The sequence below is a fragment of the Lynx rufus genome, unplaced genomic scaffold (assembly GCF_022079265.1).
Source record: "Lynx rufus isolate CCGP_SWC_20201006 ecotype Redwood Valley unplaced genomic scaffold, mLynRuf1.p SCAF_15, whole genome shotgun sequence".
Taxonomy (NCBI): Eukaryota; Metazoa; Chordata; class Mammalia; order Carnivora; family Felidae; genus Lynx; species Lynx rufus.
In genome coordinates this window covers 58,444,231-58,505,178 of record NW_025814829.1, presented here as the reverse complement: position 1 = coordinate 58,505,178, position 60,948 = coordinate 58,444,231, and the positions used below count along the sequence as shown (strand labels likewise).

The 60,948-nt window shown below is 45.4% G+C and overlaps 2 protein-coding genes and 1 long non-coding RNA gene across 10 annotated transcripts; 2 read left to right on the top strand and 1 right to left on the bottom strand.

The window, feature by feature from the left end:
- The first annotated feature begins 550 nt into the window (after positions 1–550).
- HNRNPU (heterogeneous nuclear ribonucleoprotein U) lies at positions 551–10,232 on the top strand. Of its 2 annotated transcripts, none has more exons than XM_047077103.1 (14): positions 551–1,455; positions 2,330–2,441; positions 2,527–2,600; positions 4,661–4,800; positions 5,385–5,484; positions 5,874–5,986; positions 6,327–6,590; positions 6,873–6,992; positions 7,417–7,545; positions 7,638–7,806; positions 8,053–8,307; positions 8,813–8,997; positions 9,366–9,437; positions 9,863–10,232. In XM_047077103.1, the coding sequence occupies exons 1-14, from the start codon at positions 765–767 to the stop codon at positions 9,914–9,916; spliced, it is 2,478 nt and encodes an 825-aa protein (XP_046933059.1). In that variant the 5' UTR covers positions 551–764; the 3' UTR covers positions 9,917–10,232. The 2 variants fall into 2 exon arrangements, with proteins under 2 accessions (XP_046933059.1, XP_046933060.1); XM_047077104.1 differs by having other exon boundaries at positions 552–1,398.
- Positions 10,233–17,003: 6,771 nt separating this feature from the next.
- On the bottom strand, positions 17,004–27,349 carry LOC124510278 (cytochrome c oxidase assembly protein COX20, mitochondrial). 6 transcript variants are annotated; one of them, XM_047077106.1, is made up of 5 exons: positions 27,298–27,349; positions 20,769–20,883; positions 20,610–20,673; positions 19,754–19,951; positions 17,004–18,084 (listed from the first exon to the last, which is right to left on the bottom strand). In XM_047077106.1, exons 1-4 carry the CDS (start codon positions 27,337–27,339, stop codon positions 19,774–19,776), a joined length of 399 nt encoding a protein of 132 aa, XP_046933062.1. In that variant the 5' UTR covers positions 27,340–27,349; the 3' UTR covers positions 17,004–18,084; positions 19,754–19,773. The 6 variants fall into 6 exon arrangements, with proteins under 6 accessions (XP_046933062.1, XP_046933064.1, XP_046933061.1 ...); XM_047077108.1 differs by lacking the exons at positions 17,004–18,084; positions 27,298–27,349 and adding exons at positions 20,999–21,061; positions 22,660–22,884 and having other exon boundaries at positions 19,705–19,951; XM_047077105.1 differs by lacking the exon at positions 17,004–18,084 and having other exon boundaries at positions 19,705–19,951.
- Positions 27,350–35,001: 7,652 nt separating this feature from the next.
- Positions 35,002–45,698, top strand: LOC124510478 (uncharacterized). 2 transcript variants are annotated; one of them, XR_006961693.1, is made up of 3 exons: positions 35,002–35,087; positions 37,161–37,306; positions 45,505–45,698. It is a non-coding gene; the product is annotated as an uncharacterized LOC124510478 (long non-coding RNA). The 2 variants fall into 2 exon arrangements; XR_006961692.1 differs by lacking the exon at positions 45,505–45,698 and adding an exon at positions 37,489–37,527.
- The last annotated feature ends 15,250 nt before the right edge of the window (positions 45,699–60,948 follow it).

Here is a 60,948-nt window from a genome sequence, read left to right as displayed (position 1 = left end):
AGGGCTTGGAAAAATTAAACCAAACACTAAGCGGAAGAAAGCCCCCCGCGTCCGATAACTGCCGATTCGTGTGGTACAAACCGACACGGAAATGAGATTGAAGGAGTTTCGAACAAATAGCTGGGGAGACAGATACGAAGGCAGATCTAAGATGGAAGAAAAGGTGGAGGGCTCGACTGAACAGGCCAGGTCGAGGCCTGCGAGCCTGTGCGCGCACACAACCTCCGGGCTGGGAAGGCCAAGAGCGGGACGAGTACCGCCGGCAGAGGACTAGAAAAGCCAGCGGAGGCTGCAGAGGATCGGTTTAACCGAAAGGCGGTTTCCTCTTCCTCCATTTGCTCGGCCCCAATTGGAAGCGCACTGCGCGGCCTGCGCCGCGCTCTCGGCGGGTTCGGCGTGGGGGCGGGGAGGCAGGCACGGGCGGGGCGGGGCGGGGCGCGGGCGCGCTCCGGCTCTCCTCCTGCGCGGCGCTCCCGGCGGCGCAGGGGGCGGGGCGCCTATATTACGTGCGCGGCGCCGCCCCTGCGAGAGGACGTTGCGTGCTCGCTCGCGCCAGGCGAGTCTCCGCGTCTCCCTCGCGAACTCGGTGAAAGGAATTGGCGCCGTTCGACACCAGGCGGGTCCGCTCTGCAGCACGAACCCACCTCCAGCCGCAGCCGCAGCCGCCGCCCGGGCCGAGGAGCAGCCGCAGCAGCCGCCACCAGTGGCCGAGTGAGCGGAGCCGAGTTTGAGCCAGCGCCTAGCGGTGAATCGGGGCCCTCACCATGAGTTCCTCGCCTGTTAATGTAAAAAAGCTGAAGGTCTCGGAGCTGAAAGAGGAGCTCAAGAAGCGGCGCCTTTCCGACAAGGGTCTCAAGGCCGAGCTCATGGAGCGACTCCAGGCCGCGCTGGACGACGAGGAGGCCGGCGGCCGCCCCGCCATGGAGCCCGGGAACGGCAGCCTAGACCTGGGCGGGGATTCCGCCGGGCGCTCGGGAGCAGGCCTCGAGCAGGAGGCCGCGGCCGGCGGCGACGAGGAGGAGGAGGAGGAGGAAGAGGAGGAGGAAGGGATCGCCGCGCTGGATGGCGACCAGATGGAGCTAGGGGAGGAGAACGGGGCCGCGGGGGCGGCCGACTCGGGCCCGATGGAGGAGGAGGAGGCCGCCTCGGAAGACGAGAACGGCGACGATCAGGGCTTCCAGGAAGGGGAAGATGAGCTCGGCGACGAGGAGGAGGGCGCGGGCGACGAGAACGGGCACGGGGAGCAGCAGCCTCAACCGCCGGCGACGCCGCAGCAACAGCCCCCACAGCAGCGCGGGGCCGCCAAGGAGGCCGCGGGGAAGAGCAGCGGCCCCACCTCGCTGTTCGCGGTGACGGTGGCGCCGCCCGGGGCGAGGCAGGGCCAGCAGCAGGCGGGAGGTAAGAAGAAGGCGGAAGGCGGCGGAGGCGGCGGTCGCCCCGGGGCTCCGGCGGCGGGTGAGTGCTGCGTTGTACGTTGCGCGCGGCGGGAGGCCCGCGCGGGGTGGGGACCGTGCCCCAGGCCTGCCGGAGCCCCGCCGGGGGGAGGGAGCCCCGGGCGGGGGCCGCCGCGGGGGTAGCGGGGGGGGGGAGGGGGCGCGGGGAATCCCGCCCGGCCGCGAGGCCTCGGGCTCGGGGCGTGCGACGGTGGCGGCGGCGCCTCCATTATGTGGCTGGCGAGCCGGGGGTGGGGGGGTGGGGGGGGGGGAGCTGCAGCTGCCGCTGGCGGGGGGAGGAGCGGCGGGCGGGAGCCCCGTCGGCCCGCGGTGGCGCCGCCGCGCTGCGTGCGCGCGGTGCGGGCACATGTCTCGGGGGGAGGGGAGAGGCCCGAGGGCCCGGGGCGGGCGCGCTTTGGCGGCGCTGGGCCGCGGTATTGTGCAAGGAGCGCAGGGTCTCGGCGTGACGTCACTTCCGGCGGGAGGGGCCGGGCGGGGAGAGCGGGGCGGAAGATCAGTACAATGCGGCCGCGGGGAACGCGGGCCCGGGTGGGGGAGGGGAGGGGAGGGCGCGCGGGCCGGCCCGGCCCCTCCCCCCTTCCTGAACTCTCTTTGGGATACACGTGGGCTCGGGGCCTGTGCCGCGCTAGCCTGCAGGAGCTTTCTCGAATCTTCGCGTAGAGTGGCAAAATTAGCGATGGTTTTGGACTGCGTCACTAACTGCAGCCCGGTTCCGAGCTGATTGTTCTTTGGGTTCGCGTTGGATTCGTCGATTGAAAACCCTCCCGGAAAAGAACGGGAAAGTCGAGCGTTTTGCGTCTTTGGCCAGGAAGGGGGTTTTTCTTTTCCGCCGTGTCGCGGCTTGGCCCCTTACGCGGGGGTGTTGTGTGTTTTAGGAGACGGCAAAACAGAGCAGAAAGGCGGAGATAAAAAGAGAGGTGTGAAAAGACCTCGAGAAGATCATGGCCGTGGATATTTTGAGTACATTGAAGAGAACAAGTATAGCAGGTAGAGGATGCCCATCTAGTTCTACTCGTTACCCGTTCGGTCTTGGGTAGGACAAGCTGAATCAGGAGACAATTCTGTCTTTCAGAGCCAAATCTCCCCAGCCACCTGTTGAAGAGGAAGATGAGCACTTCGATGACACAGTGGTTTGTCTTGATACTTGTAAGTGAAGCGGTTTCTCCCGTCTACTCCCCTAGTTTCTCAGTGTGGCGGTTTGGGTCCGAGAGTGTTAGAAAACAACGCAGTGCACTGAACGTAAACGCATAAAACTTAGCCTAAACCGTTTCTGTTAAAAGGAAGGTGGTGATGGCTTGTATTCAGATTTCGGTAGCTAAATGTTTAGTACAGCATCGGTTGTGTCGTATTGATAATTTTCCAGGCTTCGGCAATTTGGTTATATTTTTTTATATGACTCGAAAGTTTTCATTTGTAGGAATGTAAAATTAATGCCAGTTTTTTAAATTTTAGTTAGCTAATGGAAACTTGTAAGACTATCTGTAACTTGTCCTTGCAGGCTCCTACGATAATTTCCCTTTTTGGGGTAGAATTCTAGCAAGGGAGCTCTTTGGGCTAGTGAAATATGTAATGAATGGCTTTTCCCATTAGCACGCAAGTGTATTCCCTATTCTAAAAGATTGTAATATTACTTTTTCAATAACTGCTCTTTTGTTCTCAATTCCAGTTCAGTAGCTGCTGCTTTAACATAAGTTGATTTCTTCCAAAGACCTGGGGCAGCAGCAGTGGGCTATCACGGGGCTACTAGCTTTCTTCAGCAGCGAATGGTGTCAATGGCAGCGCTGTAAATACTGCTCCTTTACCCAAGTTGGGTTGCAATTGAGTATGAGGAGGATTGCAGACCTCTAGATGGGCCTTGGCTGTCACGTGTGTGACTTTATTTTTTAACAACAACGTTTTGTTGGTTTAACATTCGATCAGAATGCACAATTCTTTCACTTGGATAGAAAGAACAAAAGGTAGAAACAATTGCTTGAAAAGTAAGCGGTAAGGTGTGAACCTGCCCTGTAGATCCAGGCAGTTAAAGTGTAGATTCCCGTGTTTTCCAATACGAATTTAATTTTAATCAGGTTTGTGAGGATGTAAACATTGACCCTGGATTTCTTACTAAATGTCCTTTACAGGTAGTTGAGCTAAGGGAGTCTTTTAAAAGAGAAAACACACACGGAAAAGTAGTTTCTTTGAAAGTTCTAAATACAGTTCGGTTGCTTAAATACACACTGGGCGGGCATGGGTAGGACAGTGAAGCAGTGATTCAAGAAGTAACGCTACTATCAGAGTAGGCTTTTAATTCATTACTGAGGAATATCAGCTCCTTAATTTGCTACTTACATTGGGTACAAGCACAGTTTGAGCCAAAAATTCTATCAGCGATCAGGAATCTTTTGAGAGCAAAGCTTATTTAAGGAGAATTCCAAACTAGGTTTAATTTCCTTTCATCAATAAAAACTGTTGAAGAAAACAGTTTTTTAACTTTAGCTCTCATGGGGGGGAACTCCAAGAAGGTGCATACGAAATGAGCCAGTGACCCAAAGGTAGCTAAGTTAAAGACCTTTTGGATTTGAGTAATCCGGGAAGTGGATAATCCCCCATTGTTATTGACTAACCGGCAAGCCTGGGGAAAAGGGACCTTAAAATGCTGTAATATGAACAGTGTTAGACAACCAGGTTTGCACTTTGTAGGGTTGAGGCTGCCTTCACAAGTTTTAGAAAGAATTTAGGATCTAGAGCCCCTGGTGTTTTAAAATGACAAAGTGCAGGATCAACGGCTCATATTCCTGTATTTTAAAATATCGTGGCCTACCTTCAGTTTTATTGTGGCACGGGTAAATTCTCCCTGGTTCTGGCATACTTCACTTTGATTTCCTGCTATCCTCTACTGCTTGCCTCTAAATCAAGGTAAAGAGCAGAGCAGGTATGTATCCATGTCCCATTGTCTTGATTATTTTATATACTTAAAATACACGTTAAACCTGGCTGTTTTAGTTTTGGAGGCTGTTTACGCTTTAGTTGGTAATTTGGTGAGAGTGACTTGGTGTGGGGGTGGGGCTTAAACGGAAGGTCAGAACAGCAGCATGGTTTGTAGAAGCAGTGTCCGTGAAGCATTAGGAAATACGCAAGAATGTAATCACCAGGTTTTGCCTACGTAGCAGCTATAGTCACGTGGGATGTCAAAAGAAATAATATGGTATTTGATATAATTACAGATAATTGTGATCTACATTTTAAAATATCAAGAGACCGCCTCAGTGCTTCTTCCCTTACTATGGAGAGTTTTGCTTTTCTTTGGGCCGGAGGAAGGGCATCTTATGGTGTGTCCAAAGGCAAAGTCTGTTTTGAGATGAAGGTAAATGTAGTTTTGTGACTTTGGTTTTTTGGTTTTTTTTTAAATAAGTGAATTTCCAGTTGCTGGACACTATTCAGTGTCAGTGGGGCTTCTTTCTTTGGAAGTTTCTGTGGACTGGAAGAGGGGCTTGGAAGACCTTTGTTTTATAACCGTTAGCCATATTTGTTACAATCAGAATTTGTTATTGAGCCAGTCTGTTTTTCTTCAGGGTGCTCCTTTTTTATCAGGCACTTGAAAGGCCCACCAAAAGGTTTAAAAATAACTGTTGGGTTTCTCGTTTTGTCCCAGAGCAAAGCATGTTGAGCGTATACTTTCATCGGGTTTCGAGTCAGGAATATGTAATTTTTAAACATTATCTGTTCTTTTAAATGTGATCCAACCAAGTACTTAACTTCAACCTTTTCAATTCCAAGTTATAAGTTCTGTCAATTTGTAAAGTTCTTATGGGGGAGGGGGGAGATGACAGGGTAGAATGAGTGTCTTTGTATTAGTAGCCAGAGAAGAATTAGCCCATGGCCCAGATGAAATGAAGCTAGAGTTCAAGGGTTTATCTTCATTGTAATCATTTATGATTTGACTTTCAGGTTACAGAGAAGATCCCAGTAAGGCATTTATATACAAAAGATATTGACATACATGAAGTTCGGATTGGCTGGTCACTAACCACAAGTGGAATGTTGCTTGGTAAAGTTTCCATTAGAGTACTGAGTCCATGAGTGTTCAGGGTCTGATTTCAGTAGTGAGACTAGAAGTATTCTAATTCTGTCTTGTTTGTTTTTAATCTATTTTATTAGTATTTTAGAGATGAATGCTATTAGCATGTGTAGTAGGATGGTTACTTGTTTTATGACCAGTGGTTAGGAAAAGCATTATCCTGTGGTCTGCAGTTTTTCAAATAGTTATATAAGCCTTGTAGCTCTCATTACTTGTCTATGTTTTAGATACAGCATGAGTGGAAGAATGTTAGGTTAGGTACTCATTTATATTGTTGTCCTCTATCCTGAATGTTAAAATATGTGGGTCATGGGACTGTTTCGAACAATCGATTTCACGAAAGTTCATTATTTTCTTAGGTGAAGAAGAATTCTCTTATGGGTATTCTCTTAAAGGAATAAAAACCTGCAACTGTGAGACTGAAGATTATGGAGAGAAATTTGATGAAAATGATGTGATAACATGTTTTGCTGTAAGTCGACTAAGTTTCTATATATAAGTGAGCAATTACTAGCTGGGGATTTTTTTTTAAAAAGGTTTATCAACATTGGCCTTCATTACTAACCCATTTTGACTAAAAACTACTTAACGTGAACTGGACCTGAAAAATCTAGTGTATTTTCCTGAAGGCAGTATTGTTTCTGCTTCTAGACGTGTGTGTCTCATTGTTTATAACTATTCTAAAGCTCCTAACGTTTAACCTAAATCTGTTTTCCAGAGGGTAAGCTTCACTCAACTTGAATTTTGAGGGTTTTTTAAAGCAAGTTTAAAGGAAGCAGGTTAAAATCTTAATTTTTTTCCCAATTTAACAGAACTTTGAAAGCGATGAAGTAGAACTCTCCTATGCAAAGAACGGGCAAGATCTTGGCATTGCCTTCAAAATCAGTAAGGAAATTCTTGCTGGAAGGCCACTCTTCCCGCATGTTCTCTGCCACAACTGTGCAGTTGAATTTAATTTTGGTCAGAAGGAAAAGCCATATTTTCCAATACCAGAAGATTATACTTTTATCCAGAATGTCCCCTTAGAGGATCGAGTTAGAGGACCAAAGGGGCCTGAAGAGAAGAAAGATTGTGAAGTAAGTGGATTTTTTAAAAAGCATTTGACGGTTACTTTTGTTTGGCGAGAATGACATTCAGAAGATCTGGATGATCGTCCTGTTTCATGTGCTTTGTGGCACGGCTGTTGGCGTCAGCTGCGGCTGTGTTTTTTGGTGTAGGATACTAAGTTTCCCAAAAATTCCCTTGTTTTAGGGCAATGAAAATTTACAAATTGAAACTGGGTTTTTGTGCACGTCACAAAATAACTTCAGGAATCTTTAGATGGCTCTGCGAAGTGAAACATTTTTTTTCCATGGTAGGTTGTCATGATGATTGGCTTGCCTGGAGCTGGGAAAACCACCTGGGTTACTAAACATGCGGCAGAAAATCCTGGTAAATACAACATTCTCGGAACAAACACCATAATGGATAAAATGATGGTAAGAAAAATACTGAGGGTGTGATCTCAGCACTTTAAAAAGACCAGAAGGCATTAAAACTTTTCTGCCTGTTGTCTTTATCCATTTTGCGTTGGTGTTTTAGAGATAGGAGCTTGGGCAAAGTTCCATTGGTTACTTAAACTATAGAAGGATGTAAACTACTTCTGTCTGGAAGGTAAAGTGCCTTCCAGGGGCGACGCTTTATTTTTTCTAGGAAACTTTGAACTATCGACATTTAGTAGCTGAACTTAGGAGAGCAGAGGATCTTGCTTACATGATAAAATGACCTTTTTTGTAGTGATGATAAGGAGAGGCAGTATTTAAACTTTGCAATGTCTGGTTTCCATGTAGATCTAAGCTGATACTAAAAAAAAAATTGAGCTTTATTCACAAGTTCAAAGGAACTGTTGAACTTTTAAAACAGGTGGCAGGTTTTAAGAAACAGATGGCTGATACTGGAAAACTGAACACGCTGTTGCAGAGGGCTCCACAGTGTCTCGGAAAGTTTATTGAGATTGCTGCCCGTAAGAAGCGAAATTTCATTCTGGATCAGGTGAGCTGCAGCCTTGAGGTTATTAACAAAAGGAATTGATGCTTGGGTTTGGCGTGGAGCTAACATTTGGGTTTATGAACTTTGTTTTAAAGACCAACGTGTCTGCTGCTGCCCAGAGGAGAAAAATGTGCCTGTTTGCAGGCTTCCAGCGAAAAGCTGTCGTAGTTTGCCCAAAAGATGAAGACTATAAGCAAAGAACACAGAAGAAAGCTGAAGTAGAGGGGAAAGACCTACCAGAACACGCTGTCCTCAAAATGAAAGGTATGAATTTAATTCTGTTAACGTTAAAGCTGCCGAGATCTGTACCTGCAAACTCGCGTGAACGTTTGCCGGTGATGCCGGTTCCTGAGTTACCTTCGCTCTTTGTTAAGGGAGTGTGTGTGTGGGGTTTATTTCTCTCTTTAGGGAAACGCTCGTACACCGAGCAGATGGCAAAGCGTGGTTTGAAAGGATGAAAGCAGGCTTTAGGACTGTGGTCTGGGGCTAATCTGACCCTATTCCTTGTAGGAAACTTCACGCTGCCGGAGGTGGCCGAGTGCTTTGATGAAATCACCTATGTTGAGCTGCAGAAGGAGGAAGCCCAAAAACTTCTGGAGCAGTATAAGGAGGAGAGCAAAAAGGCGCTGCCGCCGGAAAAGAAACAGAACACCGGCTCCAAGAAGAGCAATAAAAATAAGAGTGGCAAGAACCAGTTCAACAGAGGCGGCGGCCACAGAGGACGTGGCGGGTTCAACATGCGCGGCGGGAGTTTCAGAGGAGGAGGCGAGTTTGCTTTTGAGTTTCACTTGGTTGGAGGTTGGAACGAGCGATGACCATCTTCTAAGTTTGGGGGCTGGGTGGTGGTCAGCTGAATTTAACGCAGGACAGTTGACCTCCCCGGACTCTGCTGCCCTAGTAACTAGCTTCCAATGCTGTGATGTGATCCTAAGCACGCCTTGTTAGGTGTTAAACGTCGTGTCTTTTTCTTTAAACGTTATTTTGAGAGAGCGTGTGTGATCGCGGCAGGGGCGGGGGGGGGGGGGTAAAGAGAATCCCAAGGAGGCTCCGCGCTGTTGGCACAGAGCCTGACGCAGGGCTCGATCCCACAGACCTTGTGATCAGGGCCTGAGCCAAAATCAAGAGTCGGATGCCTACCCGACCGAGCCAGACAGACGCCCCTGTTGGTTTTAGAAGTTACTTTTCTCTACAGTAGAGGACCAGTCCGCAAGAGTAGGGTCCTGTGGAAAGGAAGTGCAAGGTTGCTAAAGCCAACGTGTCTTGTCTGCAGCTCCTGGGAATCGCGGTGGTTACAACAGGAGGGGCAACATGCCGCAGCGAGGCGGTGGCGGTGGCGGCAGTGGCGGCATCGGCTACCCGTACCCTCGCGGCCCCGTGTTCCCCAGCCGAGGCGGTTACTCGAACAGAGGGAACTACAGCAGAGGCGGGATGCCCAACAGAGGGAACTACAACCAGGTAATGCCCCCCCCCCCCCCGCCCCAATGATTCGGATAATGGAGTTGGGAAAGTTGTAAAGTCATGTCACAGCCTCAGTGAGGCCATTAGGTCTGAGTGCGGTGGCGCAGGAACATCAGGGATGGTAGAACGAGGGCCGCCTAAGTTTGGTGTTCACGTGCATGAACCCGCAGCACGTCCAAGGATGTCTTAAACGAATAAGTTAAACACCGAGAGCAAACAGCACAGGGCGCCCAGGGTTGAGTTGCCAGAGGCGAGGCCTGTCCTGTGCTGCCGGCTCCCGTGTACAGCACAGACCTGTGCCCTGGAGTTTGAGTTTTCAAGGATTTTTTTTTCTCCCCGCCTCCCCTCCCCCCCCCCCCCCCCAGAACTTCAGAGGACGAGGAAACAATCGTGGCTACAAAAACCAATCTCAGGGCTACAACCAGTGGCAGCAGGGTGTAAGTAACTTCTTATGTGCTACGTACATTCATTGTGCCTTAAGTTCATTGTAAGAGTCAGTCTTGAAACCCTTGCGCAGGGATTGGAGCGTTTTTATAATCGTTACAGGGCGAGGTTTGAATATAGGTGGAGATGGCTGTAACTTACTGTTTTAATAAAGTAATATTCTTTAATACGTATGGTTCTTTTTATTGTTAGCTTTAATTGTATAAACTAACCAAGTCATGATGTGTTTTCTTTTGTAATGTGTTTATTGATAATAATGGGATATTAATACTAACTAAATCTGGTTTGATAGAAATCAGAGGTATGACAGGTGTAAATTTGTTTCCAGCAATTACTCTGAATTAGATTGTCATTTCCTAAAAGCAGTTTGAGTGGCTTATTGATGTTTTTTCTTTAAAAAAAAAATTTTCTCTTACAGCAATTCTGGGGTCAGAAGCCATGGAGTCAGCATTATCACCAAGGATATTATTGAATACCCAAATAAAACGAACTGATACATATTTCTCCAAAACCTTCACAAGAAGTCGACTGTTTTCTTTAGTAGGCTAACTTTTTAAACATTCCACAAGAGGAAGTGCCTGCGGGTTCCTTTTTTAGAAGCTTTGTGGGTTGATTTTTTTTCTTTTCTTTTTTGTACATTTTTAATTGCAGTTTTAAAGTGAATCGTAAGAGAACCTCAGCATTGTGCACGATAAGAGAATGTGTCAGTATTTCAGGGTTCTACATTTTATCTGTAAAATGTGACTTTTTTTTTTTTTATCACAACAAAAGTAAAATGTTGCTTTGTACCTGGTGTCTTTTATTAAGAATTTACTCCCCCCATTTCTCACAGAGATAACAGTCGGGAGTCATTGTCACAATATAATAGAAATGTTAGCAACCAGATTCATGGGAGGACCGCGCAGTCCTCATGAATCACCTGAGACTCTGTACTGCTCCTAGAACACTCCATCCTCTCTGTAGTTTGCCGAGCGGCGGAGGGGGAAGCTTCCATCGTAGTTCCTGACCATAACTGGGAAGTCTTTTTCTTTTCTTTTTTTTTTAAATAACAACGGAATTGGCCTAATGGGGAACGAAGAGAAAACTTGGAACCAAGAGAGAGAAGATGGAGTGTACGTAGAAGGGCTGTTCAAAATGTAAAACTTTGGTTGCATTATTTGTGGAGGCTCAAACTTGTGAAGGTTCAATACCATAATTTTTCCATTTGTTCTGCATTTTGATTCTGAAAAGAAAGCTGGCTTTGCCCATTTCTTATTAAAAAAACTTGTTGTAAATCCAGTTGTCTAATGGGATCTATATGAAGTTAGCTATGTCTGTATGCCCTTCTCCCACAAAATACTGTATCACTAGTGTGCTTGTAGTACTTTACTCCACCATCTTTGTAAGCTAATGAAATTGTGAGTCACCCATTTATATCTTAATTTTTAATCATGTCAGTTCTTGAATGGGTATCTCCTTAGCCTGCTGATTTCTTTTTCTTTCTAAAGAAAGTGGGTGGAGAAATTAATTTAGACGTTTGTTTGCAATAAAAAGAATTCATTTTACTCTCGTTTTGGGATTCTCGCCATCAAGGTTCAAAATCCCTTTATAAAACTCCCAAGAGGAGGAAATTTAAGTGTGTGCTTTCTGGACAGCTTATTCTGTACTCCGTACTTCGAACATTTAGGTTTTAAAAACTTAAATGTATACTGACAATTGAGTTTTAATTACGAAGTAAAGTCGAATCCTTCCTTCCCCTCCCCCCCCAGACGACTTAACATTTAACGAGGGGAAAAGGTGTACTGGCTGGGAGAAGTTAACACTCAGTTTACCATCTTTACGAAATGCTAACGGCTGTCCTCAAGAGAATATCTTAATACGCATATATCTGATACGTGAGACTCTGGGAACAGATGCTTTTAGAAGCCATCGTACAAGCCAGTCCTTGATTTCACGACTACACAACACTGCTAACTTAACTGTAGCTATGTGACCGCATTAGATCCCCTAATTGTAATTCTATTGGGTTTGCACAGAACACTTAATCTTCTAAAGGACCCTCACTGATGTGAAGTGAGGAATCAGGAGTCAAACTGTAGAACTAAAACTTGACTTCAGTCTAGCGTTTTGTTGGTGTTTTAGGTTGCTTCTGGTAAGTTGAGGTTTGTCTGTATTTTCTTCTGTTTGCTTAGATTTTTGTTTTAGCCATCTTCAATCAGATTTTTCACTTCTTCATACTCCTAGGAATTCTGCCACGAGCGGAGCGGGAGTGGAGTTTTAGCTGGTGGTGTAGGTTTAAGTTGATACATTTTGGGAGCGGAGGCTAATCCTGGAATTCCGGTGAGAATACTTAATGGGACAAGGTAGCGTCTCAAGGGTTTTTGTTTTTTTAGCGGTTAGCTTTAGTGCTGGCAACCACTGGCATTAACTATTATATCAGTACACATTGTAATTACGAGGATTGCATAGTAGACCTACCCAGGGGAAAAATTTGTTTTTAGCTTTGTTGCTAATCAGTGTTCTGGGTACGTTTGAAACATCTTGGATCTACCTTCTAGTTGAAAACTGCTTCCCGAGGAGTTCATACTCTAACGTGAATCGTGGTGGGGGAGTAATGGCCAAATAATACTGTTGGGTAGACTGTTCTCCCTTGGGTAGTCCAGAGAAGTTTGGGAAGACCAGTGGACTAGATAAAAACACTGTCCAGGAATGTGTTAAAATTTCCAGCAGCGGTCTCCTCAAGATTAGAACTAAATATGCCTGGAAAGGAATAATCTTCGTGTTTAAGGAACTGGGAGGGGGGAGCGTATCAGATCGCAAGCAAAAGGGCGAAAAAGAAGAAACGCCATTTGGCAGAGTAGGGTCTGTAAACGAGAAACTTGGCCTCCTGCTTGCCCCTCCTCTAGCCCGTCCCTCTGTGGCGAGCAAAACCGAAGAAACACAAGACCTAGTTGGGAACAAATGTCTCCGCTCCACCGGTGAGATTGCTGTTGGTTCAGCGGTACTTCCCCTAGAAAGTTTGGCAGGTGGTCCTGTCCTCCTGAGTGAGGTGTTGGATCAGATTGGTGAGCTCCAGCCGTGTGAGGAGCGCAGGAATAGGTTAATCAGGAAAGACGGCGGATCACTGTAAGAAATGAAGTAACAGCTCCTGTCCTGTAGAGCATTTGCTTTGCTGCTGGTAGGTTCTGTCTTGTGGCTCCTGTTTGGCCTTCGACGTGGAGGTCTCTGGCTCGGACCTAGGAGGTCAGGACTAACTTGTGGCCCCTTCCTGGCCAGACAGTAAGATGAAGTCTTAGAATGCAGCACGAGTGAAGTCAGTCTGACCAAAGGAAGCCTCATTAAATCCACAAAACCCGAAGCTCACACTTGCCCAGGGTAGATTCTGTCTGAAAATGAGGACCATGTCCTGAGCACTGACAAGGTATTAAAGCTTCCTAAAGACTACTTGCCTTGACAGAGTCCTTAAAATTTTTCCGGGAGAAGTAATACTTAAGTATGTTTCCCACCTTCGGGAGAACTTACATTCGTGGAGATAATGTGTTCTGTATCCAATGCTTGCATCAGTTGTGGGAATGAATGTGTTTTTCTGTGCGCTTAATATAAATTGGCTGTTTGTCCTTAGGACCGTTTTCATAATAGGTCCCGTCGCACAAATAAAAATGAAGTATTCCCATACCTTTTTAAGCTTGGGGTAGACTTCAGTCACCTACAAAAAACTGATTATAGGTCTGTGGGAATATATCTGGTACTTAAAAAGCCAAAACCAGAATAAGCTACTAAGGAAGGCATAAACCTGTCTTTCATAGCCCAAGTCTTAGTGTCTGGTAACGTAACCTTAAAAACCGTTTCCACGACTCCCTTTGTACGCGTAAGTATAAAATGTCTTTTAAAAGTGGGTGGATGTAGCAGAGAATAATTGGCCACTCCCACCCCCCAGAATATTCCTTGAACTACTCCGGAAAGAGGAGTGCAGCATTCTTTTCTAAAGCCGTGCGTACCTAAGTATTTAAAATGGTTTGAGTCTGAACTTTGTCATCGGTGTTTCTGGGGCTCTGAGAAATGGTGTAACGTTTCAGTAATGGTAAAGAGCAAAGATACGTAGCGTTAAGGGCCTTGGCAATAGGTCACGATGGTTACGCCCGGGGCGTTAAAGGGGACGGTAAATTGGTATTTAGACTAACTGCGTTAGCTGTCTAAATAGTTTTAGTCCCGTTCATCCGGCCTCTTTGAACTCGAATGGTTAATTTCATAAACTTACCTAAAACTATAATGCCCTTCTGCTACGTGGAGCCTTCTGTTTGGATTTAGGTTTGAATTTTCGGCCCTTTTCTTCAAGTCTGCAGTAAAACACTCGGGGGTCGTATGTGTAGCCAGGTTAGTGGTTGAGTTTTTCTTGAGGTTCCTCTGAGGCCCAGTGTATTTTATACCCTGGTGCCAGCACTGCAGGTACGTGATAGACAAATACTAAAAATACTTTATGGTGGCTAGCTCGTGTTGAAGCGAGTGACCTTAGCCTTCCTCCTCTTTTTTACTCACCTTGCTATCTAAGGTAAACCCTTCAGAATTGTGATGGAAGTGATCTAAAGGCGTGCTGATTGACACAGTGTATATCTCTTGAGTGCGTTGGGGTAGACAAAAAGAAAAACCAGGATCCCCAAGTCCCTTAATACCCCGAAGTTTAAATCCTGTATATGTGACATTGAATAGTTGAAATCACCTACTTAATAGCCAATTGTTGTTTTTGTTAAAAACGTATGCTACTTTATTTGGTGGTTATACTTCGTCGATTTCAACACGCATACGGCTGGAGACCCCATACGAGCACTTAAGATCCGTAGGAGAAGGCCAACAGCATGCGCGTACATTAAGTGACAGACGTCACATCCTAACCAGTTGACTAAAATTACAGGCGATTGAGTACGTCTGATGAGTTGGTCCAAGGAACTTAATTTAGTCTGTAAGGCTCAGTAGATTGTAAATACTATAGTTCTAATGTTAACCGGAATTATTTTAAAAATGTTAACACCTGTGTATTTTGTGAAGTTAGGTTGTGCCGTCCACATGGAAACCGGAATAACTACAATTTCTTGGCATTGTGTAGCTCCTGGGGCATTCAGTTGTGATTGTAGAGCAGTTACTTGTAGGGGAACAGATCATCGATAGGCGCTACTTGGTTAGGGAGGTTATTGGGACAAGGACCTTAACTGTGTGTTTCAGTTTGTACTTAACTTTAATTATTGCCTAGGAATATTACAATTTTTTCTCCCTTTTCGTGCCAGGATTCAACGTATACTTGCATCTTGACAAGGAACGGGGGGGGGGGTTTGGTTTTAAAGCTGGAAGGGTGGGTATGAGAAACTACATTCTATAGTTGAAAGCGAGGCGGTAACGACAGTCTAGGTAAATAGAGAAAATGTCTTTGGGGAAGATTCGCTTCGTTTTGGCTGCACCGCCAGTGGCGTTGCCGTCCCGGTGGCGGAGCACGTTCTCTGGAGCATGCGCAGCTCCGACTGCATAGGCCAGAGAGCCAACCTGTCTAAATAAACACTGAACTGTTGTTTATGGCATGCTCTTCCCTGCCAGTCCTTTAACAGTCCAGGCGCTCACCGGAAGTAAAATCCACTTTGTGCAGTGAAATTTTCTGCACTTGCCAAGCACCTGAGAAGCATACTCAACACGTTAGGGTCAACGAAAAAAAATTAAAAGGCCAAGAACAGCGAGATGGCCAGTATGGTCGGCCAACCTGTGACGGAAACGTTTTGAAGTGTTAAGGCTTACAGACAGGTGAGGGAAAATCGGTACTTCAGAAGAAGGAGCGGGGCTTTTACTAGAATGGCAACTAGCAATTGTTTTAGGTAGCTAGTAATAGAAGGTGTCCTTACATTTCAGTGGTCTAGTCAAAGGGAGTGGGAGCGTCATGGTCAAGTACAACGAGAGGTTCCAGCTTTATCTATTTTTTTAAGTAATAAAGCAAAAAAAAAAAAATATATGCTGATTGAAATTTCATCTCCTTTTCCTTAGTCTGTCCATGTGAATGTCCTGTGTGGAAGAGTAAAGGGCCCAACTAAATGTGTTCCAGTGATTCCAATAGGTATTCCAAATTCATTGCTGCTTGTACATTTCATACTTGTTCTTTGGGCTTCCAGGATTACCTTAATTAGAACTCTCATTTAAAAGTAGGGGATTGGGAGACATTGGTAACCCTGATTGGCTAGATTCTATAAACTGGAAAACCAGGTTTTCTCCTCTGTCCTTCGCATCCCCAAGTATGAAGTATTGGTGTGCCCGCAAGTGGTGGTCCTTGCATGGGATTAAGACTGCGTATGCAAATAGAGCCGAGCCCTTAAAAGGTTAGATCCTTAGTCTAATGGTTCAAATTCCTTCTGTTGTAACTTTTTGGAAGACACTCTTTTTAATTCTCCTCACTTGTAGAGATTACGGAAAATGCTTTAATGCAGAAAACTGTCCAGGATACCTGTGTCCGTGTTTTCCCCAGATCTTTCTGCATCTGTGCTAAATGCGTACATGCTTACTCTTTATTAGTTTATAGACATTTGGAAAATAGATTGAGATCCTTTTGGATAATGAGATGGGACTCCATATCAAAATGGAAAAATCAACTAGGAAGTAAATTTAAATTGTGAAGACAGAAGGAATAAAAAGGCTCAGTGTGAGCTCTGCTTGTGCCAGTCCAGAGCATGTAATTTCTCACCGCCCTGAAGTCCTTTAAAGGCTTGATAAGAAGCTTAGAGGGAAATGTATTGGGTAATACAGTATAGCGTTGAGACGTAGCTATCAGGATTTGCTCAATGAACTAGAGCTCTACGGTGTCACCTAAAATCTGATGGCTTCTGAAAGAGCAGACTGCTTGCTCGGTTTCAGACTAAAGAGTAAAAATCCGATTTTGTTCACTTGAGGAAGAAAACCATTACAAGAAAAAGGTTTGTTTCAGAAATAAGCTTTGAATTCAGATAGCAGAGCATAGCTTTCATTTCATAGGACTTGTCCTCACAGTCCAAAGGGAAGAAACATTTCCGTGGAAACTGCTCCGTTAAGAAACCCCGTGTATACAGGTTGTTGACTTTGGTTTCCTAAGGGGAGGTCCTACCATAAGTTTATGGCATATGGAACTTAACGGATGTTATTCCTAGGAAAGTGGAACAGATACCATTTGTTCACAAAAATGAACAACCGAAGGCTTTTTACATTAGTGCCTGCTCGTGTTAATGTAGTCACTGCTGGTTTTGTCAAGATAGAAATACTTGGGAAAAAACCTTTATTCTAGAAAATGAAGAGTAAGGCAAGCATAGCTGTTGAAGACTCCTACTTGAAGTAGGAGTTACAAGCTTCAACGTTACAAGCTTCAACATGTAATACCTTGAGGAAGACCTTTGTAATAAGCTTTGTCCCTAAAGCTTCGTATTTTAAGAGAAAAAAGGTGGAGCTTCCTGCATAAAATCGGCCGCGTGAGACGCCAGCATTGGGGTATTGGTATATTCTGTTGTCCTCATTGGATGACCACTGGGCCATATTTTAACATGCTTCCAAAAACTATTATTATAGAGGACCATTAAAAATCAGAAGTTTAGCACTCGCTTTATTTTTTTCTACTCATTAAGACTTTCTGTTTACCCAAACTGTAGTACGTATATTAACATGACTTTCAAAGGGGTGCCTTGACCCCCATCCGCTACAGATTTTTATCTAGGAATAGAAGGATTCCAACCCCATTTGATCCCTAGCTCTTTGCTGAAAAGTGCATAAACAGGAGTCCTGAATTTATTATATAGACCTCCTCGCATTATATAATCGAAGCAAAGGGAAACCAGCGATGGAGTAGAGGTACGTAGACTAAAAAGATGCTTGCAAATCAAATAATGGTACTAGGAATAGTTAAAATTTTTTGTTGCCAAACTTGGTCATTATAAATCACAAGTCCAAAGAAAAGCTTCTAGTTAATGTTAAATTCCCTGAGGTCCTTTTACTGTGATGGAAAAGCCAAGTAGTCGAGGGAGGGGTGAGGGAAGGGGGAAATGCATAGAGCACCAGACAGATTTAATGAAGCATTATAGATAAGCCACAAAGCGTTTTTAAAACTACTAATGGCCGCAATTCTATTTTAATCAGCTATTTAGCTGGTATCTACTGCTAGATCACCTAGTGTGAAGTTTTGGAATTAATGGAACAGTGAAAGCCGCGATTCACCTGGAGGTTCCCGAGGTCACGGAAGGTAGGTTGCCCTTCCAGTCCCCTGGCGAGGGGGGCGGGGGGTGGGGGGGAGCGGGGACCTGGAGCACCGTTTAACGGACACGTGGGGACTGGTGTTACCAGGCACAGGGGTTGGGAACGTAAAGAGAAGAGCTGACCAGAGTTGCCGACGAGGGACTTGGGCTCTGCCTGTGGCCAGAATGGGAGAGCTTAAGCAGAGGCCTGAGTTCAGGTCTCCGTGGCCGGAGGTGTGCTGCAGACAGGCTTGGCACAGAGCTCACCCGGTGGGAGCCTGAGGTTGGATGGCGGAGCGTGAGCGGACGGGGTTGGAGACTAGCGGTGGGACCTCGAGGTCTGTCGGGAGGCCTCGGGGAAGGTGTCCGGGAGCCACGGGGGAGGGGCCCGGAGTGTGTCCTAGTCCAGCAAGGAGTGTGATCCGTAACCTCTCCGTAACTGAGGAAGGAAATAGAAGGCATTATCATGTAAACTTACTAAACGATATTTTCAGAGTCAACCCAAGTAAGTATGTCACAACTTTGTTTTTACCCAGGTCTTCAATTTACGCAATTACTCTGCTGTGAAAGTGAACTAACCTTGTAACTGGTGAAGGCCTTGGAAATTTTTGCCAGCCGAGAGGTTTCTCTCACTCAGGGTAAGATGTAATCATAGAATGGGAGGGCAAGGTGGGAACTGAGTTAGCTTAATCCGATTGCCCGATTTTATACATCGCCTCCGTTTGTAAACCGAAGCTGAGAACAGGAGTGGCCTGTGCACACAGCTTATTAAAGGTCCGGTTTGATCAGTACTCCTCGGTCTCCCCCCCCCCCCCCCCATGCAGATACAGTGCTGCCTCTTAAAACGTGAGTGACTGGTCACTTTGAATAACAGACTGGATTCAGCTTTTGAGTTGTGTCTGTAGTGGACAGATGTTCGTAAACTGCATTTTCCTTTCCAACAACCTTTCCTCATTAGTGTTCAAATCCTGCCTTGGGCGGCCCCTAGATGATGAGAATATTCTTAGGAGGTGTGGCATCTGGGAGACCACATAGCCCGTGCGCCCTGCCCCTGGTGAGGACGGCCACGGGAAAGGTGGGCGTAGGAGGGAAGGGTGCTCCCTTGTGTGACCTGAACGGAGCATGCACTCCCCACTTACCTTTGAAAAGTGGGACACCCCAGAATAAAGTTTCAGGATATCTTGACCTTGTTCTGTTTCTCTGGCTCACCACCATAATCCAGTTCTAGGACCATTAATAACCAGGATCCTATCCGCTGGTCTGTGTTCAGATTTACCGTCTCTTAACCAGGAAGGGACCCCCTAGCTTGTGTTTTGTCAAATTATTTAAGAGATTTTCCTGAAAAGTCCTGTTGGCTATTTATTGAGCCAAAAATAATTCCATTGCTTCCATTCCAAAAGGGAGTTTTTTTTCCCCTGAATGAATAAATGCTGTAGACTTGGTTGGTTGGGTGCCTTGTTTTTGTTTCTGTTTTGCCTTTCTTTTTACATGACAGCTGGTTGAATTGTAAATTACTTATTCATATTAATGTAATAATATATGTGTGATCCTGCAGTTTTTTGTTTGTGCCAAACAAGTTCTGAAAATGTTTGTGCATGCCCTGTGTATATGTAAATTCCATTTAAAAGAAACTGCACACTTCCAGAAAAATTAGAGCACTTAAAAACAATCTTCACTTTTGGAGAGATCCTACCTGTTCTAAGAAATCGAAGAATATGGTCAGGTGGTGAGTGCGTTTTTAAAATAGCAATCCGCAAAGTCCTACGGTCCATTAGTGTTTTAAGGCTTACAGTAGCACCTAACTTTAGAAACCAGGAAGTATTTCCTCATTTTTAACAGGATACAGTGATGCAGTTGTTACTTGTTTTTAAGGCAAGTTTTCTGACCCAACTGGGAGAGATTCTGTTTCTCGAAATGCCATTACTTACACTCTTACTACAAGGAAACTTTTCTGAGCATGTGAGGCCGCTAAGTTTGACGAGCCCACTATCTGCTACGCTGGCCGCAGTCCAAGAGTGAGAATAAGTGTTGTGTTCACACAAGTGTAGGAAAAAGAGACTACAACTAACACACGCTTTATTTACTTGATTGAAAGTCACGGCACGTACAAGGTGTACTAGCGTGGACCTCAGTGAGTTGTAGCTGGGTTTTCTGTGCTCGAGGTCACCCCACTGCCGCCGTTGCCGTTGGCTGGTTTTCTTTGAGGATCAAGGTGGGTACTTTCATATAAAATCTTATTTTTAATTCCTTCTCTGGCCATTCTTTCCTGGATTCTTAGCTTTGCATAATTATACCTACAGTGGAACCTTGTAAGAAAAGAACAGGAGTTAAGTCTTTCTTCATAGAAAGTTCTTCTAGAGACAAGTGTGATGTCTGTAGTAACAAAATTCAAGAGGCCTTACAGACGACTATTCCAAGACTGAAAATACCACCATTCTAATTCGGAGTACTGTTTGTGGGGGGTAGTTTGATGTCAAGAATACCTATGAGCACATTATTATTAAGGTATGCTTTACATAAAATGAGGACTTTCATGACCTTTAGCTTAGTTTTACTTGTAGAACCTCGTATGTATGATGTACTCTGGGTCCTCTGGGTCTGGCTCCCCCCGCCCCCCTTAAGAAAACCCATCATCAGATTCATGCATGTGTTGTGCCAGTCGTTGTGAACACACTCTTAAAGTAGCATTTTCAGCTGTGATGCCATAAGCCGGAAGTGAGCGTGGAAAAGGTTGAGGCCTTCCCTGAAGTACAAGTCGTAACTTGGTGTTGACGGAATGTCCTGCATTCGTCTGTTCATCTGACGAATGGTATAAAATGCGTCTACATACGCACGTTTAAAAGATACAAAGGCACAGGGGTGGGGGGAGTCTTCTAGTGGGAGGTGGCTCAGAAAAGAGCATGTGCTTGAACTGGAGAAACCTATCACCATCCTGGATATTCTGGAATTACTTAGTACACATACCAGCATCCTAATGTCACCAAGATAAATCCTCCTACTCCAACATCACATGATCTTCTAATCCTACCTGTCAAAAAGCATAACATGACCATTGTAATTAAACATTACATACTAGTCCATCTGGGAAATGTTCACCACACGTAGAGAAAAACAGATACTCACTAGTTAACAAAAAATGTCCAAGGCCAGCCACAACAGATCCTAATGAACCATATAATACTGAATCTCGTGCACAGGGGATGTTCTCGACATCCAAAATTCCTAGGAGCTTAAAGGTCTAGGATAAAATAGAAAAGAACCTGGATTGAACAAAATATTTTATTTCTGGGTGGTTTGGCAAAGATTAAAAACTCTAGGCTATGTGCTTGTGTGACAACCGTGAACCCACTTACCATCTTTGGTCATCGGGCTTTGGCCTACAGTCTGAATCTCTAAATGTGGGAAACCTGGAGAATCTGATCAGAAAACCCCATTACAACAGGACAACTTAAACATCTAAACGAATTAAAGTATGGTGTTAATACCACAATTTGCCGATTGACTGATTTGGAAATAAGAGCATCCGTCACTCTGATCATTGATCATTTAAACATCAATGAAATTATCTGGTGATCACTGAAATTAAACGACACTTTGCTTCCCATACCTCAGGAAGCACAGAATGGTAAAAGTAAATACTCAGCCGCGCTCGCTTATGAGACTATAGTGCCGTTTGTTTTAAAGTCAACAAGGACTTCGGATTATATTGGTATCAGGTGAACATCAGTTTTGTTCATGAAAGTATTTCACGTGAAGATAAACGTGCACTATTTCTTGGTCTGTTTCCTTGCCTGTGATAAGAAATTGTGCTGGACTGTGTTTGAGTCTTTGTTGATAGCACACGGCACCGAGGGGCGGGGGAGGCGTCATGGGGAAAGCCGTGGAAACGTGCAGGTGGGTTTCTCTGTCAGCTCTGCCACCGACTTCTACAGCCTGTGGGATATATGTGTATTCTTTAATGTCTGTGGCCCTCGATCTATAATGAAAGGTATCAGGCTAGGAGATGATTTAAGTTCCTTCGGGTGCTAAGATGAACCTTGCCTTCTTTTTCTACAGTCTGCATGGATGTATGGACTTGCTCTTCCTGATTAAAAAACATACTGCTCAGCTTAGCCTCACATGCTTAGTGTGAATATCCAATGGAACTCGATTTTCGGGGTTCAGGGAAGGCAGGACACAATTTTTTTTTTTTTTTACGTCACACTTGCTTCACTCTGGCATGCCTACGTAAGAAGGACTTAGAAAACAATGAGACGGTTTCCTAAAACTTGAGTAAATGCAAGTTTTCGGTAACAGACTTTGAAAAAAGGAAGCAGACTTGTCCATATAAAGGTTTTAGTCATGGGGGTGCCTGGGTGGCTCAGTTGGTTAAGTGTCCCGACCTTGGCTCAGGTCTGATTGAGTCTGAGCCCCACATCAGGCTGTCTGCTGTCAGCCCTGCAGCTGTCACTGCCGAGCCCACTTCAGATCCTTTGTCCCCGGCTCTCTGCCCCTCCCCCACTCGCGTTCTCTCTCAAAAATAAACATTTAAAAAAATAAAGGTTTCAGTTATGGGGCACCTGGGGTGGCTCAGCTAAGTGTCTGACCCTTGATTTCGGCGCAGGTCGTGATCCCAGGGTCACGGATGGAGCCCCGCATCCAGCCCTGCACGGACAGCACAGCCTGCTTGCGATTCTCTCCTCCCCCAAATGTGTGTGTGCACACACATGCTCTCTTAGTAAATATTTTAAAAAGTTTCAATGAATAATTTGTGAACAGCATGGTGTGAGGCAGGATTCTGTAGGAGGAGGGAAAAGATCGGAAGGAATGGGAAAAGGGCAGTAAATGGCAAATCAGATTAAAGGTTGAATTATGAAGATACTCTTGTTTGTATTTCCTCCTGTGTTTGCTGCTTTGGCTCAAGCTGCTGCCAGGCAAGAAGTGTGATTTGGTTCACAATAAAGCTGAAATTATGTATCTTCTTGATTATCCCATTTTCTTCTCTCTCCCCTGTTCCCCCATCCCAGACACACACCCCTAATGCTGCTTGGTGGATAATTGTAAAAGCTCTTCAGTACAAACTTAATATGTCCCTGTGTTTTCAAAGAGGTTGACTCTGTTTCTAGCAGTTCATTTGATTTAGGAAAACTCCGCTTGTCCCCCATCAGCTCAAAAAGCCAAGGGGGACAGAACAGTCATGGCAGGTGGGGAGGGTATGAGCTGCTCTGCAGACAGGGCTCCCCACTGCAGTCCAGGGCTAATGCCTTCGTCTTCAGACCGGCCCATTTACCTAGGGGAAGACCAGAAGGGGTGGTTTGTGCCCATTTTCTCAGGTCTGCCACAGGGTAGGAAGTCACTATGGCTTGCATGTTTGGGCAGAGACGTCCTAAGAATAAAAGGAACGATCGCGTTGGCCACTGCACACATCACTCTATGAATGGCTTTTTTCATGTGGATTCCCTTCCATGCCTGAGTCCTACCGGGCAGCATCTGCAGACGAAACGTTTCTGGGGGTACTTAGGCAAATTGCTACCAACCTTGCCAAATATCTGAAATAGCACTAAGTCAGCTAGGAAACTTACCTTTTTTCAGTTTAGAGGTTTTCAAATCTGCCCTCAGATTCTGGGATGGGCCGTGGAGATCTAGGTTTAGAAAGTTTCAGGGTCCCCCCCCCCTTCTATGAATCTTACCAGATCAGGGACAGCTTTTAGATACTGTTAAGAAAAGTAAATGTTAAAAAGGGAGGTGATTCAAAATTTAAAAGAAATTACATCTACTTTATAAAATGGAATCTTCTAGAAAACCAACATGTGGCTACAGGCCAAGGATGCTGCTGCCAAACATTCCACACTACATTTATCAGCACCACATCCAACAAAACTGGTTTGTGCTAAAGTTAAACCCACACTGGTCTAATTAAACAACAGTAATTTAGAGCTGGGGCAGTTGTCCTCCCAGGCCCTTTACATTCCTTGTCACAACCTCTCAATGTGAGGAGACCTCCGAGCCTGGCTGTGACCTGCTGCAGAGAGTTCAGAGAGGACGTGGAAGTAAGTCTGCCTGACCCCCAAAGCTTGTCCTACCCACTATCCCTTAACCCTTTCTTTTGTTTTCATAAATGAAATGGGGGGACGTTTTCCAAAGGTCACACATCTCGGGAGTAAGTACTAAGTACAGATCGGCAGTTTGTATCAAAACTGGGTAAGAGTGCACAGACTTCTTTTAAGAGCCCAATCTTCCCTTCACTGGTAGAGAATTCTCAGCTTCCCAGTAAAGCTGGAGTTGAGACTGATTGCTTAAAAGCAAGTATAGGAAAATTAATGAAAAACCAGTCTTAAGCACATAGAACGCTTTTAGAAAGCACACTGAATTGTAAGGCTCAGAAATGTAAATTAAAAGGCTCAAGCCGTAAGTCCCTTTGGAGTACTATTTATGTTAAGATTTTTTTAAAAACGGACACTCTTCTGCCCAACGTGGGGCTCGAACTCACGACCCCAAGATCAAGTGTTTACATGCTCTACTGACTGAATCAGCCAGGTGCCCTATAAAAATTTTAAGCTTAGATTTGGAAAAGCAGCTTTTGCAGCTCACCTTGATGGAATTAGGGATGCTCAAAAGATTTCTAAGCCAGCATGCCAGTTTAATAATTTATAGGAAATAGACTGAACTATAGAGGCACCCCATTTCCCACTGCATCAAGGGCCGGTACATACTTTCCTCCCGATGCACCGGATGAAATGGGTGCCTTCCTATTTCAAACCAGTCCTAACTGCAGTGGGTTCCTCCTGACCACTCAAAAATGGTGCAAATGTGGTTACCCCTTCATTTGCACCATTATTTTTCCTCTCCGGGCTAAAAACAAAACCCCTCCTCTCTCGACACCCCTCTCCCCAACAAGCCGCCTAAGGTACAATCCCATTTTTCTGCTCCCTCTCACCGCAAAGCTAAAGTTAACCTCCCCTCCCTTTAACTCACTTCAAAGAGCATTTATCCCTACGCTGCACGGCAGAAGCCTGCGTGAGACACCATAAAACCCGCCGCACTCCCATCAGCGCACCTGGCACGGGCCACCGTTTTGTTTTCAAAACGCTTTCCTTGGCTTCAGATGGGAGGGACAGTGCCTCCTGGTTTTCTCTACCTTGCTGGCCGTTCCTGGCTGTTCTGCTGTTCCCTCCTCCGATGACCTCTCGCACTGCCCCTCGCCGCTCCCAAATGTAGGCTTCCAATTAAATGCCATTTGCCTGATGGCGACTCCCATATTTGTAAATCACGCCTAACCTCCCCCAAGCTTTCATTTCCCCATTCATCTGTCTAGCGATGCCTTGTGTATGTCAGAGAAGCACCTTGGAATTAATACGTCCAAATTAGAATTACTTCTCACGCATCACTCCTCCACCAATTTGTGGACCAAAAAACCTAGGCGCCATCATCCTTGAATCCTTCATCAAACCCATGTCCAATGTGTTGGCAAGTCTGCGACATACCTGAACCAAACACATCCTGAACTAAATTCACCTCCGCTGCTCCTACCAGACTACCATCATCCCTCATAGTATCTTCACAGACCATCGTCCTTTTAAATCCCTCCATGCCTTCCTTACTACTGTCGTGAAGGCCCCCACTCTCTCTCATCCTCTGGTCTAGGTACACCGACCCAGATGGTTCTTCCTTAGCACACACTGCCCTTCTTCTCCTGGATCTTTGCATGGTTGAGTCAGTAGCTAAAATTCTGGTTTCCCTTTTGTCTGAGTCCTGCAGCACCACGGAAGTTCCACAAGGAACATTTTGCCTGTTTTGATCAAGGCTGTGTCTTTAGCACCAAGTGCCTAATACTCAGTAGGTACTCTGTAAATACTTTTTGAATGGGGTGATAAATTCAGAATTTACCTACAGTGCTTTCCTGGTAGGCCAGTACCAAATTTTGTATTTTAAAGTTTCCTGGAGAGCAAAGAATGGGGGCAGAGAGTTTTTAAGGGTTAGTTCTATCAGCTTGATTAACTCCCATTTCTATCTTAGGTTTGCTGATGCTAATAATCCCTAGATTACACTGGAATGATCACTGAATAATTCTTTAAAAAGAACTGCAGGCTTCTTTTTCTGACATCACCCTGGGCTACTAATTCAGTCACAGCTTATGCTACATAAATTTTGTAATCTCTTTGTATGAGCTTTGATAGGTACTAGTGTTTTATGAGTAAGCTTTCTCCCCCCCCCCCAACCTTGCCACATAAATCTGGTAGTGTTCAGTTTTGCGGCTTGTACCTAAGCCTTCTTTTCACCAACTACAGTATTTTGTTTTACTAATGATGGACCAATTAAATAGGTCAATAGTATATTTTCCATTAAGTTTTTAAATTTTCAATGGCTAAACCATACTTTGCACCCTTAAATGATAGCAGTCATCTGTCAAAGGTAACAAACAGAGGGATAAAAGCCCTACTTGAGATGCCAGTGTTTACAGTTATGGTGCCTCTTGAAATAAACAACTTTTAAATTGGGGTACTTTTGGTTACATGACGTATACTCCAAATGGTATATGAGGCATTAAAAAAAAAGGCACGAATAGTGTAGAAACTGACAAATATGTTTTGATATTCAATATGGAAATATCCAACATTTGTTCATATTAACCATCTGATGACCTGAGCCAAATTTAACGGAAAAATCCCCAGAGAAGCAGTAACCGAAGTAGCAAAATTTCCAAGCTGAGCAGAGACTATCCTAAAACTGTAGATTAGGACCGTTCTGGCACACAGTAGGTCTTGCGTATTTGTTCATTATTGGCCCAAAGTGAGCATCTCTACAAGCTCTCTACTGAAAAAAAATGTTTTCTTCCATTTTCTGAACATCCGTTATTCGCTCAGCACTGAGGATATATAAATTGGGTTCCCTGAAAGAGCCCAAGAGGAAGACGACATAAATGATGAACATCCAGTATCATGAGTGCGGGAATGATGTAGCTAAGGGGAAGGTGCCGGGGAGATGGGGACAGAGGCATTTCCGTCTGCTTTGGGGAGTCAGGAGGCCCTTTAGGAGAAACCGCCCTCCTTTTCCAAGCCCCCTGTGTCTATCTAGAGCCTCGGGTAGCTTTGGTGCAATTGGAAGGGAGAGGAATCACACACGCTGCACGGTTAGGGGCTACGTGAGGGCTTTGTACTACAGGCCACGGAATTCGGCTTTTATCCTGGGAGCAACGCGCCGCAGCGACTGCATCTTCCGCAGACGTGAAATGGTGCAGTTTGCAGGCGAGCGCACGCAAACGGGGAAAACCTCAGTCTTCACCCGCCCTCCGCCCGCTGTGCGCAGCGGTTCCCCGGAATCTAACCAAGTTTCCCTTCCTCGGCACTCCGGGGTCCCCGTGTGTCGTGCTCAGGACACAATCTCCAAGACCAGGCACCGGTGCTCGGGGAGCGCGCAAACGCTCTTCACCGCGACCAGCACATGGCGGTGCAGGGCCCCAGGGCGGCTACGCGCTCCTTCAGTGCCGCCAGCCCGTGTCACGGTCACTGCCGGTGCCGCTCGGTCCCCTCCGCCCCCGAGTCCCGGACACTTTCGTCAGGACGCTGCGGCTAGAAATGTCGGGGCGGGGACGGTAACTCTCCGGAACCCGCGTCCCGGCGGGTGGCCTCCCCCCACCGCCGGCCCCCGGCCCCCGGCCCGCTCGCCCTTTTACCTTCCCCTTGGCGGGCTCGCCGGGCTCCGGCGCGGCGGCCATGGCCTCCGGAGGGCGCCTGCGCCCCGCCCCGCCCGCGCCGCGAGCGGAAGCCCCCTCCCCCGCCAGCCCCGCCCCCGCGCGCCGGCCGCCATTTTAGGGCAGGTTTCTGCCGTCTCCGCAGTGGCCGCGCAGGGCCGCCGCCTGGGTTGGGGGGGCCGTCTCCTTTGTTCAAACGGGCGGGTGACGCCTTCTCCACACGGGGGTCTCCGCAGTCCGGGGGGCCGAGGCCGTGAGGGAAGGAGGGCTCGTGAAACAGCCCTGCACTGGGATCCTCGGCGGGGCGGGGGCAAAACAAAACCCTGGCGCCTCGAGGCTGCGCCGCTTCCCGCCCCAGCCCCCTCCTTCCGCCCCGACCGCCATTTCTAACCGTCGGCCGTCGGGCGCGCGCGCGCGCGTGCCTGGGTGCCTGGCGCGCGCGCGCGCGCGAAGCGGGTCCGCGGCGCGGAGTGCGGGCGCGCCGCCGCCGCTTTGTCCTGCGCGCGGGCCCCGCGGCCGGGTCGGCGGCCCAGCCCGCCCCCAGCCCTGGCCCACCGGCCCGGAAGTCGGCCCGCGCTCGCTCGCGGCCCGCGGCCCCTGAGTGTCCTTTGTCCTTCCGGCCCTAGGACTAGCCCTGGCTGCCGCGGGCAGCTCCACCCAGCGCCGGCGGCCGTGTAGCCCCCAGCGCCGGCCCCCTGCACTCCGCCGTCCCACGCCCGCCCCGCCGCCTCCCCTATTAGTTCCACGACTTAATGGCTTTAAAAGAGCGCCGCCCGCCTCGCCCGAAGGAGACTGGGGACAAAATGGAGGGAGCGGTCGTGGGCGGACGTGCGTCAGGGCGCCCGGGCCCGAGCGCGGCGGAAGAGGCCGGGCGGTGCCCCCTTCCCGGGCCTCCCGTCCGCCCGCTGGCGACTGCCCCGCCGGGGCCGCGCGCCTCCCGCCCGGTGCCCTTGCAAGTGCGCTCCTGGGCACGCGTGTACGCGGCGGGCAGTCGGCGGTCCCTGTCGCCCCGTTCCGGCTCCTGACCTCGTCCCCACCGTCAGTCCCCGTGCCACGCGCGGTGGATGGGGACAGCTCTGCGTGCCACCCGAGCTCTGGGTGGACTCGGACAGTTACACCGCCTACTGCTGTAGTAGGTGTTGGGCAGTGGGAGAACAGCCCCGCACCCCTGCATCCCGCCACGTGGGGGTTCTCTCCTGCAACCGTCGAGCTAATTGTGCTTTGAACTCTTGGTCTGGAAGGTCCTGTTTCGGGGTAGTAATATTCCATAAACGAGGGAGGAATTCTTTTGAAGTAATTCCTAGTATTGTTGAAAACGAAGGAGAACTGGAAAAGTACCAGGTGAAACACATAAGCGCTGCTATTTTATTTTTACTGTGACTTGGAAAATTGTAAACTTATGTAAAAACTGTAAACTCATGGTCTTTGGAAAGCATTATTGTTTCTTTATACTAAAAATGGCATTTTCACAAAAATTGCGTAATACTTGCAAGTTGTATTATCCTCTCCAAACAATATGCCCCCCCCCAAGTTTACAGGGTAAGACTGAAAAGTAAACATTTTTTCCACTCTCCCCCCTCCTTTCTCCCCTAAGGTGAACTCACCGGTTTGATGTGTCGGTTTCCAAACTGTCCTTTTTTTTCTCCTTTTTTCCTTTACTAAAACAACATGGGAATTTAGCATAAAAAGCGGAAGTCTCTCCGTGCCCTACCTGCCCACCCTACACGCCTACTTGTGTGTATGTATATGATACACAGATCTAATTACTCACTATGTAATTTGCATTCAATAGTTTACTTTCTACCATTTAACACTAAGTTGGAAACTTTTTCATGTAAGTACCTATAGATTTTCTCATTCGTTTTAAAGGCTGCTCATCAATCCTTTCATCAAACCTCATTTTCCTTCTGAGTGACAGAAAATTTGTTGCTGTTTTTGTTTATTCACTAATCCAAAAAAAAGTGCTTCAGTGCATCTTTATACTTACATTTTTGTGCACATGTTCAAGTATTTTAGTCGGATGGATTTCTGGAAGTGGCTTGATTGGAAGGGGTGTGACATTAAAAAATTGAGGGGCGCGCCTGGGTGCCTCAGTCTGTTAAGTGTCCGGCTTTGGCTCAGGTCGTGATCTTGAGGTTCAGGGTTTGAGGGGTGGGGGGGGTGGAGCTCTGTGCTGACAGCTCAGAGCCTGGAGCCTGCTTCAGATTCTGGGTCTCCCTCTCGCTCTGCCCCTCCCCTACTTGCGCTCTGTCTCTGTCTCTCAAAAATGAATAAAGGTTAAAAAAAAAACAAAAAACTGACCACCTGGGGCGCCTGGATGGGGCGGTCGGTTAAACGTCCGACTCTTGGTTTTGGTTGAGGTCACGATCACATGGTTCCTGAGTTCGAGGCCAGCCTCTGGCTCTGCACTGACCCTGTGGAGCCTGCTTGTGATTCTCCCTCTTTGTCCCTCCCCCACTCGCACCGTCTGTCTCTCTCAAAATAAATAAAGAAACTTAAAAAAATTGAATACCTACTGCTAAAGTGTCCTCCAGAAATACTAGCAGTTTCCATTCCCAGTAACAATGTGTTGGAGAGCCTGTTTCCTCACAACCTTTTTAACACTACGTGTTATGTTTTAAAATTTCTGCTGATGTGATGGGTGAAAAGTGGGGTCTTCCTGCTTAAACTATCTTAAACTTACTGCTTAAACTTTGAGCATTCTTTCAAATGTTTGTTGGTTATTCTTTTTCCAAGAACTAACTTTGTATATAGGTTTTGCACATTAAAAATTGTGTTTGTATATGTGATTTTCTTACTAGTTTATAGCAGTTCCTTAAAATGTTGGCTTTTAATTCATAGTAAAGTTATTTCCACTTCACTTCTTAATTTTGTTTCTGGACACTTCATTTCTTTTAACTTTTTTTTAAAAAATGGAGTGTAATCTGTCAATATTTTCTTTTATGGCTTTTGATCTTGCATCTTGCTTACATAAGCCTTGACTCCCATAATTAAAACATACTCCCATAATTTTGAAAATAATCTTCATGTGCTCCCTTCTCATTAATAATTTTGATCATTTATATATTATTTCTTAAAAGACAAGCTTTTGGCATTAGTAACCACTTTTTTTAAATCTATCTTATTTTTTATTTTGCATTTTTTCTGTTTACCTGGTATCTATTTTTTAAATTTTATTTTAGAGGGAGAGAGAGAGAGAGAGAGAGAGAGAGAGAGAGAGAGAGAATGAGTGGGGGAGGGGCAGAGGGAGAGAGAAAGGGGGAGAGAGAGAGAGAGACTTTATTTAGGCTCCGAGCTGACCGTGCTCAATGAAGACTGAGCGTGTCTGTGAAGGGCTCAATTCCACAACCCTGGGATCATGAACTGAGCTGAAATCAAGAGACGCTCAATCGACAGCCACCCATGTGCCCCTGTTGTTTTTAACACAAAATTTTTTTTCCCCCAGCTTTTTGAATTGACTCCCTTAGTTCACTTTTGGTTTCTAATGAATATATTTAAGGCTATAAAATTTGCTCTGAGAATCATTTTATCCCATGGTATGTCATAGATTTTGAGAGGTAATGTTCTTATTACATTTTTTTTCTTAAATTTTTAATAGTTTCAGCTTTTATTTCTTTACAAGTAAATAAGTGTGGATATAGTTTTGGAATTCGCTTTTAGTTTTTTGGTTTTGTTTTGTTTTACACTGTGTCACGTGTATTTCTATTTTTTGTGATTTATCCATTTGTGTGTGTGTGTTACCTAAGAGATTATTTTGTGCATGTTCCATAGGCATTTGAAAACAGTGTGTGTTCCTATATTAGTACCATGTTAAGGTTATTAGTTATAATAGTATAATATATATGTTATAAATATATGGATATATAAATATAAACTCTGTAACATAAAATTAAGTTTATTATCATTCAACCATATTTTTGTATGGCAAGGGTTTTTTCATTCCAAGTAACAGACTCTGACTCTAGTTAGCTTAAACAAGAAAGAAATGTACTGGAGGGGCCCCTGGATGGCTCAGTGGGTTAAGTGTCCAACTTTGGCTCAGGTCATGATCCCATGGGCGGTGAGTTCGAGCCCCGCGTCGGGCTCTGTGCTGATGGCTCAGAGCCTGGAGCCTGCTTCACATTCTCCCTCCCTCTCTGCTCCTCCCCCCCCAAAAAGAAATAAACATTAAGAAAAAGGTGTACTGGGAAGGTGTGGAGAAAGTCACTGAATGGATAAAAAGTTGAGCCAGGTGTTGAAAACGATGGCATCCAGTCCAGGTCTCAGTGACAAGAAATAAAGGAGCGACTCTCAGGGCAACACGATGCCAGATCTGTTCAGTCTCCTTCCCACCGTGGTGCTTTGCTTTGCCAACCGTGCTGGCTGTTGCAAGTCTCCGTGTTTGTCCGGCAGTGGATGCAGGGGTCCTACATGAGGTGGTAGGTGAGCGCAGTGGGCAGAGCGGGACCAGAAAAACTCTTCTCTACCTCTTCCTTTGCTCCTGGTGGTTGTGAGCCCTCTGGCACGCTGCCCAGAGTGTCTGCTTTCATTTTCTCATGTGGGAGAGAGCATCCAGGATCCGGAACCCCATCCTAGACAGCCGCGGTTATCTGCAGGCTGGTGGGAAGGAAATGGGAATATCGTTGTAGGGGGTTAGCAGGGCTGTGCTAGCGAAGGTTTGAGGTTTCCTCTTAGGCTTCTGTGGGGTTTATTTTATTTTGTTTTGTTTTGTTTTATTTTATATTTTATTATTTTATTTTTTTGAGTGTGGGGTTGTTTTTAAATCCGGTATACTGGGTTTAATAATCAATCCGATCCCAGCGCCTCTGTATCATCTGGAAATGCCTACTGTCCTGGTCCTCTACTGGTACATTCTCCTGTCTTTCCAGCAGAAATGCCGATTTATTTTTATATTCTTTTCATCATTTCAATAGGTTTTAAGGAAGGGAGCGGTAAAAAGTTGTGTTGTCAGACCTTTATAACCAGAAGTCTGCATTTTCTTCCTCTTCTTTCCTATTTGTGTGTCTGTGCATGTGAGTATGTGTGCATATGTGCACACGAGTGTGTGCAAGCCTTAATGGAGTCAGAAAGAAAAGCAGCTGTTTTCTGCCCTAATTTACTCGGAGTGTCTGTTCTGTACCCCACAGACAGTGGCCTTTTTCTCTTTTGGCTCGTTATTCTGATAGTTTACCTTCATATTTCTTTTTGAATTAAAAAAATTTTTTTAATGTTTATTTTTGAGAGAGAGACAGAGAGAGCATGAGCAGGGGAGGGGCAGAGAGAGGGAGACACAGAATCCGAAGCGGGCTCCAGGCTCCGAGCTGTCAGCACAGAGCCCGACACAGGGTTTGAACTCACGGACCGCGAGATCATGACCTGAGCTGAAGTCGGACGCTCAACTGACTGAGCCACCCAGGCGCCCCTTCCCTTCATATTTCTAAATAAAGGACTTATTCTTTTATTTCTTGATTTTTCACTTTTAGGCATTGTCTACTGATAGTGACAACTTAGCTCTGTTTTCTACCCCTTCCCCCCCTCCTCTCAACATGGGGCATCACATTTTGCAGTGTTAAACCCGCACTCCGTGTGGACATTGCCACGACAATGTAAATGTTTGTAGCTAAGCCACGCGGAGTCATAGGATTCCATTTCTTTTCTTGTAGAACTTTTTTTTGGGCAGGGGGAGGGATTTAGTAATTGCTGTATTTGTGCGTTCGCTTAATTTTGTTGGAGCTAGATCTTACTGGCTCTTTTTTTTTTTTTTGCATAAGAAATTATCTGAATTATACCATATAATTCCCATTTGGTTCTTGGGACCAATTGATAGTATATGTGCATTTGTTAATGACTCTTGAGACCCAATCATGGGCACCTCTTGCCAAATCTGTTCAGTGACTTCATGCTGGTAGCTTAATTTGGCTATTTTGAGAGCATCTGGGTGCCTCAGTCAATTGAGTCCCCTCTTGATTTCGGCTCAGGTCCTGATTCCAGGGTTGTGAGATCGAGCCCCCAGTCAGGTTCTGTGCTCACAGCAGAGCCTGCTTGGGATTCTCTCTCTCCCTCTCTCTCTCTGCCCCTCCACTGCTCTCTCTCTCTCTCTCTCTCTCTCTTAAAAAAAAAAAAGGCAATAGTGGGAGTATTTCTGCCATTGAAATCAACAAATGCTACAAATCAGGGCTTTTTCTTTCTTTTTTCTCTTCAGAGAGGTGGTTTGCCAATATACTACTGAATGCACCTATCACTAACATTTCTCTCAAAATTCTCCAGTAGAGTTATCAAATTCCCACAGTAGAGTCAAACACATTGTATTACCTGCCTGCCAGGTTTTTCTTTGAAGACCTCTCTCCTGGAGATTTTCTCTCTGTGGTCCAGTCCAGAATGGCTGCTTTCTAGGACGGATTCCCAACCATCCTCCTGGAGACTCTCACCACCTCTCGCCTGTGCTGGGTCACCTGCTTCGTCCTTCCTCATCTTCCTCTTTCTTGGCTTCCTCGCTCATTTTGGAGGATGGCATCCTCTAGGCGCTTCCTGGGAAAAGGCTGCGTAGAAGATAAACATTTTGGGGTCACCATGCCCCCGGATATGTTTCTCTCCTGTCAACTTTTTTTATTAAAATAAAAAATTTTTTAACGTTTTATTTATTTTTGAGACAGGGAGAGACAGAGCATGAATAGGGGAGGGTCAGAGAGAGGGAGACACAGAATCTGAAACAGGCTCCAGGCTCTGAGCTGTCAGCACAGAGCCAGACGCGGGGCTCGAACTCACGGGCCGCGAGATCATGACCTGAGCCGAAGTCGGCCGCTTAACCGACTGAGCCACCCAGGCGCCCCTCTCCTGTCAACTTTGATTGATATTTTGATCCAATTGCATTTCTAGAATGATTCTCCCACTAGAATTATTATCCTTCCTCGAGATAAATCAATCTCCTATGTCATCATAATGCCGTTATCGCACCTAAGGAAAATGAGCAATAATTCCGTGATTCATCTAGCATGTAGTGCATATTCAAAGTTCCCTGGTTGTTCAGAGAAGTTTTTCCAATTGCCCACGCTTTTGGTTTTTGTTTTCAAACAAGATCCGGTACTGCATTTGACTGTTACATCTCATTAGTCTTTGTCAAGGACGGTCTCCCCATCTTATTTTTTCTGATAACACTGAATGTTTGGAAACTAAGCCAGTTGTTTTGCAGAACGTCCCACATTCTGGATTGTTCTCGTGGTATCATTAACTTGTCTACTTACTATCACCTTTATTTTCTGTAAACTGGAAGTTAAGTCCAGGACTTCGCTCTCCAGTATGGCAGGCATTGCGCAACTAATGCTAATGCAAGTGAGAAACTGAATTTTAATTTAAGTTGAAATAATTTGAATCTAAAACTCATGCTCCATTTCATTGTTGGAAAAATGTTAAGTGTGCTTGGAAAAACTTAGGTATGCAAATCTCCTTTTTCAGTGGTAAATTTTATGAAATCTAAATACAGATCAAGCATTTCCAATGAAAACTCATCATCTGAATTGAAATGTGCTTTAAACAATTTTTTAAAATGTTTTTTTATTTATTTTTGAGACAGAGAGAGACAGAGCATGAACAGGGGAGGGGCAGGGAGAGAGGGAGACGCAGAATCTGAAGCAGGCTCCAGGCTCTGAGCTGTCAGCACAGAGCCCGACGTGGGGCTCGAACTCACAGACTGTGAGATCGTGACCTGAGCTGAAGTCGGATGCTTAACCCACTGAGCCACCCAGGCGCCCCGAAATGTGCACACTGGATTTGAAGACTCACTACAAAAAAAGAAGGTAAAATATGAACACTAACTTTTTATATTGATTACATGTTGAAATACTAATATTTCCTATATAGATATGGGCTAAATTAAGTATTTAAATGAATTTAACCTGTGGGCTTTTTGGTTTCGTTTTTGCTTTAGATAGAACATTTATACAGAAAATTTATATTCCCATTGACACGCGTGGTCTAATAGCTTGATTAAATCCAAGTTAAACATTTTTAGTAAGAATATTTCTAGATGATGTGTATTTCAGATTGTAACCCATCGGGGGGCTCCTATGTCAGTGGTCCCACTACAGTGATGCTAACTTTGGTCCCTCGGTTAACGTGGAGACCAGGAACTCTCCATCGTAAAGATAGGCTTCCCTTTTTGCGTTTAAAAGTCTACGCAAATCTCCCCCAAATCCGTTCACCTAACGGTGTTGCCTTTTTTTTTTTTTTTTGGATGATTTTGCCTTGAACTGATGATTACATTGGGGTTGTCAACTGGTGGTTTCCATACTTTGCCAATCCATCTAGGTTTGTTTGCTGGAGCTCCTCCTCCCCTTTTCATAGATCTATTTGGATATGATTTTCTGTATGTATGTGTTTAATGCGTTACAATTAGATATAGACATTCTTTGTATGCTCAGTACGCTTCTGTGCACATTTCCTGCCCCAGACCTGTAATCAACCATTTCTTCAAAGAAGTCTTGTACTTTTAGTGGGGATTCAATTGCTTCTTAAAGCCACTAGGGAGGACGATTATTTAAGTATAGGGAAAATACTGATGCCGTCTTCTTCAAGATCCTTAACTAACGCTTTGTACAAGAAACCATTAGTTTCTTCACTGCACGTTTAAAACTGCATCTTGGATAGCCTTAGGTTTCAGATTTGTGAAGTGAGGCCAAAATTCCTTCCTGTGCTCCCTCTCGTCAGCGCATGCCAGGATGTCCAACTGTCCCAGGCCTGAGACGTCAGCCTCTGCTCCTTCTGGCATTCTCTTTCCCTCCAGTGTCCTCCCCACCCCGTTTTTTTTTTTTTTAATTTCAGTTGTGTTATTATAGCTCCCCATTTTATTTTGCAAACAGTCTTTCCTGCTATATCTCCATATGAATTGGGAGATTAGTTACTTTAAAGCACACAGAAATCACCCATATTTTCCTATACATTTATTAAACACTGATGAAAGGTTATTAACCTAACATGTTAATATTCAAGCACTTCAACCTAATATAATTCCTTTCTCAACCTTTACAATGGTTTTTGTCCCACCTAAGCCAATATACATTTACATTTTGGTGTGTGTGTGCCTATGAAAACAGACACATTCCTCAAACTGACCGTAAGATAAGCCAGCATGTGGTGTCCTTCTTTCTGGGTATATTAAAATTTCACAGGTACAGTGGTTTAAGTGGGAACAAATAAGTCGATTTCCTTATGAGATAAACTAAGCATACAAAATCTAAGAAGTATTAAAGGTGCTAACGATTAACCCCATAAATCTTTCTCTCTTTCCTGTCCTTTTATTTTTATTTCTTTATTTTTTAACGATGATTTACTTTTGAGAAAGAGAGAGACAGAGCGTGAGCAGGGGAGGGACAGAGAGAGAGAGGGAGACACAGAATCCGAAGCAGGCTCCAGGCTCTGAGCTGTCAGCACAGAGCCCGACGCGGGGCTCGAACCCACGAACTATGAGATCATGACCTGAGCTGAAGCTGGAGGCTCCTATGCATGGGGCCATTCTTATTCAATAAAAGGCCCTGAGATAGAAAGATGAAAAGTGAATAGAACGCATTTTTTCTTTATCAAATTATCTACATAAACTTCCTGAAGAAGTAGAGGAGATCATTTGTGACTGTGAGTTCCGAGGTTGATCTGGCCTTGACAATAAGCTGTTTGCTTCATTTGTGTTCCACTTTGCGGGTCTACCATTTTGTTTGGCCCCCATCTTTGTAACTGGGGCGAAGTGGGAGGTTCAACTGGTCTGAGAACACTTAATGTGCTCCATAAACTGTCTGAATCGAAGATTTTAATGTATTTCTCTGCCGAACACAACTGATTTCCATCTACAACTTTTTTTTTTCTTTTTTTTTTTTAAGGTAAGAAACACTAAGTCAACTGGAGAAGCATCTGTGGCCTTGAGCTATGGGACATTACTTCCCTTTAACACCGCTACTGAGAAATGTTGAACCTCACTTTGGTGTAGTCAGTGTCGGTCTTCGACAGTGAATGGATACACCACCAGGTACACATCCTCGAGTTGGAGTCATTCCTGTAATAGGGATCTTCAATAATATATTGTTTTTGTGGATCAGGGCTCCCAAGTAGTTCGGTTTTAGCTTGGCAGTCTTTAAGTTGATTACTTTTTTCTTTTTTGTGTGTGTTATTTCTTTAAAGATTTTTAAAATGTTTATTTATTTTTGACAGAAAGAGACACAGAGCATGAGCGAGTGGGGGAGAGGCAGAGAGAGAGGGACACACAGAATCGGAAGCAGGCTCCAGGCTCCGAGCTGTCAGCACAGAGCCTTATGTGGGGTTCGAACCTGGGAACTGTGAGATCATGACCTGAGCTGAAGTCGGACGCTTAACCGACTGAGCCACCCAGGCGCCCCATAAGTTGATTCTTTTTTCTATTCAAATCTTTCAGATTGCTCCTTCCATCCATAGTTGGTATATAATCAAACGAGGCAAAGTCTTCTTTGGCAACTTCCCTATTTCATGTCGACTTTGTCGCACATATCCTCCAATTACCTGAAATGTTTTCGTCAGTCATGGGTTCTCTGAAAACTACTTTTGCACTGAATGGCTGGCAAGGGTTCCCCGCTCTGCTGTCTTCCCACAGGCAGACTCCCTGACGTGGTGTTCCATTTTGGTCATGTCCCAGTCTCCATGGCAAGCTCAACCCCACGTTCCAGGGAACTTCCCAGACCACCTGAACTTGGATAAGCCCTTCCCTTCCTGAGCAGTGATATCAAATTTTGATTAAAAAAATTTTTTTTATGTTTATTTATTTTTGAGAGAGAGAGCACAAGCAGGGGAGGAGCAGAGAGAGGGAGAGACAGAATCCGAAGCAGGCTCCAGGCTCCGAGCTGTCAGCACAGAGCCCGACTCGGGGCTCGAACCCACGAACCGGAAGATCATGACCTGAGCCGCTTAAGCGATTGAGCCACCAGGCGCCCCTGAAATGTTGATATTTTACAAAATATCCGTGTGTAACAGATTGAAAATGTAAAAACCAAGACAGAACTGGTTCATCATCAATAATTTGAGAAGGACTGCTTCTGCTAGACTGGTACTTTGTGCACATAAATTTCCTGGGAGTATTGTTAAAATGCAGATTTAATTCAATAGAACAATGTAAATGTAAACAATGTAAGTGTCTTGAATGGGAGAATGGGTAAATTAATTGTGGCGAAGTCAGCAATAACATATATATCATCAGTGCAAGTGAACTAGATTAACATCAACGTGGATGACTTTTACAATAATTTTAATATTTTTTACATAATTTGAAACAAAATGTAAACCGCGCAAAGATATGTAAAGTGTTTATATAAAGCTTAAAATTATACAAAACAACACTATGCATGTAGCAATGCCTATAAAGTAGTAAAAACATAAAGGTCCACCTAGAAATAATAATACCAAATTAAGGAAAATATTTCCTCTTGTGGGGAAGGAGAGGTATGTGACTGAGGACAGGCAACCAGGAAGATTCTATTCTACTTTAATTTAAAAAAAAATTTTTTTTTAACGTTTATTTATTTTTGAGACAGAGAGAGCATGAACGGGGGAGGGTCAGAGAGAGGGAGACACAGAATCTGAAACAGGCTCCGGGCTCCGAGCTGTCAGCACAGAGCCCGACGTGGGGCTCGAACTCACGGACCGCGAGATCATGACCTGAGCCGAAGTTGGCCACTTAACTGACTGAGCCACCCAGGCGCCCCCTACTTTAATTTTTTTTTTTTTTTTAGCATTTATTCATTTTTGAGAGACCAAGAGAGACAGAGCATGAGGGGGGAGAGGGGTAGAGGGAGGGGGAAACACAGAATATGAAGCAGGCTCCAGGCTCTGAGCTGTCAGCTCTATCTCACAAACCACGAGAGATCATGACCTGAACCGAAGTCGGACGCTTAACTGACTGAGCCAGCCAGGCTTGTTGTATTTTATGCTTTTCAGTGGCTTTAAATATTTCATAATTGGATTTAAAAAGCAATTCAAATTCATTCAATGTATGTTTACCTGACTTAAAAAAATTCCACGAAGGAAATCTCCAGTATATTCTTTCCTTTTCAAAGGTCTTGCAGGGTAAGGTCACAGAGATCTGAAAGAGGAAAAAGGGGTGGTTTTGAGAACTTTTGCTTTTTTTCTCCCCTCAGATTTGTTTAAGGCCAGTTAGAGTCCAACTCGGGTACAGAGCGCCTAACCGTCCCGCCAGCTGTCAGTAAAGAATTCCCGCACCATGACTTCCATGAACATAGTTAATCCGGCACCAGTTACATCCTGTTACTCAGGAGCTGAGCACCCTCCTTCAGGCCACCACCACCTCCTGCCTACGTGACGGGGCAGCCCCTGCTTGGTCTTTCTGCTTCCGCTCTTGACCCTCACATGGTCTTTGCCTCATGACACCCAGAGTTACTCTTTCCAAACAAATCAGAAAAGTCATTTCCCTGCTCCCAACCATGACTGGCTGGCTCACCACAGTATCTAGAAAGGAGTCCACAGTCCTTAGCGTGACCTCCTTGGCCTCCATGAGCTGGTCTGTCCTACCACTCTGACCTCATGTACTGCTCTCCCCTCTTGACCCTACACTCTGGGGCCCCGGCCTCCATGTTGTTTATCCGATGCACAGACTCATTCTTTGTTTTTTTTATTATTTATTTATTTTGTGTGAGAGAGAGAGCGGGGGGAGGGCAGAGAGAGAGGAGAGAGAGAATCCCAAGCAGGCTCAGATGTGTCGGCACAGATCCAAAAGCGGGGCTCGAACCCATGACACCGTGACCTGAGCCAAAATCAGGAGTCCGATGCTCAACTGACTAAGCCACCCAGGTGCCCCAGGCTCATTCGTATTTCAAGGCTTGGAGTGCCCTTGCCCTGCCTGGGTTTTCTCTCGGGTCTCTCCTTCCCACCATCCTGGTTGCTGCTCAAACGCACCTCCTTAAAGAGGCTTCCTCTGACCCTGCCATCTAAGGGGGCCCTCCTCACGTTGTTCTTGTCCCCTTGAGCCACTTTATTGTTCTTCTTAGCCCTGATTGTCACCAGACACTGCATTAGATCTCGGTTTATTGTCTGCCCCTCGTTAGGCTTGACCATAAGCTCTTGGAGAGCAGGGACTTAACTATTTCGTTCTCTGCTTTATCTCCAGGGCCTGGAGCAGTGCCTGGCACATAGTAAGTAGTCTGTGAATCTTTGTGGAATAAACAGATGAATGAATCAGTGCATGAGAAAGCCAGGGACTTTTGATAACCTGATGGGGCTGAGCTGGCCACATTTAATCTACTAATTGGCAATAACTCAGGAACAATCTTGACATATTTTATTACCAGTTTAGAAACCACTAGGTACTTGATCAAACATATTCGTCATTGATTATTCTTGGATCTTATGAAGTTATTAAGTAGCCCCTTTTCCCAGCATGCAGTTCAACAAGTTTGTATTATTTATTAAAATTTTTTTTAAATGTTTATTTATTTTTGAGAGAGAGAGAGAGACAGAGACAGAGCGCGAGTCGGCGAGGGGCAGAGAGAGAGGGAGACACAGAATCCGAAGCAGCTCCAGGCTCTGAGCTGTCAGCACAGAGCCCGATGCAGGGCTCGAACCCGCAAACAGTGAGATCACGACCTGAGCCGAAGTCGGGTGCCCAACCGATCTGGGGCTTCCCAGGTGCCCCGAACTAGTTTATATTAATAAGCAGGCTTTCTACATTCTCAGGAAAGAATGACCGTTTTAGTCCTCACCATGTTCTAGGCACTTCGCATATATTATGATTTCATTTATTATCCCATGTCATTGTCCACCCCAGCAACTCTTTGAGCCAAATGTTACCGTTTTGTAAAGAAGGAATCTATGTTCAGAGAGGTTAGCTGTTTGCCCAGAGTCGCAAAGGTCCCATGATCCATATAGTCTCATGATCTACATCAAGTCGTCTATTGCATGCTTATGTGACAGTCATTAAATGCATCAATGAATGTTAGTGCCGCGAGGACTTCTGGATCCAGTTGGAGATCGACTTGGGGACTTGTCCACGCACCTCCTTAACAGGCGAGCCAGTCTAGAAGCTCACGGCCCCCTTCCACATGGCCTGTCTCTGTTCCGAGTACGTACGGCTCTTCCTGACAGTTATTTGCAGACTCCATTTGTGAACTCATCTCCTTGCTAAAATTGATTTGTTATCCTCAAATAAGTCCCTGGGTCATTCACAGCCAGACACACAGCGTGGTGAAAATTTTGAGTTGCCCAATGCGCACCTTCCCAACCGAGGTAGAACACGGTGGCATTCTGCCTTTCATTAGCTTGAATATTATAAATGTCCCTCTCGTGGTCACTTTAATGCCATGCTTTTTGACATTGCTCTGTTTTTCGTGGGTGATTTGCTCTTTAAAGTGGCCCCCGAGTGTAGTGCTGGGGTCCTGGCAACGCTCCTGAGCACAAGAAGGGCCGTGAAATACTTTACGAGAGAAATACGTGTTAGATACGCTTTGCTCAGGCATGAGTTACAGTGATGTCGCCCCTAAGTTCAATGTTAACGAATCAACAATGTATATTAAATAAGGTGTCTTTAAACAGAAACACACATAAAACAAGGTTATGATTTGACTGCTTGACAAAAATGTTGTCGCCGGAGGCTCACAGGAACCTAACCCTGTTTTTTGCCCTGCGAATTCAGTAACTCTGTTCGCAGTGACTTTACAGGACATTCACTTTATGGTGAATAACGAGATTGACTGTATTTTTGTAACACGCCATACAGTTGCATCCAGTCACAGAGGCCAGTAAGAAGGAGTGATGAGAAAAAACAAAAACAAAAACAAAAAACAATCCCAAAGGGAATTACTTAGCTATAACTTAAAGGATCACAGTACTTTGTTGCTGGTAAAACAGTAGTTAAATCTCTGTGCTTTGGTGATTGATCTATCTAGAATGGGGACGTCGCGAGAACGTGAAAATGGTATTCTTGCTGTCGGTTCCCGATTGCATGCTATAATTTGAGGGTTCTTATTTCTGACCTTGTCTAAGCGCAGCCGAACGTTCTCGTTGTTAAAATGGGAGATAATTGTAGTTCGATGGAAGGAGCACTCAGTTTGGAGTGAGACATTCTGGGGATGAGTCAAAACTCAGATGCCTCCTGGCTGTGCAACCTTAAGCACATTTGTGAACTTTTCTGGGTCTTAGTTTCCTAATCTGTAAAAAGAAAGACAGTACATAGGCAATATTCACTAACTCACACATTTCAGGTGTTCCAAGGGCTTTTCATTAACCTTCACAACCCTGTGAGGGAGGCATTAATACCTCCTTCTACAGGGGAGGAAATTGAAGCCCAGAAGTGACTGGCTCAGGATCACACAGCTAGAGAGAGTGGAGCTTAGTCTGTGAGCCCAAGACACTGGCCTTAACCAGGGTTCCTGCCTCGGTGGCCCTCACCGCCTGCCATCTCAAACAATGCTGGGGCCGGGTGGCATACGCTTATGCATATAATACACAATCAAATGTAAGGTATTACTATTTTTCGCTAGGGTTAGCATTTCGAACGTTAGTATTTCAAAAGGGAAATTACCTTAAATAATTAAATTAAATTAAATTACCTTAAGGTAATGTGGTTTTCAAAAAGTTTGTTGGAATCATTCGGTATGCTTTTATTCTTCCAGGGACCAGCTTTTGATGGGGGAGGTGGGGGTCAAGACTCATTTCTAATTTTATTTTTTTTTATAAATTTTGTTTAATGTTTATTTATTTTTGAGAGAGAGAGAGAGAGAGAGAGAGAGAGAGAGAGAGACAGAGCACAAGCAGGGCAGGGGCAGAGAGACACAGAGACACAGAATCCGAATCTGAGCTGTCTGCAAAGAGCCCGACGTGGGGCCCGAACTCACAAACCGTGAGATCATGACCTGAGCGGAAGTCGGACACTTAACCGACTGAGCCACCCAGGCGCCCCAAGACTCGTTTCTAATTTTAAATTGCAAGTGAAGTGAAAAAAAGAGGATTTGAAGTGGACGTTTTCTTTAGAGCAACGCTTTGGTGAACTTATCTTTTGCATTTAGAGTAGGATTTTTATGTTCGTATTTGAGGGGGATTTTTCAAAGTCACAAGATGTGAAGTGCTAAGTCTGGGAACTGTTCTTGGTGGCGGCAATAAAAACTAACTGCATTGGGAAAAGGAAGACGGAAGGAGAGGACAGCAATGCGGCACACGATTCAGGAGACACTGACCTTCTGGGCAAAGTAACAGATCAGCCCTCAGAAGCGCCATCCCTCCCTCCAAAAAAAAAGGAAAAAAGAAAAGCTTGTCACTAAAGCTGAAACTAAAATGTTCTCCGGTGGGTTTCACTCATTCATTGGCTTAAGGATGTTTTTTGATCACCTGCTAGGTGCCCGGCTCTCCTCTGGGTCAAGAGGATGCTACCAGCTACGGGGCACGACTCAGGGCTTGAACTCACAAACCGTGAGATCATGACCTGAGCTGCAATCAAGAGTCGGAGGCAACCGACTGAGCCACCCAGGTGCCCCCAAAGGCTACTTTTTATTATGGAAAAAATACAACCTTTTTCTTCCCCAAGTTTTCATTTAAATTCTGGTTAGCCAAGGGGCAGTGCGGAGCCTGCTTGGGATTCTCTCTCTCCCTGTCTCTCTGCCCTTCCCCCACGTGAGTGCACACACGCTCTCTCTTTCAAAATAAATAAAATAAAATAAAATTCTAGTTAGTTAACATGTATGGCAAAACTAGTGATTTATCACTTGCATATAACACCCAGTGTTCATCCCAACAAGTGTCCTCCTTAATGCCCATCCCCCATCTAGCCCATCCCCCACCCACCTCCCTCCATCAACCCTCAGTTTGTTCTCTGTCTTTAAGAGTCTCTTATGATTTGCTTCCTTCTCTCTTTTTCCTTCCCCATGTCCATCTGTTTTGTTTCTCAGTTTCCACAGATGAGTGAAATCATAGGGTATTTGCCTTTCTGCGATTATTTCGCTTACCATAATACATTCTAGCTCCATCCACGTCATTGCACATGGCAAGATTTCGTTCTTTTTTATGGTTGCGTAATATTCCTGTGTGTGTGTGTGTGTGTGTGTGTGTACCCACGTCTTCTTTATTCACCAGTCAATGGACATTTGGGCTCTCTCCATAGTTTGGCTGTTGGTGATAATGCTGCTATAAAAACATTGGAGCACATGTGCCCCTTCGAATCTGTATTTTTGTATCCTTTGGGCAAACACCTAGTAGTGCAACTGGTGGGTCACAGGGTGGTTCTATTTTTTTAACTCTTTGAGGAACCTCAGCGCCCAGCTCCCGCAATTAGCAGCTCGCGCCCAGGTAGCCCCACCCGCTGCCTCCCACCCCAGCCCAGGATTACGTTGAAGGACACACCAGATGTTGTGTCATTTATCCCCGAATACTCAGTCCGTCTGTCAAAACTATAAGAACTCTCAACGACCATTTTCACATCTTTGCCTTGGCCATCCAACAACATTGAACTTGTGGTTTATTCCTCCCTCAACTTTTTTTTTTTTTTTTTTTGAATCGGGGTAGAGAGGACACACAATTACATTAGTCTCAGGTGTACCTCAGTGATTCAGCAAGTCTGTGTGGTGTGGTGTGCGTGTCGCGGGTGTGGCTACCATCTGCCCCCCCTCCCCCCACTATTATAATTCCATTGACCCTAAACTTTGATGGCACTGTTCTCTCTCCCTCTTCTTGGTTGCTCTCTGGCCTCCTCTTCTGAGATATTCTGGGTTGACCTTTCTCCCCTCCCACCCCTCACTTTCCCTGGGGCTTTTCCCTTGGCCGCTGATGTCACTTCCCACACGGCCCAGCCAGCCAGGCCCTCCGGAGGCTGCACTCGCTCTCGGTGGCCCCTTTTCTTCTGAGCCCCAGGCCCCGTCTCCAGCTCCCTGCCTGCTCCCTTCCCAGGGACTTCACTTCAACTTGACCGCTTTGGAACCAAAGCTCATCATTCTTCCCTCCAGACCTCCTCCCCTGTGGCCTTCTCCCTCCCGAAAAGGCACCACACCCATGCAGGTGCTCAGTCCATAATCCCAGGGACCCTCTCTTGCCCGCCCCCCTTCTTCCCCCCCCATAGCCTATCATCAAAAAGCCCTGTAGATTTCCTCATCCAATAAGTCTAATATCTCCTCGTCTTCCTGATTTCCAGCAGGGTTACTACCACCATCTGGCTGGATTCCGGATGCCTGTAGTTTCCTAACTGGTTTCCTGCTTCCACTCCAGGTTCCACCGCATTTACCCCGGTGCAACTGAATATCCTACCTCGTAATCCACAATGAAGGGGCCCTACATTGTTTTTAGGACAAACACCAAGATCCTTGACAGGGCTCAGCTGTCGTCACCATCTGGTCCCTGGCCCTCTGGTCTCAACCTGTGTGGATCCCCAGCTCTCTAGTTACTGCCAAGGTTTTACAAGTATTTTCAGTGGTTTGGTGAAAAAAATCTCGATTGAGTAGGTAAGTATAAAAGAAATTTTAATTGTTAAGCTTACTCTGTAGACTCATTCTGCCTCTTTCTTGGATAAAATTATGACTACGTCCCAAAGCTTTTTTGGTTTCTGTGTCTGTCACCTGAATAAGTCCTTTCAGAAAATTTAAAGTCTCATTAAGAATTCTGTTGAAACTCCAAATCTGGGGCTCCCGGGTGGCTCAGTCGGTTGGGCGTCTGACTTCCTTTGGCTCAGGTCATGATCTCACGGTCTGTGAGTTTGAGCCTCCCGTCGGGCTCTGTGCTGACAGCTCAGAGCCTGGAGCCTGCTTCGGATTCTGTGTCTCCCTCTCTGTCCCTCCCCTCTGCTAGTGCTCTCGCTCTCTTAAAAAAAAAAAAAAAAAAAAAAGAAAAGAAAAAGAAACTCCAAATGTATTTAATTTCAAAATGTCCCCGCTTCCCAAGCTTGGGCCTAATTCTGGCTTGGAAATTAGTAGCAGTTTCTGACGCCTGCGGGGCAGGGTGAAGGGGACAGAGCAGCGTTTCCCATGGTGGACAGGGGTGTAGTCTGCAGTGTGGACCCCCTGACCCCACCTCTGGGTGGTCCGGATTCTAAGTGGTGCTCTTAGAGGAATTCCTTCCATGACGCCCACCATGAGGTCCACATATGGTCCCTGGAAACATCTCCCTTTGCTCGGCCATCAGCGGAAATATAGCTCATTTCCAGGTGATTCTCTTTGCTCCGCCTGCAGACAGGCTGTTCTCCATGGCCTCTCCCCTTTCACGTGCCTGCCGTCAGTCATGACCCCCAACTCCCGAGTGCCCTTGGGGCTTTCGGAGCCCCTCTGGGGACCCTCATCCCTTCCCTGGGATTGAGTGGGCAGAGGACACAGCCCAGCTCCTGACCTCTCGTAAGTTAGAAGACGGTGGTCACCTGGTGCCCGCGGACCTGGCCTGGATCTCCCCCTTTTCCAGTCCAGCGTAGACGGTCTGGTCCAGTCGCTATCTCAATCGAGACAGCAGGTAACTTGGAACCTGTTGTTCACCATTTGGCCTTTGGGGCCCTTGCTGAAACGGACATTGAAGAGGTTACCTGCCTTAACCATCCAGACGCAACGACGGATGTTTTATCTAGGAACCCTTTAAAGAACTCTTTAAAACATTCCCGGTCCAAGTGACTGCATCAACTTACGAGTAATATACAGTCTGTTGAAATGAAATACACTTTTCTACAATTGGAATTATACTCTAAAAAACAGTTTAGTTTGGCATTGATTTCCATTAGTCCAAATTAATGAGATTCAATGTACTTTATGTCTGTGGCATAGATTTAAATTCTAGATAAAATTGAAAATGTTTTACCTTGGAAGATTTCAAATATACCCCCCAGTAGAGCGAATAACATAATGGGCTCTTAACTAGCCTTTATCTGCTTGAACCATCAACCTCTGGTCCATTTGACTTCATATGTATCATCCTACCCTGCTTTTTTTGCTAGAACATTTAAAAAAAAATTTAACATTTATTTATTGTTGAGAGAGAGAGACAGAGCATGAGTGGGGGAAGGGGCAGAGAGAGAGGGAGACACAGAATCCGAAGCAGGCTCCAGGCTCCGAGCCGTCAGCACAGAGCCCTATGCGGGGCTCGAACTCATGAGCTGTGAGATCATGACCTGAGCTGAAGTCAGACGCCCAACTGACTGAGCCACCCAGGCACCCCTGTTTGTTTATTTTTAAATGTTTGTTTATTTTGGGGGGACAGAGAGAGAGAGAGCAAGCGGGAGAGGGGCAGAGGGAGAGGGGGACAGAGGATCTGAAATGTGCTTTGGGCCGACAGCAAAGATCCTGACGCGGGGCTGGAACCACGAGATCATAACCTGAGCCCAAGTCGGACACTCAACTGACTGAGCCAGCCAGGCGCCCCTCTGTTGCGTCATTTTTTTTTTAGATGTTTATTTTTTGAGAGAGAGAGAGACAGAGTGTTAAGTGGGAAGAGACAGAGAGAGAGAGGGAGACACAGAATCTGAGAAGCAGGCTCCAGGCTCTGAGCTGTCAGCACAGAGCCTGACGTGGGGCTCGAACTCATGAGCTATGAGATCATGACCTGAGCTGAAGTCGGACGCTCAACCGACTGAGCCACCCCGGCGCCCCTGGGTTTTATATTCTTACCTCTTTTCTTTTACGCTGCAAATCTTGGTTCCTAAGATGTTACCGTGACGATTTGCTCCTCCCGTGCGTGTCCCTATTTCTCTCTCTGTCGTCTTTTGCCCTTAGGGTGTACCCCACAGGGGGTGTGCAGTCAGTACTACGATTTAGTCTTTATCTGTTTGGATACAGCACCAATCGGATGCGCAGTTAGATTTGTTTCAGTTGGTCAGACGTTCTGGAAAATTTTAAATGTCTCTGCCCTTTGTTTATTTTATGATAAGATTATTTCCAGGAGATCTGCTTGAGCAAGTACCCTGAGTACATGCATCCAGGAGGGAAGGGGCCTCTGCCATTGCACCTGTGGTCTTCTCTCACCCCTAGAATGCTGGTGCAGGTGCTCAGACACACCTTTACACGGGCCGTCTGTGCGGGGCTCCCTGCCAGGCCATGGCAGGTGACCATCTCTATCACCAAACAAGACAGATATATATATGTTTTTATTTGGGGGGGGAGGGGCAGAGGAAGAGAGAGAATCTTAAGCAGGCTCCACACCCAGCACAGATCCCGATGTGGGTCTCGATCCCACGACCCTTGGAACATGACCCGGGCAGAAATCAAGAGTCAGACCGTCAACTGATTGAGTCACCTAGGTGCCCATACAAAGGAGATATGTTTTAAAAATCTTTTTTTTTTAGTGTTTATTTTTGGGAGAGAGAGAAGAGACGGAGGAGGGGCAGAGAGAGAAGGAGACACAGAATCCAAAGCAGGCTTCAGGCTCCGAGCTGTCAGCACAGAGCCCGACGCGGGGCTTGAACTCACGAGCCCTGAGGTCATGACCTGAGCCGAAGTCGGACGCTTAACGGACTGAGTCACCCAGGTGACTCCAAAGAGAGATATTTTTTTATTACTACTTTTCAGGTGATGAAACTGATTCTCAAAGAGGGCAAGTAACTGTCCAAGTCTGACTACTCGTAAGTGGAAAATGCAGAATTCGATCATGAGTGTGCCTTATCTTAAACCCTGTATCTTTTTCCATCGTGCCATGTTACCTCTCAGAAACAACTCTGTAATATGTGTGTTATTTCTTTTTTTCCAAATGTTCTTTATTTATTTTGAGAGCCATAGAGCACAAGCCAGGGCAGGGGCAGAGAGAGAGGGAGAGAGAGAATCCCAAGCAGGCTCTGCTCTGTCAGTGTGGGTCCCGACGCAGGGCTTGATCCCACAACCATGAGATCATGACCTGAGTCGAAGTTGTGTGCTTAACTGATTGGGTGACCCCGGCGCCCCAAGTTTATTTTATTTATTTTGAGACAGAGAGAGAGAGAGAGAGAGGGAGAGAGAATGCAGGGGAGGAGCAGAGAAAGAAGGAGAATCCCAAGCAGGCTCTGACTCAGGGCTCAAACTCCCAAACCAGGAGATCATGACCTGAGCTGAAACCAAGAGTCAGACACTGAGCCGACTGAGCCCCCCAGGTGCCCCATGCGTGTGATATTTCCGTCTAGAATTTGTTCTGCCCCAGTGCAGGAAAGAGTGAGCGTGTTTATTTTCTACTGCTTAAGATAACATCTGGCATGTTCCTAGCAGCTTTCTTGGTAATGGCCCAAACTGGAAAGGACCCAAGTGCTCATCGGTGGCAGAACGAGAAGGAGTCACTGCTAACATGACAACGTGGGTGAATCCCAGAAATAGAAAGAAGGTTGAGCGGAAAAAGCCAGACCTGAAAATGTATACACTGTAGGTTACCATCTGCGTAAAGTTCAAAACCAGACAAATCTAAGGTCTCCACGTCGGGGGGCGGGGGCCGCGTCAGCGAATGGGAGGGGGCAGCAGCGCGGGGTGCCTCCTGCTCTATTTTTTGATCTGGTGTTGGTTACAGGTGAATGTTTGCTTTGTGAAAAGATAAATATTACATCAATATTATTATCCTTACCATCCTTATGTAATGGAAAAAGAAACCGAGGCTTGGGGAGGTTAGATGTTTTGCCCAAGGTCACGTAAAAGTGGCTCAGCCGGTTGGGGCGCGCCTGGGTGGCTCCGTCAAGCGCCTGACTTCAGCTCAGGTCACGATCTCACACTCCGTGAGTTCGAGCCCCGAGTCGGGCTCTGGGCTGACACCTCAGAGCCCGGAGCCTGCTTCGGATTCTGTGTCTCCCCCTCTCTCTGCCCCTCCCCTGCTCGTGCTCTGTCTCTCTCGGTCTCAAAAATAAATAAAAACATTAAAAAAAATTAAAAAAAAAAAGTGGCTCAGCCGGGACTCTAACTTGGTTCTCTGTGAGCTCAGAGTCCATTTCTTAACCATGGCATGTGCCTCAGAACAGAGGGCACCGGAGGAAGCGTCAGGGTGTAGGAGGGGACACCGGGGGAGTGAGGCTGGCAGGGTCGGAAGGAAGCCTAGAGGTTGGGACACTGTGGGGTACCCAGAGCAGGGGCGAGCCCAGAACAAAGTGTATGCCTGAGGCTCCTGGGAATGTCCTACAGCGACAGAGGCTGGATCTGGGCTCTGGGTTGAGGCATGGGGTCCCTAAATGGCACCAGGGAGCAGGGACAAGCCTCGGCAGGTGTCTGCCGAGCGGGAATCCTCCCCACCTGCCTTTCCCTGCCCTCAGCCAGCATCCCACCTCTCCCGCTAAGACACAGCGGGAAGGGGAAGGGTGTGGGCCCCCGGGTGTCTCGGATGAACGAAGCCACCCAATCTCCCATCTCAAAAACTAACCAGAATGCCTGACTCCAGTGCATTGTGCCAAACGTACATGCACGCCGACCCACGTGCACTTGCATGACACCCTCGGGGTGGCTGGAGACGTCCGGCCAAATGACAGAGTAAAAATTAGAAATTTTTCTCGTAGAAAAATCACAAGACGCGGGGCGCCTGGGTGGCTCAGCTGGTTGAGCGTCTGGCTCTCTCTCTCCTCTCTATGCTCCTCCCTCACTCACAGGTGCGTGCTCGCGCTCTCTCCCTCTCTCTCAAATAAATAAATAAATAAATAGTTTTAAAAAATTTACAAAACTCAAAGCATCTTTTTTTCTTGGCCTATGAACAATTCAGAAGCTTTCTATTTCCTTAGCAACACAAGGCACCCGAGACCCAGGATCTATTAAGAGATCACCTGTTCACCCCGTAGAGGAAAGACAAGCAGCTGTTTACAGGAGCCACTGTTCCCCGCGGAAGATGTAGGCCCGCCAAGCTTCCGAATACAATTCTGTGACCAGCAGCCCTTTCCACACTGCGCATCAGGCAGGACGGTTCTTGGGCTCACAGTCCCACTTTTGCTCCCCATCTCGGCTCTAAAGCCGTGACCCTGCCAACACCGTCTCTCACTCTCCAGGGGCCCTCAAAGGCCGGTTGGCTGCTCGTGGCAGTCCCCCCAGGGCAGCGTGCCTGACATGTTTGATGGAACGTCCGAAGAGCCCTGGAGAGTTTCTGTCCTCGCCACGGGTGTGCTGTCATCTGTATAAAAGACGGATCTGACAACGTCACCCTTCATCTTCCACGTGTTAGGTCCTAATGTTTTGTTATGATGGCTCATGAGGTTTCGTTATAATAACTTATTAAATAAATTAAAACTTACTTTAAAGGGGGAGAAAGCTACAGCATTTTCAGTATCTACACTGTATTTACACATTGGATCTAACTTTCCAAATAAAATTTGCCGGTTCTGACACTTAACGTAGATCGTGATCAAAGGACAATGGGATAATGGCTTGCTTTGTCCTAATGTTCACGGGGCATTACAGAAACGTGGAAGTCCCTCTTGACCGGATCAAGCACAGAGGCTGTGGGCAACGGACAGCACACCCTAGTGGCCAACCCAAGTAATTACCATTACCTTATCAACTGGAAAGGTTAAGTGTAAAAACAAAGCTGTAAAAACCCTCTGTGTGCTTCTGCTGTGAGAAGATTCCACAAATTTCTGCCAGCCAATTTCTTTTTTTATTTTAGCTTTTTTTTTGTTGCAAAAATGAACACAGATACAGAAAAATCACACACAACAAACGTAGAGCTTAATAAATCATAAAGTATATGTTAGTATTTAATACTCAGATTAATACTCAAAATTGAGGTGTGAAATTAATATTGAATTTTATATTGACATACTATTATATTTATATTTAATGTATTAATATTTAATTATAATGCATATATTAATGAATCATCATAGCACCCTTGTAACTACTGCCCGATCAAGAAATAAAATTTTGAGGGGCGCCTGGGTGGCTCAGTCGGTTAAGCGTCCGACTTCAGCCAGGTCACGATCTCGCGGTCTGTGAGTTCGAGCCCCGCATCGGGCTCTGGGCTGATGGCTCAGAGCCTGGAGCCTGTTTCCGATTCTGTGTCTCCCTCTCTCTCTGCCCCTCCCCCGTTCATGCTCTGTCTCTCTCTGTCTCAAAAATAAATAAAACGTTAAAAAAATTTTTTTTAAAAAGAAATAAAATTTTGCCAGCCACTGAGTAGAGCTCCCCCACCACCACCACCACGTGCCCCATACTGACCATATTCTTCCTCCCAAGTAACCAGTAAGCTGATCACTTGCCTGTGTTTCCTATAGTCCTTTCACCCAGGTAAATACCCTGGGATTCTATAGTTGTCCTTTTAAGGTTTTTCTTCTTCTTACATAGAGAGAGCGCATGAGAAGGGGAGAGGGACAGAGGGAGAGAGAGAATCTCTCCACACTCGGTGCAGAGCCCAAGACAGGGCTCGGTCCCACGACCCTGGGATCATGACCTGAGCCAAAATCAGAGTTGGATGCTGAACCGACTGATGCTGAACCTAGGAGCCCCCGTTTAAAATTTTTGATATTATTTTAAGTTTCCCCTTGATCCCTTTCTCAGCCTTATACTTTATCCATTGAACAACCTGAATCCTTTGGCTTGCGAAATTCTCTGTAGTCTGGATGTCGCCCAATGACGTACTCTTGGTACAGGTCAGCAGGTTCTGGATTTCCTACCACTTGGCGGTTGGATGACGCTGAGGCGTGGTGAGACCCAGGTCAATCCCGTTGGCGAAATCATAAGCGGTGATGTGATCTTGAATCAGGAGGCATAAAACCGTCCGATTCCCTTTTGTTATGTTAGCAGCCATTGCTGCTTAATGCCGAAATCCATTAATTCGTTGGGAGTGCAGAGTGGTAACACTCTAATTCCATCACTTCTCTTTCATTTCTTAGTTGTTAACACTTTCATATGGAAATGATGCCCTTCATCTACCATTTGCTTTCCCAGCGGTACAATTCATGTGGAAAGGTGGGAAAAGTGCTGCATTCTTTCCAGTTATGTACCGGTGTTTCAAGCATCCCCCAAATGTGATGACATTTATTTATTTATTTATTTATTTTTTTAAATTTTTTTTTCAATGTTTATTTATTTTTGGGACAGAGAGAGACAGAGCATGAACGGGGGAGGGGCAGAGAGAGAGGGAGACACAGAATCGGAAACAGGCTCCAGGCTCTGAGCCATCAGCCCAGAGCCCGACGCGGGGCTCGAACTCACGGACCGCGAGATCGTGACCTGGCTGAAGTCGGACGCTTAACCGACTGCGCCACCCAGGCGCCCCTATTTATTTATTTTAAAGTAAGCTCTATGCCCATCCTGGATCTCATGACCCCAAGATCAAGAGTCACATGCTTTACTGATGGAGCCAGCCAGGCACCCAGGTTAAAAAAAAAAAAAAAAAAATAAATATATATATATATATATATATATATATATATATATAAAATTAAAGGGGCACCTGGGTGGCTCAGTCGGTTAAGCTTCCGACCTCGGTTCAGGTCACTATCTTGTGGCTTGTGAGTTCGAGCCCTGCATGGGGCTCCGTGCTGACAGCTCAGAACCTGGAGCCTGCTTTGGATTCTGTGTCTCCCTCTCTCTCTGCCCCTACCTGGCGCTTGTGCTCTGTGTCTCTCTCTCTTTCTCAAAAATAAATAAACATTAAATATTTTTTAAAATAAAAAGTATATCATTATGAACCTGTGGATTTAAATTTCAATCCCTTGGAATTACTGAAGCAGAAATGACTCCACCTTTGGCAAGTGGATGCCTCTTACCATTGGCCCCTGAATCCTTTTTACAGTATCTAGTCGTCTAAGACAGCTTTGCTGCCATCTGATATGAGTAAGTGATGTCACAGGGTCAATGTATACATTTCCTGCCTCAAACCAGGAATCAGTCATTTCTTCAAGAAGCCTGGGTTTCTGTTAGTGGGAAATGGTATTTCAGAATAATAATCAGCACCAAAGATGCTCACTGTTGTTGGTTGCTGTTTTCTTTCTGAGCCTTTTCAGTGGAAGTTGTATATAATAATATAATATAATATAATATAATATAATATAATATAATATATAAAATATAAATATAGTATAATATGGTATAGTATAATATAATAATACAGTATAATATAATATAGTATAGTATAATTTGGTATAGTATAATATGGAATAGTGTAATATAATATAATGTAATATATAGTATAATATGGTACAGTATAATATAATATAGCATAATATAATATAGTATAATATAATATGATATGATATAATATAATATAATATAATATAATATACACAAATACTCCATCTATTCATACGGATACTTCAAATTCAGGACCACAAGATTTTTGCTTAACCGCTTCTATCTTACAGCTGTGTACCCCTTCTTCCAAAATTGAGTAGAGGGTTCTCAAAAACAAAATGGATAAGAGACTATCCCATACTTACTCATTTGCTTTTTCCTTAATACTCCTACAACAGTCTCACAAACACTGCCAATATGACTACTAAAAAGGTTTTTTTAAAAAGCCCTTTTCTGCATGCTCCATCACCTTGTTCTTGCCCTATTAAAAACAAAAAAGCAAAAACATGTTGTCAGAGCGTGTGGCCATATTGCAAATTATACTCACTCTCTTTTAACTCTCATTTAGTCTTAATTCCATATGTATATATAGACGTATGTGTAGATAGTGTTCATACAGTTCACAAAATGCCTTTTCATTTAGGCTGTTCAGCGAATTCAGTAGGCATTATGAGTTTTTTCTATTTTACAGACGAGAAAGTGGGGCCCAGAGTGGCTGGGTATCTTGTAGGAGGTCAGAAGACCTAAGGAACAGGCTAAACGGCACACATTCTGGATCATACTCTCATTTTTGTTGCCTGTGTTGTGGGTCATTTCTGTCTTCCATGCACAAGAAGATGTACACATGTGTGCATGTGCACACACCCCCTCTCCTTGTCGCTAACTCTGTGAAATGGTTCTTAAAATTTTATTCCATTTTCTTCAGGGGTAAGCTGAGAATCCGCCATTATAGGAGGTTCATGATGTTATTGCAAATCTCACCACCAGGTGTCGCCCTAGTATACCTGCGCAGGTTTCCTATATTGGTGAATTCCAAGGATTGATACTTCAGCGACTTTTACTTTTATTTTTTATTTTATTTTTTTAAATTTACATCTAAGTTAGAATATAGTGCAATAATGATTTCAGGAATAGAATCCAGCGATTCATCACTTACATATGACACTGAGTGCTCATCCCAAGTGTCCTCCTTAATGGCCCTTGCCCATTTAGCCCATCCCCTCCCCCCAACCCCTCCAGCAACCCTCTGTCCTCTATATTTAAGAGTCTCTTATGTTTTGGCCCCCTCCCTGTTTCTATACTATTTTTGCTTCCCTTCCCTTATGTTCATCTGTTTTGTATCTTAAATTCCACATGTGAGTGAAGTCATATGATATATGTCTTTCTCTGATGATAATTCAGCTAACTTTAAGTAAATCCATCATGCAACTTGAAACAGCCAAAGAGAGTAATGAGGATTAAAGAGGTGAAGAGGGTGATGTTGTACAAGAAGACCAATGGAGGGGCGTCTGGGTGGCTCAGTCGGTTGGGTGTCCAACTTCAGCTCAGGTCATGATCTCACGGTTCATGAGTTCGAGCCCCGCGTCGGGCTCTGTGCTGACAGCACGGAGCCTGGAGCCTGCTTTGGATTCTGTATCTCTGTCTCTCTCTGCCCCTCCCCTGCTCACGCTCTGTCTCTCTGTCTCTCTCTCAAAAATAAGATAAACATTAAAAAAATTAAAAAAAAAAAAGAAGTCCAATGGAATGGGAAACGTGGGAAGAGGGGATTTTTTTTCCCACTTTGCAATTGGCTTTACAAGGCAGAATATTTAACCTTCGTTGCTATATGTAATTCTTAAAAAAAATTTTTTTTAGGGGCGCCTGGGTGGCGCAGTCGGTTAAGCGTCCGACTTCAGCCAGGTCACGATCTTGCGGTCCGTGAGTTCGAGCCCCGCGTCAGGCTCTGGGCTGATGGCTCAGAGCCTGGAGCCTGCTTCCGATTCTGTGTCTCCCTCTCTCTCTGCCCCTCCCCCGTTCATGCTCTGTCTCTCTCTGTCCCAAAAATAAATAAACGTTGAAAAAAAATTAAAAAAAAAAATTTTTTTTTTAATGTTTATTTATTTTTGAAAGACAGAGACACAGACAGAGTGTGAGTGGGGGAGGAATCCAGAAACCGTGGGACCTTTTTAGAAAAAGAATTGGGGCACCTGGGTGGCTCAGTTGGTTGAGCGTCTGACTTCGGCTCAGGTCATGATCTCACCGCTCGTGAGTTCAAGCCCCATGTCGGGCTCTGTGCTGACAGCTCAGAGCCTGGAACCTGCTTCTGATTCCGTGTCTCCCTCTCTCTCTGCCCCTAACCCACTCGCATTCTGTCTCCGTCTCTCTCAAAAATAAATAAACATCTAAAAAAATTAAAGAAAAATAAAGAAAAAGAATGGTTATGAACTGAATGTTTGTGACTCCCCCCAGAATTCATATGTGGAAGCCCTAATCCCTAGTGATGGCGCCTCTGGGAGGTAAGTTTTAGATCAGGTGACGAGAGTGAGGCCCTTAGGATGAAGCTAATGTCCTTATAAAAAAAAGGGAGAGACACAAGGTATCCTCTCTGTCTCTTTCTCATTCTCCCTCTCTCCCACCAGGAACTGGATCAGTTAGCACCTCGATCTTGGGCTTCTCCGCCTGTAAGAAACAAATTTCTATTGTGTAAACCACCCAGTCTGTGTGGTATTTTGTTATATCAGCCTGAGCCCTTGAGACAAGAGTCCATATTTTCCCCACTGTGATTTGCAAATAATGTAGATATAAAATTTCTAAGGCCCTTTACGTGCTTGCTCTTGTCACACTAAATCCTTGAGTTTAATTCAGAGCAAAGAGTGCTGGGATGGAGGGTGGGGGAAGGGTGGCATGGGTGTTAACGAAACGTACAGCAGCGTCTGCTCTCAAGAAGCTTACCGTCTTCTTGTAAGCATACCCCATGAGAGGTAGGCATACCCTTGCGAAACCAAAGCATACAAGGCACTTTGGGATCCAAGACCAAAATGACTTCAGATCATAAAGGCTATGCTGTGGGTTGTGTTCCACAGAAAGCCGACTCTGAGACAGTGTTTGATGTGTGGAGTATTTATTAAGGATTGCCCTTGGGATCAGCATCTATGGAAGGGAGGGCTCAGAAGCAGGACTGGGCAGAAGCAGAAGTCAAGCTGAGATCCAGACCCAGTGACAGCTTTGGCCAACCCCATGGGGATCCAGGGCTAGAAAGGCCACCACCTTCAGAGGTGTCTCGATCTGTGTCTCAATACTCCGCCATATGTCAGCAGTCAATGTGGGTGACCCCAGAAGAGGAGTAAATATTTGAAAGCGAATGTAAAAATGTTAAAACTAAATCCGAATGACATGCTTGAGTATCACAGACATTTCTAGGCTGCCAAGACAGATGAGTGATCACACTGACCAGTGTCCGCTCTGTGGGTGCCATCAACATAAATGACAAGGAAGTAGGCTATTTGGCTTTCCAAAGGTCAAGACGACACCAAAGCCAGTTAGCAGATTTGGGCCAGATTCCGGAACCAAAGCCCAACCTGTGTGCATCTCTGACCTTTTGACGTAGAAATCCCATTTGGAGGCGTCTACTCTAACCGTAGTGACAGATGTCGTCTCTGTCCAGCATCCATCCTTGTGGGCAACAACATTCCTTCCTTCTCCTTTTCAACCATGTGGTTCTGGTGAAAGCTGACAGTCAGAGTGCCCACCCCCTGGACACAGTGGTTGGTTCAAAGTGGATGTGACCATACATACCCCTGCCAGGGAATCCGAGACCTTTCCAGGGATTTTTATGGACTGGGGTAAAGATCAAGTATTTTCTTTCCTCTGGGGTTCATGATTTGGGATGACTTATATCCAGAGCTACCCCACAGCACATCTCTGACTCATGTAGGATAATTCTAGAGCATAGGAGAGAATGAGAGCAAGCCCAGAGAGAAACAGGCAGGATAGAGTGCCTTGTTAGAGCCCTTGGGACCATCTGTCATCCCTGGGGCAGCTCGACTTCTGTCCATTATGTAAGCAAATGCATTCTATTTTTTTGCTTCAGCTACTTTGAGTTGGGCTCCTGTGACTTGCCACAGAGATACTCGGTAAGATACTAAGGGAATTATCAGGGACGCACACAAAGGATGTTCATGATAGCGGTATATATAATCTTGCAAAAGAAAAAGAAGACCTGATAAGAGAAATGGTTAAAGTATGGTTTATCCATTGATAGAATGTTAGGTAATCTTTAAATTTTTTTTTTTTTAGGGGAGCCTGGGTGGCTCAGTCGGTTAAGCGTCTGACTCTTGGTTTCAGCTCAAGTCGTGATCTCACGGTTTCGTGAGTACAAGTCCCGCATTAGGTTCTATGCTGACAGTGCAGAACCTGCTTGAGATTCTCTCTCCTTCTCTCTCTACCCCTCCCACACTCGTGCTGTCTCTGTCTCTCTCAAATAAATAAACTTAAAAAATTTTTTTAATTGTTTTTTTAAATATTCAATGACATGGAAATGCTTATGATGTGAAGTTAAAGGAAGGTATAAAACCATAACAATAAATGCTTCATGATTCTAACTTATGTGTATGGATACACACATGTATGAAAGTGGAATATTCCTGGTGACTGGCATTATATTTTTACACTTTTGTGTCTTCTCATAATTTTTTATTTTTTTTTCCAGGTTTATTGAGAAATAATTGACCTACGTCACTCTATAAATTCAAGGCAAGGGGCACGATGGTTTGATTTGCATGTATTGTGGACTGATCACAACAGGTTTCGTTAACATCCATCATCTCAAGGAGATCTCATGGGTCTGCTGCTTCTGGCTCCTCCCCCTGGGAGGTCTTGTCTTTCTCTTCATCCCTACATCCCGCTTGCACAGCTCCCACCCCCACGACCGCAGCCTCTGGTAGTCTCTGGGGGGGAACTGTGATGTCCTCCTTCAAGTTCAACTCATTGTCCCAGCTACTCGAGTGCTGTGGGGCTCTGCCACAGAGAGCCTCCTAGTCCAAGATGAAATCTCCCCAGGGAAGGGGTGCTGTTCCCCACAAGGATGGATGCTGGACAGAGTCGACATCTGTCACTACGGTTAGAGTAGACGCCTCCAAATGGGATTTCTACGTCAAAAGGTCAGAGATGCACACGAGATGGGCTTTGGTTCCGGAATCTGGCCCAAATCTGCTAACTGGCTTTGGTGTCGTCTTGACCTTTGGAAAGCCAAATAGCCTACTTCCTTGTCATTTATGTTGATGGCACCCATAAACCGGACACTGGTCAGTGTGATCACTCATCTGTCTTGGCAGCTTAGAAATGTCCGTGATACTCAACCATGTCATTTGGATTTAGTATTAACATCTCCACATTTCCTTTCAAATATAGACCACATTCTTTTTTTTTCCATTTCAACTTTTTATTTAAATTCCAGTTAGTTAACATACAGGGCAGTACTGGTCTCAGGAGTAGAATTCAGTGATTCATCACTTACATGCAACACCCAGTGCTCATCCCAACAAGTGCCCTCCTCTGTGCCCATCCCCCACCTAGCCCATCCCCCACCCACCTCCCTCCAGCAACCCTCAGTTTGTTCTTTACCTTTAAGTGTCTCTTGTGGTTTGTTTCCCTCTCTCTTTTTTCTCCCCCCCATATGTTCATCTGTTTTGTTTTTTAAATTCCACATATGAGTAAAGTCATAAAGTATTTGTCTTTCTCTGACTGACTTATTCCACTCAGCATAACACATTCTAGTTCCATCTACATAGTTGCAAATGGCAAGATTTCATTCTTTTTGATGGCTAAGTAATATTCCACCAACTAACTAACTAACTATATATATATATATATGCCACATCTTCTTTATCCATTCATCAGTTGGTGGATATTTGGGCTCTTTCCATAGTTCGGCTATTGGTGAAATACTATAAACATTGGGGGTGCATGTACCACTTCAAATCTATATTTTTATATTCTTTGGGTAAATACCTAGTAGTGAAATCGCCGGATTGTAGGATAGTTCTATTTTTAGCTTTTTGAGGAACCTCCATACTGTTTTCCAGAGCAGCTGCACCGGTTTGCATTCCCACCAGCAATGCAAGAGGGTTCCCATTTCTCCACATCCTCACCAACACCTGTTGTTTCTTGGGTTGTTCATTTTAGCCATTCTGACAGGTGTGAGGAGATATCTCATCTTGGTTTTGATTTGTATTTCCCGGATGATGAGTGATGTTGAGCATCTTTTCACGTGTCTGTTGGCCATCTGGATGTCTTCTTTGGAGAAATGCCTATTCGTGTCTTCTGCCCATTTCTTAACTAGGTCATTTGTTTTTTGGGTGTTCAGTTTGATAAGTTCTTTACAGATTTTGGATACTAAGCCTTTATCCGATATGTCATTTGCAAATATCTCCTCCCATTCTTCAGGCAGCCCTTTAGATTTGTTGATTGTTTCCTTCACTGTGCAGACACTTTTATCTTGATGAGGTCCCAATACTTTATTTTTGTTTTTGTTTCCCTTGGACATCAAATATTGGTCACATTCTTGATGTCACTTGCACTGAGGATCTCCTTAGACCCTTTGTGTTGGGATTCTATCAGTAGGTGGAGTATACACGTGACACAGAGGCTGCTCCCCAGCTAAGGTCAGGAGCCTGGGAGGGACAAGAGCCCAAAGGGCCTCAGCTGACCGTGGGTGTTGGGCTCAACCCATCTCTGTTCAAGAGATCAAGAGCCAATGACTTGAGAG

Bases quoted from the DNA above. Each gene is read 5' to 3' on its own strand.
- LOC124510278 (XM_047077106.1), bottom strand. From the start codon at position 27,339: ATGGCCGCCGCGCCGGAGCCCGGCGAGCCCGCCAAGGGGAAG. The intron at 20,884-27,297 runs GTAAAAGGGCGA...ATTTTATCCTAG, and splicing joins GCGAGCCCGCCAAGGGGAAG to ACCTTTAAGCTCCTAGGAAT. The intron at 19,952-20,609 runs GTATGTGTACTA...TTTTCTTACAAG, and splicing joins TTGGTGACATTAGGATGCTG to GTTCCACTGTAGGTATAATT.
- HNRNPU (XM_047077103.1), top strand. From the start codon at position 765: ATGAGTTCCTCGCCTGTTAATGTAAAAAAGCTGAAGGTCTCGGAGCTG. The intron at 2,442-2,526 runs GTAGAGGATGCC...TCTGTCTTTCAG, and splicing joins GAAGAGAACAAGTATAGCAG to AGCCAAATCTCCCCAGCCAC. The intron at 6,993-7,416 runs GTAAGAAAAATA...CTTTTAAAACAG, and splicing joins CCATAATGGATAAAATGATG to GTGGCAGGTTTTAAGAAACA.